Genomic DNA, 66,701 nt, shown 5'->3' with positions numbered 1-66,701 from the left:
TGGACTTTACTATGAGTTTGTGTGTTTTTCTGTGATTTCAGGTATTTTGTGGCTGAATTGAGACCTGAGCAAAAAATCTGATCCAGAGACTCAAAAGGACTGCAGATGCTGTTGGATTCTGACCTCCCTGCACTCGAAGTGGATTTTCTGGAGCTACAGAAGCCCAATTGCGCGCTCTCAACGGCATGGAAAGTAGACATCCTGGGCTTTCCAGCAATATATAATAGTCTATACTTTGCCCAAGATTTGATGGCCCAAACCGGCGCTCAAAGTCACCTACAGAAATTCCAGCGTTAAACGCCGGAACTGGCATAAAATTTGGAGTTAAACGCCCAACTGGCATGAAAGCTGGCGTTTAACTCCAGAAAAGGTCTCTACACGAAATTCCTTCATTGCTCAGCCAAGCACACACCAAGTGGGCCCGGAAGTGGATTTTTCTGTCATTTACTCATTTCTGTAAACCTTAGGACACTAGTTTACTACTTATAGGATCTTTTAACATTGTATCCGTACCTTATGACCCCATAACATTTTGTACACGTTTCTTTCCACAGTATGAGTCTCTAAACCCCATGGTTGGGGGTGAGGAGCTCTGCTGTGTCTTGATGGATTAATGCAATTACTACTGTTTCTCATTCAATCATGCTTGCTTCCATTCTAAGATAATACTTGTTCTTATTCCGGATGAATGTGATGATCAGTGACAATCATCATCATTCTCAACTATGAACATGTGCCTGACAACCACCTCTGTTCTACCTTAGATTAAGTAGTTATCTCTTGGATTCTTTTATCGGAATCTTCGTGGTATAAGCTAGACTGATGGCGGCATTCAAGAGAATCCGGAAGGTCTAAACCTTGTCTGTGGTATTCTGAGTAGGATTCAATGACTGAATGACTGTGACGTGCTTCAATCTCCTGAAGGCGGGGCGTTAGTGACAGACGCCAAAAGAATCACTGAATTCTACTCCGGTCTGATTGAGAACCGACATATGGAATGCCGTGCCGTGACAGGGCATTAGGAATCGTTCCAATGAGAGGATGGGAGGTAGCCACTGACAACGGTGAAACCCTACACACAGCTTGCCATGGAAGGAGACTTGCGTGTTTGATGAAGAAGACAGTAGGAAAGCAGAGATTCAGAAGATGGAGCATCTCCAAACCTCAACCTATTCTCCATTACTGCAAAACAAGTAACCATTTCATGTTCTTTTACTTTTTACAATCAATCCTGATAATTTCTGATATCCTGACTAAGATTTACAAGATAACCATAGCTTGATTCAAGCCGACAATCTCCGTGGGATCGACCCTTGCTCACGCAAGGTATTACTTGGACGACCCAGTGCACTTGCTGGTTAGTTGTGCGGGATTGCAAAAGTGTTATTGCAATTTCGTGCACCAAGTTTTTGGCGCCGTTGCCGGGGATTGTTCGAGTTTGGACAACTGACGGCTTGTCTTGTTGCTTAGATTAGGACTGTTTTATTTTTGTTGGTTTAGAGTCTTTTAGTTGAGTCTAGTTTCATATTCTAAGTTTGGTGTCCTCTTTGTGTTTTTCCTTTAAAATTTTCGAAAAATTAGTGTTTGATTTTCTAAAATTTTAAGTTTGGTGTCTTTTTGTGTTTTTCTCTTTCCTCTTTTTAAGAATAAAATCTTTTTCATAAAAAATTTTTTCAATCATATCTTCTTAATTGCTGTTTTTAAAATCTTTTTTTTCACTAATTGATTCAGTTCTCAATTTGCTTTGATTTTATTTTCTTTCTAATTTTCGAAATCTTATTTTATTTTCCTTTTGACTTTCAAATTTTTATTTTAAATTTCCTTTTTGTTTTTATTTTTATTTTTCGATTATTTCACAAAAAAAAAAAAAAACAAACAAAATTTATCTCTTTGCAATTGTTATCATTTCCCTTTTGTCCATTATGGACTTAAGTGGAATTAACCAGTCCAGAAGGACTCTGGGGTCCTATGCCAACCCCAATACAGCTGCATATGGGAGTAGCATCTGTGTACCTCCCATCAAAGCAAGCAGCTTTGAGCTAAACCCTCAACTCATTATCATAGTGCAGCAAAATTGCCAGTATTCCGGTCTTCCAGAGGAAGAACCTACTGAGTTTCTGGCACAGTTCTTACAAATTGCTGACACAATACATGATAAAGAAGTAGATCAGGACGTCTACAGACTGTTACTGTTTCCATTTGCTGTAAAAGATCAAGCAAAAAGGTGGTTGAATAACCAACCTACAGCAAGCATAAAGACATGGAAACAGTTATCAGAAAAATTCCTGAATCATTTTTACCCTCCAAAAAGGATGACACAGCTAAGGCTGGACATCCAAGGCTTTAAACAAGAGGATAATGAATCCCTTTATGATGTCTGGGAGAGGTATAGAGGTATGCTCAGAAAATGCCCCTCTGAAATGTTTTCAGAGTGGGTACAGTTAGACATCTTCTACTATGGGCTTACAGAAAAAGCTCAGATGTCTTTAGACCACTCAGCTGGTGGATCTATACACATGAGAAAGACAATTGAAGAAGCTCAAGAGCTTATAGACATTGTTGCTAGAAACCAATACTTATATCTAGCAAGGAATTCGTTCCACAAGAAGAGGTCATGGCAGTAGTCAATGATCCTGATCCTCAAGAACAGATGTGAGCTTAATCAACAATTGCTCCTGATGACAGAACAGTTAGCAGAATTAAAGAAATGCTCCGTGAGACTAAGGTTGCTAACAAGAGCATAGAACTGCAGTTGAATCAAGCAAAACAGCAAATATCTAAACAATAATAGAAGAATGTCAAGCATTCAACTGAGGAGTGGGAAAACACTGAATGCCACTGCTCAAAAGAGCAAGAAGTCAATTAAGGAACAGTTGACAGAGGATGACCAAGCCACTGTTCAAAATCCCTCTGAGGACAGTAAGAGCCCAGAGAGGAATATTATTGGCGTTCAAACGCCAGAAAGGGAAGGAAAGTTGGCGTTAAACGCCCATTCCTTGCCCAATACTGGCGTTCAAACGCCAGAGCAGGGGGGAAAGCTGGCGTTAAACGCCCATTCCCTGCCCAGTTCTGGCGTTCAAACGCCAGAAAAGGGGGAGAAGTTGGCGTTTAACGCCCAAACTTCATCCACTCCTGGCGTTCAAACGCCCAAGGAGAATCAGGCACCTGAGAGTTCTGATGATTATCCCCCTAACAAGGCCTCTTCAACCATTTCTGTAAGGAATAAACCTGCAGCATCTAAGATTGAAGAATATCAAGCCAAGATGCCTTATCCTCAGAAACTCCGCAAAGCGGAACAGGATAAGCAATTTGCCCGCTTTGCAGACTATCTAAGGACTCTTGAAATAAAGATTCCGTTTGCAGAGGCACTTGAGCAAATACCCTCTTATGCTAAGTTCATGAAAGAGATCTTGGTAGCTATCTTTGTTTTATGCTATCTTAGACCTTTGGGAGGCTGGCCATTCGGCCATGCCTAGACCTTGTTCTTATGTATTTTCAACGGTGGAGTTTCTACACACCATAGATTAAGGTGTGGAGCTCTGCTGTACCTCGAGTATTAATGCAATTACTATTGTTCTTCCATTCAATTCCGCTTGTTCTTTGTCCAAGATATCACTTGTTCTTCAACATGATGAAGGTGATGATTGACGCCCATCACCATTCTCACTCATGAACAAGGTGACTGACAACCATTCTTGTTCTACAAGCATCTGAGGCTTAGTGAATATCTCTTGGATTCCTGATTGCGCGATGCATGGTTGATCGCCTGACAACCGAGTGCTCGCCTGACAAACGAGCCAACCATTCCGTGAGATCAGAGTCTTCGTGGTATACAAATTGCCTTTTCTGTTAAGGAAGGTTTTATGTTTGAATCATATCTTTTCTTGTTAGGCAAGTCACTAATTTTCCAAATCAAATCTTTTAAAATAAATTTCAAAACATATCTTTTAAAATGGTTTTCAAATCATATCTTCTCAATCACATCTTTTTAAGACAATAACCTTTCAATCATATTTTTTTATCATATCTTTTTCAAATTAGTTTTCAATCAAATCTTTTTAGTTTCTAATTTCAAAATCTTTTTCAAAAATCACTTGATTTCTCTTCCACTTTCAATTTTCGAAAATTATCAATCAAATTTTCAAAATGTTTTCAAAATCTTTTAATTGAATTTTCGAAAATCCTCCTCCCTCCTTCTCACATCCTTCTATTTATGGAGTACCACTCCTTCTAAATGCACAATTCGAACCTTATCTAATTAAAGTTCAAATTCTTCTTCACCTTCTTCTTTCTATTTCTCTTTTCCTCTGACATTTCAAGGAATCTCTATACTGTGACATAGAGGATTCCACATTTTCTTTTTCTCTTCTCTTTCATATGAGCAGGAGCAGAGACAAAGGCATTCTTGTTGAAGCTGATCCTGAACCCGAAAGGACCTTGAAGAGAAAGCTAAGAGAAGCCAAAGCACAACTCTCTTTAGAGGACCTGACCGAATTCTTCAAAGAAGAAGAACCCATGGCAGCCGAAAACAACAACAATGCCAACAATGCAAGGAAGGTGCTGGGTGACTTTACTGCACCTACTCCCGACTTCTATGGGAGAAGCATCTCTATCCCTGCCATTGGAGCAAACAACTTTGAGCTTAAGCCTCAATTAGTTTCTCTAATGCAACAGAATTGCAAGTTCCATGGACTTCCAATGGAAGATCCTCATCAGTTTTTAGCTGAATTCTTGCAAATCTGTGACACAGTCAAAACTAATGGGGTTAACCCTGAGGTCTACAGACTGATGCTATTCCCCTTTGCTGTAAGAGACAGAGCTAGAATATGGTTGGATTCTCAACCTAAAGAAAGCCTGGACTCTTGGGAAAAGCTAGTCAATGCCTTCTTGGCAAAGTTCTTTCCACCACAAAGATGGAGTAAGCTTAGAGTGGAAGTCCAAACCTTCAGACAGAAGGATGGAGAATCCCTCTATGAAGCTTGGGAAAGATACAAACAATTAATCAGAAGATGTCCTTCAGACATGCTTTCTGAATGGAGCATCATAGGTATTTTCTATGATGGTCTCTCTGAACTATCTAAGATGTCCTTGGATAGCTCTGCTGGAGGATCTCTTCATCTGAAGAAGACGCCTGCAGAAGCTCAAGAATTGATTGAAATGGTTGCAAATAACCAATTCATGTACACTTCTGAAAGGAATCCTGTGAACAATGGGACTAGTCAGAAGAGAGGAGTTCTTGAGATTGACACTCTGAATGCCATATTGGCTCAGAATAAAATATTGACTCAACAAGTCAATTTGATTTCTCAAAGTCTGTCTGGAATGCAAAATGCACCAAACAGTACTAAGGATGCTTCATCCGAGGAAGAAGCTTATGATCCTGAGAACCCTTCCATGGAAGAGGTGAATTACCTAGGAGAACCCTATGGAAATACCTACAATTCTTCATGGAGAATCACCCAAATCTCTCATGGAAGAATCAAGAGAGACCTCAACAAGGTTTCAATAACAATAATGGTGGAAGAAACAGGTTTAGCAATGGCAAGCCTTTTCCATCATCTTCTCAGCAACAGACAGAGAGTTCTAAGCAGAATACTTCTGACTTAGCAACAATGGTCTCTGATCTAATAAAGACCACTCAAAGTTTCATGAATGAAACAAGGTCCTCCATCAGAAATTTGGAAGGACAAGTGGGTCAGCTGAGCAAGAAAGTTACTGAACTCCCTCCTAGTACTCTCCCAAGTAATACAGAAGAAGATCCAAAAGGAGAGTGCAAGGCCATCAACATGGCCGAATATGGAGAGGAAAGAGAGGAAGAAGACGCCACTGAGAAAGACCCCAGTGGGCGTGCACCACTCTCCTCTGAGTTCCTCAATGAGGAACCTTGGGAATCTGAGGCTCAAAATGAGACCATAGAGATTCCATTGGACTTACTTCTGCCATTCATGAGCTCTGATGAGTACTCTTCCTCTGAAGAGGATGAGTATGTTACTGAAGAGCAAGTTGCTAAATACCTTGGAGCAATCATGAAACTAAATGACAAGTTATTTGGAAATGAGACTTGGGAGGATGAACCTCCCTTGTTCACCAAAGAACTGGATGACTTGTCTAGGCAGAAACTGCCTCAAAAGAGGCAGGATCCTGGGAAGTTTTCTATACCTTGTACCATAGGCACCATGACCTTCAGAAGGCCTTGTGTGACTTAGGGTCAAGTGTGAACCTCATGCCCCTCTCTGTAATGGAGAATTAGGGATCTTAGAGGTGCAAGCTGCAAGAATCTCATTAGAGATGGCAGACAACTCAAGAAAACAAGCCCATGGACTTGTAGAGGATGTTCTGGTTAAAGTTGAAGACCAGTACATTCCTACTGATTTCATAGTCCTAGAGACTGGGAAGTGCATGGATGAATCCATCATCCTTGGCAGACCCTTCCTAGCCACAGCAAAGGCTGTGATTGATGTTGACAGAGGAGAGTTAATCATTCAAGTGAATGAAAAATCCTTGGTGTTTAAGGCCCAAGGATATCCCTCTGTCATCATGGAGAGGAAGCATGAAGAGCTCCTCTCAAAGCAGAGCCAAACAGAGCCCCCACAGTCAAACTCTAAGTTTGGTGTTGGGAGGCTACAACCAAACTCTAAGTTTGGTGTTGAAACCCCACATTCAAACTCTAAGTTTGGTGTTGGGAGGTTTCAACACGGTTCTGAGCATTTCTGAGGCTCCATGAGAGCCCTCTGTCAAGCTAATGACATTAAAGAAGCGCTTGTTGGGAGGCAACCCAATGTTTTATAATTAATTATTTTCTTTTGTTATTTTATCTTTTTTGTAGGTTGATGATCATAAGAAGTCACAAAAACAATGAAAAAGCAAAAACAGAATGAAAAACAGGAAGAAAAACAGCACACCCTGGAGGAGAAGAAACTGGCGTTCAAACGCCAGTAATGCTAGCTGTTGGGCGTTTAACGCCCAGTCTGGCACCATTCTGGGCGTTTAACGCCAGAAAGGGGCACCAGACTGGCGTTAAACGCCAGTAAAGGGCAAGAACCTGGCGTTAAACGCCAGGAATGGGCACCAGCCCGGCGTTTAACGCCAGAAATGGCTCAAAACGTGATTTTGAGCAACATTTGGTGCAGGGATGACTTTTCCTTGACACTACAGGATCTGTGGACCCCACAGGACCCTACCATCACTCTCTCTCTTCTTCCCCCATTCACCAATCACCTCAACACCTCTTCCCCAAAAACCCCTCACCTATCAAATCCCATCTTTCTCTTCACCACTCACATCCATCCCTCATAAACCCCACCAACCTCACCCTTCAAATTCAAACCACTCTCCCTCCCAAACCCACCCATAATGGCCGAACCTTTACCCCCCTCTCTCCTATAAATACCCTTCTTCAACTCTTCATTTTCACACAACCTAAACACCCTTTCTTCCCCCTTCTTGGCCGAATACACCACCATCTCCCTCTTCTTCATTTCTTCCTCTTCTACTCTCTTCTTTCTTCTTTTGCTCGAGGACGAGCAAACATTTTAAGTTTGGTGTGGTAAAAGCGTTGCTTTTTCGTTTTTCCATAACCATTTATGGCATCCAAGGCCGGAGAAACCTCTAAAAAGAGGAAAGGGAAGGCAAAAGCTTCCACCTCCGAGTCATGGGAGATGGATAGATTCCTCTCAAGGGTGCATCAAGACCACTTCTATGAAGTTGTGGCCTTGAAGAAGGTGATCTCCGAGGTCCCCTTTTCACTCAAAAAGGGTGAATATCCGGAGATCCGCCATGAGATCCGAAGAAGAGGTTGGGAAGTTCTTACCAACCCCATTCAACAAGTCGGAATCTTGATGGTTCAAGAGTTCTATGCCAATGCATGGATCACAAAGAACCATGACCAAAGTGTGAACCCGAATCCAAAGAACTATCTCACTATGGTTCGGGGGAAATACTTGGATTTTAGTCCGGAGAGTGTGAGGGTGGCGTTCAACTTGCCTATGATGCAAGGAGATGAGCATCCTTACACTAGAAGGGTCAACTTTGATCAAAGGTTGGACCAAGTCCTCACAGTCATATGTGAAGAGGGCGCACAATGGAAGCAAGATTCAAGAGGAAAGCCGGTCCAATTGAGAAGGCATGACCTCAAGCCCGTGGCTAGAGGATGGTTAGAGTTCATACAACGCTCAATCATCCCCACTAGCAACCGGTCCGAAGTTACCATAGACCGGGCCATCATGATCCATAGTATCATGATTGGAGAAGAAATAGAGGTTCATGAGGTTATAGCCCAAGAACTCTATAAGGTGGCGGACAAGACCTCCACCTTGGCAAGGTTAGCCTTTCCTCATCTCATTTGTCACCTCTGTTATTCAGTTGGAGTTGACATAGAGGGAGACATCCCCATTGATGAGGACAAGCCCATCACCAAGAAAAGGATGGAGTACACAAGAGACCCCTCTCACCATGAGATCCCTGAGATTCCTCAAGGGATGCACTTTCCTCCACAAAATTATTGGGAGCAACTAAACACCTCCCTAGGAGAACTAAGTTCCAACATGGGACAACTGAGGGTGGAGCATCAAGAACACTCCATCATCCTTCATGAAATTAGAGAAGATCAAAGAATCATGAGGGAGGAGCAACAAAGACAAGGAAGAGACATTGAGGAGCTCAAGCACTCCATAGGATCTTCAAGAGCAAGAAAGAGCCGCCATCACTAAGGTGGACCCGTTCTTTGATTTCCTTGTTATTGTTCTTCTGTTTTTCGAATTTTAATGCTTATGTTTATCCATGTTTGTGTCTTATGATCATTAGTGTCTTAGTGTCTATGCCTTAAAGTTATGAATGTCCTATGAATCCATCACCTTTCTTCAATAAAACGTGCCTAATTGATAAAAGAAAGAATTGCATGAATTTTGAATTTTATAATAGTTTAATTATTTTGATGTGGTGGCAATATTTTTGTTCTCTGAATGTATGCTTAAACAGTGCATATGTCTTTTGAATTTGTGGTTCATGAATGTTGGCTCTTGAAAGAATGATGAAAAAGGAGACATGTTACTGAGGATCTGAAAAATCAATAAAATGATTCTTGAAGCAAGAAAAAGCATTTCAAAAAAAAAAAAACCGAAAAAGAAAAAAGAAAAAAAAGAGAGAAAGAGAAAAAGAAAAAAAAGAAAGAATAAAGTTGTGATCCAAGGCAAATAAGAGTGTGCTTAAGAACCCTGGACACCTCTAATTGGGGACTTTAGCAAAGCTGAGTCACATCTGAAAAGGTTCACCCAATTATGTGTCTGTGGCATGTATGTATCCGGTGGTAATACTGGAAGACAGAGTGCTTTGGGCCACGGCCAAGACTCAAGAAATAGCTATGTTCAAGAATCATCATACTTAACTAGGAGAATCATTAACACTATCTGGATTCTAAGTTCCTAAAGAAGCCAATCATTCTGAATTACAAGGGATAGAGTGAGATGCCAAAACTATTCAGAGGCAAAAAGTAAAAGCCCCGCTCATCTAATTAATACTGATCTTCATAGATGTTTTCGGAGTTCATTGCATATTCTCTTCTTTTTATCTTATTTGATTTTCAGTTGCTTGGGGACAAGCAACAATTTAAGTTTGGTGTTGTGATGAGCGGATAATTTGTATACTTTTTGGCATTGTTTTTAGTATGTTTTTGATATGATATAGTTAGTTTTTAGTATATTTTTATTAGTTTTTAATTAAAATTCACTTTTCTGGACTTTACTATGAGTTTGTGTGTTTTTCTGTAATTTCAGGTATTTTCTGGCTGAAATTGAGGGACCTGAGCAAAAATCTGATCCAGAGACTCAAAAGGACTGCAGATGCTGTTGGATTCTGACCTCCCTGCATTCGAAGCGGATTTTCTGGAGCTACAGAAGCCCAATTGGCGCGCTCTCAACGTCGTTGGAAAGTAGACATCCTGGGCTTTCCAGCAATATATAATAGTCCATACTTTGCCCAAGATTTGATGGCCCAAACCGGCGTTCAAAGTCACCTCAAGAAATCCCAGCGTTAAACGCTGGAACTGGCACCCAAATGGGAGTTAAACGCCCAAACTGGCACCAAAGCTGGCGTTTAACTCCAAGAAGAGTCTCTACACGAAATTGCTTCATTGCTCAGCCCAAGCACACACCAAGTGGGCCCGGAAGAGGATTTTTATGTCATTTACTCATTTCTGTACACCCTAGGCTACTAGTTTCTTATAAGTAGGACCTTTTACTATTGTATAGAAATCTTTGGATCACTTTTAGATCTCTAGATCATCTTTGGACATTTTAGTTCTTAGATCATTGGGAGGCTGGCCATTCGGCCATGCCTGGACCTTATGCTTATGTATTTTCAACGGTGGAGTTTCTACACACCATAGATTAAGGTGTGGAGCTCTGCTGTACCTCGAGTATTAATGCAATTACTATTGTTCTTTCATTCAAATTCCGCTTGTTCTTTATCCAAGATATCACTTGTTCTTCAACATGATGAAGGTGATGATTGACGCCCATCACCATTCTCACCCATGAACAAGGTGACTGACAACCATTCTTGTTCTACAAGCATCTGAGGCTTAGTGAATATCTCTTGGATTCCTGATTGCACGATGCATGGTTGATCGCCTGACAACCGAGTGCTCGCCTGACAAACGAGCCAGCCATTCCGTGAGATCAGAGTCTTCGTGGTATAGGCAAGAACTGATGGCAGCATTCAAGAGAATCCGGAAGGTCTAACCTTGTCTGTGGTGTTCTGAGTAGGATTCAATGACTGAATGACTGTGACGTGCTTCAACCCTGTAACCTACTGGGCGTTAGTGACAGACGCAAAAGAGTTATTCTATTCCGGTAGGGGAGGGAACCACACCGGTGATTGGCAGCACTGTGACAGAGTGTGTGCATTAGCTTTCACTGCGAGGATGGGAGGTAGATGCTGACAACAGTGAGACCCTATACGAGCTTGCCATGGAAAGGAGTAAGAAGGGTTGGATGAAGACAGTAGGAAAGCAGAGAGACGGAAGGGAAGGCATCTTCATGCGCTTATCTGAAGTTCCTACCAATGAATTACATAAGTATCACTATCTTTATCTTCTATGTTATTTTCGTTCATCACCATATATATCTGAGTTTGCCTGATTAAGATTTACAAGATGACCATAGCTTGCTTCAATACTAACAATCTCCGTGGGATCGACCCTTACTCGCGTAAGGTTTATTACTTGGACGACCCAGTGCACTTGCTGGTTAGTTGTGCGAAGTTGTGTAATGCCATGGTATTGAGCGCACCAAGTTTTTGGAGCCATTACCAGGGATTATGAGAGTTGTGAAAAAGTATAGTTCACAATTTCGCGCACCAGAGGCATAGCGACCTTCTGTCGATCGCAGGTCAGCTTTGTTTTCCCTGCGAAACAAGAAACAATTATTAGCAAAGAAAACACACCAAAATCTGAAATAGACAGCCCAGCAAGATATACCCCTCTGCAGCAGATTTATCAACGTTTTTCCTTAGCAATTCATCTATCTCTTCACTTGATATTTCATATCTCTCACTACATTCATAAAAGAAGATGTTAACAAAAATAATTACGATGATAGACGGTAATATAGCTTACGAGGTACTGTACCCATCAAAGTATTGATCTTCTTCAGAAGATGAATCCTCTACAACAACTTTTTTCTTTTTTGATTGTGTTCTCAGTGGAAAAAAAGTATGAATCAGAAATAAAAAATTAATTTTATCACAGAATATTTATCCAAAGAAGTGCCTACTTTTTTGGTGTTGTTTTTGTTTTTTTTTTTCTTTTTCTTTTTCTTCTCCACCGGTATTGATTCTTCGCTTCTATAAGTTAATAAGAGACACTTCGGTTAATACACGAAATCTTTATAATCAAGCCAAAAGAAAGGAGTAATAATTTCAGAACATTACTCACCACTTGATTCAGATTCAGATTCTGAATCAGAATCTGACTCCTCTTGACTCTTCTTTCTTTTTCTGGAGTCCAATCTAGAAGGCAAACAATCATTATTTAGAACATACTAAAGATATAAAATACACCCAAATGAATGCACAAGATACACCCAACTGAATGGACAATATACACCCAACGCAGCAAAAGAAACACACCCAACTTAATAAACTACATAGACCCAACTTGATCAACAAAATACACCCAAATGATTCCACCAAATACACCCAACTCCAAAAAGAAATTACACCCAAGTATGGTACTTACTTTTTCCCCTTTTTGCTGGGGTGTTTCCTTGGTGAATCCTCTGAGTCTTCTTGAGTCTCAGACTCAGAGGTAGAACTGTCACTGTCAGTAGTTGTTTCTCTCTCCGAAGACGATGTTGAACTCGCCTTCCTTTTTTTGTTTTTTTTTATTTCTCGTTTTTTTCCTTTTTTTTCTATTTTTTTCATTTTTTCTCTTGTCTCCGCCATCTTTACAATCCCCTGAAACATTAGATATTTTAGTTAGCAGCATTCAGGTAAATAAAATACACCCAACATATTATGTTTACTTACTAAAATTTCCTCTGTTTCTGCACTCATTCTTTCCACCAACTGCTCCTTACTCCAGTTGGCAATCCAGGGTTTTGGTGGTCTTTCAGCCCTCTTCTTGCCTTTGTTTTTTGAAAGATGAAAGTAAATTATCATCAGGGGAAAGAGGCAGCCATCAATTACCTTCTTTTTTTTCTTGTAGTCTGTGATGCCCTTGATGATGAAGGTTAAAACATGCCCCGCCCAGTTTCGCTCCGTGATGCCGTCCATCTCAAAAATTGGGGCTAGGTGCACAAGCAAGATTTTGTTTATCGTCGTTGGAAAAAGGAACGCCATCTGTATATAGAGGATGAAAATCCTCTTGAACATTAGGCGTTCCTCTTCGTTACCAACGCCGATATCCATCATCTCATCGGTTAGACTTTTGAGGGTCTTACCCTGGAATCTTCTAAATATTATTTTGTCATCCTCAGAAAGTTTCTTATACTCGACTTTCTGAGAAAATAGATCTCCTACAAAAAGGAAAACAACAAAGTATCAAAGTCGGTTCAAATACACCCAAGCATCAACTTAAATACACCCAAGCATCAACTTAATATACACCTATAATTTTTAGCTAGTTACCTGTTGCATTGATGCCAAGCGCATGACCTATCTTTCTTGGTGTTATTTTGAAAGAACCATATCCTGTTTCCAGTCTGTTCTCCCCAAGTTTGAAGTTGTTTGCCAGCTCCCTTAACAGTTGGTGATGCACCCTTAGTGGTGGGATGTGCATCAACCCACCGAATCCGAGATCCCTCACTATCACCTTCTTCTCCTCAGTCATGTTTCTGAATTTATCACTTAGGAGATGTGTGGCACACTTAAGGTCTTTTGTTTGGTTTCTTGCTACCATTTTCTCTGAAATGAAAAATACACCCAAAGATATCAGTAAGATACACCCATTAATAACAGTAAGATACACCCATATATATGAGTCAGATACACCCAAAGATATCAGTAAGATACACCCATAGATATGATTCAGATACATCCATATATATCAGTCAGGTATCACTCAAACATGCTTCAATATACAAGGTCAAGCAACATTACAAGGTCAAGCAATATACACCCCCAATCTACGGAATATACCCCCAAAAATCAGTTACCAGAAGATCTAGAACAACAAGAATAAGAGTAAAACCTAGAATAACAACGTAGAAGAACAGTGTAACAAAGAAGCAAGAATAACAGTAAACCCTAGAACAACAACGTAGAAGTAAAATCTAGTTCGTAATCTGTAAAATATATAGGAATCGTAATGTAACGTACCTTGAGTATTGTTGCTTTGTTTTCTCTGGAGATTCTTGATGGAGAGTTTGATGGTGTGTTGATGGAGGTTTCGAAGGTTAGCGACGAGTTGTATATTTTGATTTTCGAATTTGCTCGAAAATGGAAGGGTTGCGTTTTTTTCGAATTGCTTTGAGAAGTGGAAGAAGTGGAAGAGTCTACCATTACTCGAAGCGTACGTAACCGTTTGAATGGGAGCGCGTGAATGTTACGCTCCATTCAATCCCTCTTCATGCGCGTGTATTGTTTATGGGCTGGGCTAACTTGTAAAACTTGAAACTCGTTTTTGCTTGTATGTGTAGCAGGTCCGATTTAAAAAATAGTTTTTTAGTTAAAAATTAAACAAATAATAAATTTACAAATCTATTGTTTACTAGATATTGCTGGATTTTATTTTATTTTTCTAATTTAAACCAAAAAATTTAGTCATATAATTTAAAAATTAAAAAAATAAAAAATTTAGTTTTTTAAAATTTTAAATTTTTATAAAAATATTTTATTTTTTTTTTATTCACCGGATAATGCAACACCCAGCCAGTTGACATTTTTTTGCTGCACTTGTTCGAAAATTAAGAGTAAATTAATATAAAAAAATTTAAAGTTTTAAATTTTTTTATTTTTCATGATATTATTAGAATTTTTTATTTTTATTTTATAACAAAAAAATATTTTTTTAGTTTACAAATTAAAAAAATAATAAATTTACAGATCTGTTGTTTACTAGATATTACTGGACTTTATTTTATTTTTCTAATATAAATAAAAAAATTTAATCTTATAATTTAAAAATAAAAAATTAGATTTTTAAATTTTAAATTTTTCTAAATTTTTTTATTTTTTTATTCACCAGGTAATGTAACACCCAAACAGTTGACATTTTTTTGGTGCACTTGTTCAAAAATTAAGAGTAAATTAATATAAAAAATTTAAATTTTTTATTTTTTATTTTTTTAGATATTGTTAGAATTTTTTATTTTTATATTATAATAAAAAAATAGTTTTTTGGTTTGCAAATTAAAAAAATAATAAATTTACAGATCTGTTGTTTACTAGATATTGCTGGACTTTATTTTATTTTTCTAATTTAAATAAAAAAATTTAATCTTATAATTTAAAAATTTAAAAATAAAAAATTTAGTTTTTTAAATTTTAAATTTTTCTAAAAATATTTTTTTATTTTTTTATTCACCGGATAATGGTACACCCAAACAGTTGACTTTTTTATTGTGGCACTTTTTCACAAATTAAGAATAAATTAGTTTAAAAATTAAAAAAAATTATTTTTATTTTTTAGATATTGTTGGAATTTTTTATTTTTCTATTATAATAAAAATAGTTTTTTAGTTTAAAAATTAAAAAAATAATAAATTTACAGATCTGTTGTTTACTAGATATTGCTGGACTTTATTTTATTTTTCTAATTTAAATAAAAAAATTTAATCTTATAATTTAAAAATAAAAAATTTACTTTTTTAAAATTTTAAATTTTTCTAAAAATATTTTTTTATTTTTTTATTCACCGGATAATGGTACACCCAGATAGTTGACTTTTTTTGCTACACCTGTTCACAAATTAAGAATAAATTAATTTAAAAAATTTAAAAATTTTCAATTTTTTATTTTTTTGATATTGTTGGAATTTTTTATTTTTCTATTATAATAAAAATATTTTTTTAGTTTAAAAATTAAACAAATAATAATTTTACAAATCTGTTGTTTACTAGATATTGCTGGATTTTATTTTATTTTTCTAATTTAAACCAAAAAATTTAGTCATATAATTTAAAAATTAAAAAAATAAAAAATTTAGTTTTTTAAAATTTTAAATTTTTATAAAAATATTTTATTTATTTTTTTATTCTCCGGATAATGCAACACCCAAACAGTTAACATTTTTTTGCTGCACTTGTTCGAAAATTAAGAGTAAATTAATATAAAAAATTTAAAATTTTTATTTTTATATTATAATAAAAAAATAGTTTTTTGGTTTAAAAATTAAAAAAATAATAAATTTACAGATCTGTTGTTTACTAGATATTGCTGGATTTTATTTTATTTTTCTAATATAAATAAAAAAATTTGAAAATAAAAAATTTAGTCTTTTAAATTATAAATTTTTCTAAAAATATTTTTTTATTTTTTTTATTCACCGGATAATGTTACACCCAAACAGTTGACCTTTTTATTGTGGCACTTGTTCACAAATTAAGAATAAATTATTTTAAAAAATTAAAAAGTTTTCATTTTTTTTATTTTTTTGATATTGTTGGAATTTTTTGTTTTTCTATTATAATAAAAATAGTTTTTTAGTTTAAAAATTAAACAAATAATAAATTTACAGATCTGTTGTTTACTAGATATTACTAGACTTTATTTTATTTTTGTAATTTAAATAAAAGAATTTAATCTTATAATTTAAAATTGTTAAATTTTTCTAAAAATATTTTTTTATTATTTTATTCACCAGATAATGTTACATCCGGACAGTTGACTTTTTCTGCTGCACTTGTTCACAAATTAAATATAAATTAGTTTAAAAAGTTTAAAAATTTTCAATCTTTTTATTTTTTTGATATTGTTGAAATTTTTTATTTTGCTACTAATAGAAAAAAGTTTTATAGTTTAAAAATTAAAAAAAATAAATTTATAGATCTGTTGTTTACTAGATATTGCTGGATTTTATTTTATTTTTCTAAATTAAACCAAAAAATTTAGTCATATAATTTAAAAATTAAAAAATAAAAAATTTAGTTTTTTAAAATTTTAAATTTTTCTAAAAATATTTTTTTATTTTTTTATTCACCGGATAATGCAACACCCACACAGTTGACATTTTTTTGCTGCACTTGTTCGAAAATTAAGAGTAGATTAATATAAAAAATTTAAAATTTAAAATTTTTTTATTTTTTGTGATATTGTTAGAATTTTTTATTTTTATTTTAGAATAAAAAAATATTTTTTTAGTTTTAAAATTGAAAAAACAATAAATTTACAGATCTGTTGTTTACTAGATATTGCTGGACTTTATTTTATTTTTCTAATATAAATAAAAAAATTTAATCTTATGATTTAAAAATAAAAAATTAGTTTTTTAAATTTTAAATTTTTCTAAATTTTTTATATTTTTTTATTCACCGGATAATGCAACATCCAGGCAGGTGACATTTTTTTTGGTGCACTTGTTCGAAAATTAAGAGTAAATTAATATAAAAAATTTAAATTTTTTATTTTTTTATTTTTTTGGATATTGTTAGAATTTTTTATTTTTATATTATAATAAAAAAATAGTTTTTTATTTTAAAAATTAAAAAAATAATAAATTTATGAATCTGTTGTTTACTAGATATTGCTGGATTTTATTTTATTTATTAAATAAAAAAATTTAATCTTATAATTTAAAAATTTAAAAATAAAAAATTTAGTTTTTTAAATTATAAATTTTTCCAAAAATATTTTTTTATTTTTTTATTCACCGGATAATGTTACACCCAAACAGTTGACTTTTTTATTGTGGCAATTGTTCACAAATTAAGAATAAATTAATTTAAAAAATTAAAAAATTTTCAATTTTTATTTTTTGATATTGTTGGAATTTTTTATTTTTCTATTATAATAAAAAATAGTTTTTTAGTTTAAAAATTAAACAAATAATAAATTTACAGATCTGTTGTTTACTAGATATTGCTGGACTTTATTTTATTTTTGTACTTTAAATAAAAAAATTTAATCTTATAATTTAAAAACAAAAAATTTTATTTTTTAAAATTTTAAATTTTTCTAAAAATATTTTTTTATTTTTTTATTCACCGGATAATGTTACACCATAACAGTTGACTTTTTTTGTTGCACTTGTTCAAAATTAAGAATAAATTAATTTAAAAAGTTTAAAAATTTTCAATTTTTTATTTTTTTGTTATTGTTGGGATTTTTTATTTTTCTACAAATTGAAAAAAAGTTTTATAGTTTAAAAATTAAAAAAATAATAAATTTACAGATCTGTTGTTTACTAGATATTGTTGGATTTTATTTTATTTTTCTAATTTAAACCAAAAAAATTAGCCATATAATTTAAAAATTAAAAATTAAAAAATTTAGTTTTTTTAAATTTTAAATTTTTCTCAAAATATTTTTGTATTTTTTTATTCACCGGATAATGCAACACCTAGACAATTGACATTTTTTGCTGCACTTGTTCGAAAATTAAGAGTAAATTAATATAAAAAATTTAAAATTTTTTAATTTTTTTGGATATTTTTAGAATTTTTTATTTTTCTACTATAATAAAAAAATAATTTTTTACTTTAAAAATTAAAAAAATAATAAATTTACAGATCTGTTGTTTACTAGATATTGCTGGACTTTATTTTATTTTTCTAATTTAAATAAAAAAATTTAATCTTATAATTTAAAAATTTAAAAATAAAAATTTAGTTTTTTATATATTAAATTTTTCTAAAAATATTTTTTTATTTTTTTATTCACCGGATAATGTTACACCCAAACAGTTGACTTTTTTTTGTTACACTTGTTCACAAATTAAGAATAAATTAATATAAAAAATTTAAAAATTTTCAATCTTTGATTTTTTGATATTTTTGGAATTTTTTATTTTTCTATTATAATAAAAAATAGTTTTTTAGTTTAAAAATTAAACAAATAATAAATTTACAAATCTGTTGTTTACTAGATATTGCTAGACTTTATTTTATTTTTCTAATTTAAATAAAAAGATTTAATCTTATTGTAGCAACCTCAATTTTAAAAATATAAATATAAATAAGTTATAATTTATTTTATAAAATTAGAGTTTCTTATTTTTAGAAAATTATTTTTATTATCAGTAATTGAATTAATTTTATAATAATTTAAATTTAATCAAATTCAAATTCTTATTATTATTTTTATTATTATCATTATTATTATTATTATTATTATTATTATTATTATTATTATTATTATTAATCATAAAGCACAAAAATAAAAGGCGGTGTTGATTAGGCATTACGATTGTATATATATGTATATTATTCTAATTATTATTACTATTATGCATGGACGCATATATATATGTAAGGCGGCAGCCATTTACTCAATGGAAAGCCATTGCATATGGATACACATATATATAATATTTAGGTATGAGTATTATTATAGTCTTATTATATCATTAGCTATATATAATAGTATCAACTGAAGAAATTAAGTAATATTTACTTCATTATTATTATTATACTTGCGCCGCCATATATATATGTATGTATATACAAGAATGAGAGGCGAGAGAGAAGAGTAACCAAGAGGAGAGGAGCGAAAGAACGTAAACCCCGTTAAACTTTCGGTTTCGATTTCTTACAATCCGTAACTCCAATCAAAAATCTAATCTGGTAAGAGTATTCGTAACCTCTTCTTCTACACGTTGGCACCATTTTTGATTAGTGAAAGTTGACAGTGACATAGTTCATCTTTTCTTTGGGTTTGGCCAACGGGAATTTTAGGAGGCATAGACGATTTTGGACGTTTTTTTCTTCGATAGCTCGGTCAGAAAGCTTCTCCAGAGCTTTGAATATTTTGATTCCGTACGAAGGTATGGTTTTGGTTTCTTGTAGTTAATGTTTAATGTCACGTGAAAACATAGGCTAGAAGACCTTAAGATAGGAGTGAAATGAATGAATAATTGATGGATTGTGTATATGGTATAAAATGTGAGGTCTAGCTGTTGTCAATAATTTGTTGTTGAAGTTGGTCGGTTTGGAAAAAGATTTAATATTAGTATTTGTTTGATTATGAAATAATTTGTTACTGGACATGATTTGAGTGACTGAGAGGTGTTTGGTTGATAGTTGGGACCCTTGAAGGGTGGCAGAAATTTGAGTCTTAGAGGAGATATTGCCAAAATTTCTTTAAGAATTAGAGTTTGATTTGAGGTAATATTTTAAAAGGGAAAGAGATTATTATGTGGCTTGTATATTTGAGACTATTTGTTGACCCTCTGTCGCAAGATGTGACCGGGCACTTTAACTCCCCGGATTCCCCCATGGGCATGCATATAATATGAATATTGAATATTATTGAGCTTGGAGTTTAACTCCATGGAATATTATACTATTGAGCTTGGAGTGTGACTCCATGGAATATTATATTTGAGCTTGGAGTTTGACTCCATGGAATATTATTGAGCTTGGGGATGCGCGCACAGAGGGACTGTCCAATGGTTAACTACCAGGACTTGTCGGGTTGGCTGTATAACCGACAGATGAGACTCATCAGCCATAGGACAGGCATACATCATATGCATTTGTTTGCTTTGTTTGGGTGTACATTGCTTTAGTTTGTGTAACTGTTAAATTCTGCTTATCCGCTACTTGCTCTACTTGCTGTAAATGCTTCTCTACCTGTGCTTTTCTTGCTTGAACTATATGTGTATGTTTTCTAAGAAATCCTCCTTGGCGAAGGTGTGAGGAGAGAGGATTGTCCCACCAATGATTCGGAGGATTAGAGGAGACAGAACGTGAATTATTAGGTTAAAGTTAGATTCAGAATTAGAATACCTTAGATAGCTTACCTAACTTTTGATTTAGTTTATTTTCCTTAAGAATGATTCTGAGTGTCGAAGTTTTAGGAATGCCTCCGGCTTTCCCGAGACCTTTTATATTAACTATGCGGGCACCTTTACCATACTGAGAACCTCCGGTTCTCATCCCATACTATGTTGTTGTTTTTCAGATGCAGGTGGAGAGACACCTCGATGAGCATTTGGGTATCCTCCTTACGAGCGAAGAACTGTCTTTTGGACTGTCATATTTGGTTTTAGGCTATGTATATATGTTTATAGAATCTCCGCATGTATGTTTTGTGTTTTGTCCCTCCTAGAGGTCGACTTGGAGATACAGGGGTTTATTTTGTGGTTTGAGTTTTATTTTGGGTTGTATATATACATAATTATATACTCTGGTCGGCCTTAGCTTCGCAGGTCGAGTCTGGAGCTTGCTATCTGAGTTTTGGAACTCTGATATGTATATATATGTGTTCAGTTATCTTTCGATTTTACCTGTCCGTTTTACGAATATCCATGCGAGTGTGTCACGATTTTCTGTTTATCGATTTGTTTAGCTTGTTCTTCAAGGCTCCTAGATATGATTTCACCCAACTATATCTATGTAGATATCATTTTCTTTTAAAGGTCGTAATACCTTGCCACCTCTGCTTTACGACTTAAGCGTAAGGCCCTGTGTGGTAGGGTGTTACATTATGGTATCAGAGCAGTTCGTTCCTGTAGAGCCTGAGGGATGAACTGATTATGCTTCTGGGCATACTCTGGGTGTGTGTATGTGCTATTAGGATATCTGATTAATATATGTGGCATAAATATTCATGAGCATGCATTTGGAACTTGAAGCATTAAACTTGCGATATTGAGACTGATCAACTTAATATCACTTGTTTGGTGTGAACAGGGACCAGATGTCGTCTCGTGGATCCGAACGAGGTATACGGAGAGAAAATCCCGAGGTTGAACCAGTGCAAGGACGTCGAGGTGGAAACCCTAGTGCTAGTACGAGTAACATAAGTCGATACTATAAGTCAATGACCCTTACTGATTTCCTCAAGAATGGTCCACCTCGGTTTAACGGAAACGCCAATGCCCTGGAGGCTGATCAGTGGTTTCGAGAAGTAGAGAGGTTTTTGTACACTCAGCACATTCCTGAAGTACAGTCAGTGGAGATAGTGACTCATATGTTGGAGGGAGATGCTCAGAATTGGTGGCAAGAGTTGTGTCATACCTTGCAGGTGGAGTTAACGGATGTCCCTTGGCATAGATTCAAGACAGAGTTTTACGGGAGATATTTCTTGCATGCGTTTCGCATTGCAAAAGAATTGGAGTTAATGCAGCTGAAGCAGAAGGATATGTCTGTCGCTGACTATACCCGTGAATTCGACAATCTGTGCCGTTTCTCAAAAACTTGTCAAGGAAATCCAGCCGATTATGAGGAATGGAAGTGTGCTCAGTATGAGAAAGGACTAAGGAGAGATATCTTTAATTACGTGTATCCACAAAAGCTAACAAATTTCACTGAGTTGGTTAAGAAGAGCCAGCTCGCTGAGGATTGCTCCATGAAGTGGACACTGCTACAGGAAGGCTTTGGTTAGACCACTCCAGAAGAGTCGCGCAGGTACGGACTGGGAATGTGTTTTCGATGTGGAGCACCGGGACATATGTCTAGGGATTGTTCACGTGGGAGAGCCGCAGATGCGGGTTGGCCACGACAGGATCGAGGTAAGTATGATACAGAATGCATAAGACAGATTTGTTCCATGTAGAGCTAGGACTCCGCTTTCGTTTAGGTTACGTAATCAGATATGGAAGTTTAGGACTGGAAAGACTGGACGTAGTTTTGGACTTGGATACGGACTAGGAGGTTAGGCCGATAGAAATATCTGTTTGATAACCGGTTAGGTGTCGAGAGAAAAAGTAAGTTGTGATAGATTTAGTGTTAGAGACTGAACCAGTTTCGATTGTATTACGAAAGGTGGAACCATTAGAATCGGCAGAACTTAAGAGCTAGACGAAGTGAGTATTAGAAGTGATAAACCCGTCGATCTAATACCAACTTGCCTTATAACCTTTCTGTATCGAGTCTATCTTGCATCTTCCGTTTTGCGTAGACTTTTAAATCATAAGAATATCCTGAATTTGCAAACTAAACATGTCAGATCTTTCTGTTTTCTTTGACATGTTTAAGAAGGGAAGTTACATTAGTATGAATCTCTTCCATTTTATATCAATTTTCGAGGACGAAAATTTTTATAAGGTGGGTAGGATGTAGCAACCTCAATTTTAAAAATATAAATATAAATAAGTTATAATTTATTTTATAAAATTAGAGTTTCTTATTTTTAGAAAATTATTTTTATTATCAGTAATTGAATTAATTTTATAATAATTTAAATTTAATCAAATTCAAATTCTTATTATTATTTTTATTATTATCATTATTATTATTATTATTATTATTATTATTATTATTATTATTATTATTAATCATAAAGCACAAAAATAAAAGGCGGTGTTGATTATGCATTACGATTGTATATATATGTATATTATTCTAATTATTATTACTATTATGCATGGACGCATATATATATGTAAGGCGGCAGCCATTTACTCAATGGAAAGCCATTGCATATGGATACACATATATATAATATCTAGGTATGAGTATTATTATAGTCTTATTATATCATTAGCTATATATAATAGTATCAACTGAAGAAATTAAGTAATATTTACTTCATTATTATTATTATACTTGCGCCGCCATATATATATGTATGTATATACAAGAATGAGAGGCGAGAGAGAAGAGTAACCAAGAGGAGAGGAGCGAAAGAACGTAAACCCCGTTAAACTTTCGGTTTCGATTTCTTACAATCCGTAACTCCAATCAAAAATCTAATCCGGTAAGAGTATTCGTAACCTCTTCTTCTACACGTTGGCACCATTTTTTATTAGTGAAAGTTGACAGTGACATAGTTCATCTTTTCTTTGGGTTTGGCCAACGGGAATTTTAGGAGGCATAAACGATTTTGGACGTTTTCTTCTTCGATAGCTCGGTCAGAAAGCTTCTCCAGAGCTTTGAATATTTTGATTCCGTACGAAGGTATGGTTTTGGTTTCTTGTAGTTAATGTTTAATGTCACGTGAAAACATAGGCTAGAAGACCTTAAGATAGGAGTGAAATGAATGAATAATTGATGGATTGTGTATATGGTATAAAATGTGAGGTCTAGCTGTTGTCAATAATTTGTTGTTGAAGTTGGTCGGTTTGGAAAAAGATTTAATATTAGTATTTGTTTGATTATGAAATAATTTGTTACTGGACATGATTTGAGTGACTGAGAGGTGTTTGGTTGATAGTTGGGACCCTTGAAGGGTGGCAGAAATTTGAGTCTTAGAGGAGATATTGCCAAAATTTCTTTAAGAATTGGAGTTTGATTTGAGGTAATATTTTAAAAGGGAAAGAGATTATTATGTGGCTTGTATATTTGAGACTATTTGTTGACCCTCTGTCGCAAGATGTGACCGGGCACTTTAACTCCCCGGATTCCCCCATGGGCATGCATATAAATATGAATATTGAATATTATTGAGCTTGGAGTTTAACTCCATGGAATATTATACTATTGAGCTTGGAGTGTGACTCCATGGAATATTATATTTGAGCTTGGAGTTTGACTCCATGGAATATTATTGAGCTTGGGGATGCGCGCACAGAGGGACTGTCCAATGGTTAACTACCAGGACTTGTCGGGTTGGCTGTATAACCGACAGATGAGACTCATCAGCCATAGAACAGGCATACATCATATGCATTTGTTTGCTTTGTTTGGGTGTACATTGCTTTAGTTTGTGTAACTGTTAAATTCTGCTTATCCGCTACTTGCTCTACTTGCTGTAAATGCTTCTCTACCTGTGCTTTTCTTGCTTGAACTATATGTGTATGTTTTCTAAGAAATCCTCCTTGGCGAAAGTGTGAGGAGAGAGGATTGTCCCACCAATGATTCGGAGGATTAGAGGAGACAGAACGTGAATTATTAGGTTAAAGTTAGATTCAGAATTAGAATACCTTAGATAGCTTACCTAACTTTTGGTTTAGTTTATTTTCCTTAAGAATGATTCTGAGTGTCGAAGTTTTAGGAATGCCTCCGGCTTTCCCGAGACCTTTTATATTAACTATGCGGGCACCTTTACCATACTGAGAACCTCCGGTTCTCATCCCATACTATGTTGTTGTTTTTCAGATGCAGGTGGAGAGACACCTCGATGAGCATTTGGGTATCCTCCTTACGAGCGAAGAACTGTCTTTTGGACTGTCATATTTGGTTTTAGGCTATGTATATATGTTTATAGAATCTCCGCATGTATGTTTTGTGTTTTGTCCCTCCTAGAGGTCGACTTGGAGATACAGGGGTTTATTTTGTGGTTTGAGTTTTATTTTGGGTTGTATATATACATAATTATATACTCTGGTCGGCCTTAGCTTCGCAGGTCGAGTCTGGAGCTTGCTATCTGAGTTTTGGAACTCTGATATGTATATATATGTGTTCAGTTATCTTTCGATTTTACCTGTCCGTTTTACGAATATCCATGCGAGTGTGTCACGATTTTCTGTTTATCGATTTGTTTAGCTTGTTCTTCAAGGCTCCTAGATATGATTTCACCCAACTATATCTATGTAGATATCATTTTCTTTTAAAGGTCGTAATACCTTGCCACCTCTGCTTTACGACTTAAGCGTAAGGCCCTGTGTGGTAGGGTGTTACACTTATAATTTAAAAACAAAAAATTTAATTTTTTAAAATTTTAAATTTTTTTCAAAATATTTTTTTTATTCACCGGATAATGTTACACCCGGACAGTTGACTTTTTTTGTTGCACTTGTTCACAAATTAAGAATAAATTAATTTAAAACATTTAAAATTTTCAATTTTTTATTTTTTTTTATATTGTTGGAATTTTTTATTTTTCTATTATAAGAAAAAATAGTTTTTTAGTTTAAAAATTAAACAAATAATAAATTTACAAATCTGTTGTTTACTAGAGATTGCTAGACTTTATTTTATTTTTCTAATTTAAAGAAAAAGATTTAATCTTATAATTTAAAAATAAAAAATTTAATTTTTTAAAATTTTAAATTTTTCTAAAAATATTTTTTTTATTTTTTTTCACCGGATAATGTTACACCCGGACAGTTGCCTTTTTTGTTGCACTTGTTCACAAATTAATAATAAATTAATTTAAAAAATTTAAAATTTTTCAATTTTTATTTTTTCATATTGTTGAGATTTTTTATTTTTCTACTAATAGAAAAAAAATTTTATAGTTTAAAAATTAAAAAAATAATAAATTTACAAATCTGTTGTTTACTAGATATTGCTGGATTTTATTTTATTTTTCTAATTTAAACAAAAAAATTTAATCATATAATTTAAAAATTTAAAAATAAAAAGTTTACTTTTTTAAAATTTTAAATTTTTTAAAAATATTTTTTTATTTTTTTATTCACCGAATAATGCAACACCCATACACTTGACATTTTTTTGTTGCACTTGTTCGAAAATTAAGTGTAATCTAATATAAAAAAATTAAAATTTTTTAATTTTTTTTGGATATTGTTAGAATTTTTTATTTTTATATTATAATAAAAAAATAGTTTTTAGTTTAAAAATTAAAAAAATAATAAATTTACAGATCTATTGTTTACTAGATATTGCTGGACTTTATTTTATTTTTTAATATAAACAAAAAAATTTAATCTTATAATTTAAAAATTTTAAAATAAAAAATTTAGTTTTTTAAATTTTTTTAAAAATATTTTTTATATTTTTTATTCACTGGATAATGTTATATAACATTCCGAGTTTTCGAAAAATTAAATAATGATGTATTATTTTATTTAAAGAATATTATTTTTTTAAAAGTAATTAAATTAAATTTTATGATAATTTGAGTTTAAAATTTATTAAAATTTTTAAATTATTTTTATTATTATAATAAGATATTTCAAAATATATTATTATTATTATTATTATTATTATTATTATTATTATTATTATTATTGTTGTTGTTGTTGTTGTTTAAAAGAAAAAGAAGAAGTGGCCGAAGCCATTTAGAGCAAAAGAGAGGAAATGAAGCATAGCTTATATGTATATATACATATATATATAACCAATGCCACCAAATCACCATTTATTATATTCATTACCTTAGTTCCATATATATATATATAACCGTGAGTCTTTAAGGGAATCAAAGAAAAGAGATTGAAACGTGGCTCATATGCATACATTTACACATATATAACAATGACACCTCACCATCCTCACTAATCAAAATCTTTACCTATCTCTTTTCATTAATTCATTATTGCCACGGACAGGGAGAAGAAAGAAAGGCCGAGAGAGAGACCGTCGGTGAGAGAGGAAACCATGACTCCTTTTGATCTTTTGGCTTCGATTTCTTAAGATTCGTAAATCCAATAAAAAATTTAATTCGATAAAAGTGTTTGTATCCTTCTCCTTTTTGTATTGGTGTCAATTTTGATCGGTGAAAGTCGACGGTAACGTAGCTCTCCTGTCCCTTGAGTTTGGCCAACTGGAATTCTAGGAGACACAGATGATTTCTGACGCTTTTCTCTTCAGCAGTTCGGTCAAAAAGTTTCTCCAGAGCTTTCGTTGATTTTGATTTCATACGGAAGTAGGGGGTTTCATTTTTAAAATTACAAGTTTTTTTTAATTTAAGAATGCCAAAAAACTTATTGAGTAATTGCAAATAATTTACACGTGTTTTATGTGTCTAATTGATGAGAATTGGTTGTAATTGTGAGTGTTGGTCAATTTGGTGTTGCTTGTTAAATTGCAATGTGATTTGAGTTTATGAATTGGGTTTGAATTGAGAATGTGTTTGATGCTGGAATTTATGGTTATAGAAGTGGATGGTAACTGATTTTGGTATTAGTATGATGGTGATAGGTGTTGATGAAGGACTGGTAAAAATACACAAGAAGGTGATTTTGGTTAGTATTAAATATTAAACGAGTATGGTCGGAGGAATTTGTAAAGTCTGAATGAAGAAATGAATTTTCTTTAATTTCAAAAGCAAAAGATTTGAAACGGGCTAATTTTATTGAAATAGAAAGAGGCTTAACTTTAAATAAAATGATTTGATTCTATTTGATATTTGAAAAACGGTATGAATATTGAGAACGATTTATTACTTGGAAATGTTTTGAAAAGTGTTTGAAAGATAATTAATGGAATCTCTGCCACAGGAGAGCAGAGAATAAAGATTAGAGAATATATTAACTAAAAGGATATCTGCCACATGAGAGTAGAAAACAAAGATTAAAGGAATATATTAATTAATGAAATGACTGCCACAGGAGAGCAGATGGGACATTGTTTGGGCCTTAGTGCCAAATGTAAAGTGGGAACGCCCACACACTGAGAACTGTTTTCCAGATGTACGCTTATTGATTTGGAAAGTCGCACTGTATGCGGCCTAGCCGTACGACTTATAAGCACACTGTATGCATCTGGAAAGCCATATCTGGGACTCGTGCCCGGGTAATGTCGGGAGCGGATAGGCAACCGACACATGAGCTCATGGCCTGCATTAGGAACAGACATGCATCATGTTGTTTGCACATTTGTATTTGGTTGTGTTTGCTTGTATTACTTCTCTGTGATTGTGCTGTTTGACTTGTTTGTATGCTGGTTTGAATCCCTTACTTGTACTGTTAGTTCACGAATATATTGAGGTGAGATGTTGTTAGTTCACGAATATATTGAGGTGAGATGTTGTGGTTGAAAAATGATTATGTGGCTGAGAGATGGTTAGTATGACTATTTTCGTGATTAAAATCTGTGTTGAGTTTAGATATTTAGAGAAAAGTACTTATTTATCTAAATTAAAAATAAAAGTATTTTCAAAGGTTTAACAAAATAGTTTTACTAAGTAAGTTAATTATTTGCATTAAATTCATTACTTGTACGACATTCACATTCTCTACTGAGAACGTGTGGTTTGTTCTCACCCCAAAATCTTCCACCCTTTTAGTGACAGGTTCGAAGATTCAGTATGAAGCTGCGGACGATCAGTAAATTTACTTGTGATACCTGTTATTTTTATAGAGTTCCCTCATCCTTGTTGCTTTAGCTTTTATTTTGTCCAAAGGAATAGTTATTATCTTCAAGTAATAATAATCACATAATTACTAGTAATGATAATTATTATACAAAAGATTTCAAATAAGTCTCAGTTACAACTCCTATCCCTCTGTATAAAATAAAATTTAAAATAAAATAAAATTTAAAGCAATAAGGGCAAGGGAACTCTATAAAAATAACAGGAATCACAAGCAAATCTACTAATCGTCTGTAGCTTCTTACTGAATCTTCGAACCTGTGACACTGAAAGGGTGGAAGATTTTGGGGTGAAAATAAACCACATGTTCTCAGTAGGGAAGGAGAATGCCGTAAGAGTAATGAAATAAAATGCAAATAATTAACTTTACTCAATAAAACTATATTTTTATCAAACCTTTTGAAAATACTTTTTACTATTACTTTATATAATTAATTACCTTCTTTAAATTTTTGAACTTAAGACAAATTCCAATCAAAACCTCAGTTCTCAGCCACCTCAATACACAAGCTAATAACACAGAAAACAGATCAACACATAAACAAGTAGCAAAAAGACAAACAGCACAATCATAGAGAGACAAGATAAGCAAACTCAATCAAATGCAAATACGCAAACAATGATGATGCATGTCTATCCCTAACGCAGGCCATGAGCTCATGTGTCGGTTGCCTACCCGCCCCCGACATTACCCGGGCACAAGTCCCAGATATGGCTTTCCAGATGCATACAATGTGTTTATAAGTCGTACGACTAGGCCGCATACAGTGTGACTTTCCAAATCAATAAGCGTATATCTGGAAAACAGTTCTCAGTGTGTAGGCGTCCCCACTTTACATTTGGCACTAAGGCCCAAACAATGTCATATCTGCTCTCCTGTGACAGTCATTTCATTAATTAATATATTCCTTTAATCTTTATTCTCTGCTCTCCTGTGATAGAGATTCTTTTAATTATCTTTCTTTCCTTTACTTTTCGTTCTTCTTCTTCTTTTCTTTTTTATCAAACCGAACTCAAAACATAACTTAAAGCAAAATCCCTTCTCAAAAGATTGAGTTTAAAACATCATACTTATCTTAATAAATCAGTTTGAAAACAAAACTCTTTTCGTAATAAATCGAAATCAAGTAATATTCTTAAATTAGATTTGCTTTTAAATAACACTTTAAATAAAGTCTTAAAGTTTTATAACAATTTGGCAGCGTTTCCTTTAAATTTTGGGCTTTGCCATCCTTTAAAGGTCCCAACCTAACCACCACCTTTCAAACACTTTTCAAAATATTTTCAAGTAACAACTCATTTTCAATATCCACACCGTTCAAAATATCAAATAGAATCAAATCATTTTCTTTAAAGCTAAGCCTCTTTCTATTTCAATAAAATTAGCCCGTTTCAAATATTTTGCTTTTGAAATTAAAGGAAATTCATTTCTTCATTCAGACTTTACAAATCCCTCCGATCATACTCGTTTAACATTTAATACTAACCAAAATCACATTCTTGCGTATTTTTACCAGCCCTTCATCAGCACCTATTCACCATCATACTAATACCAAAATCAGTTACCATCCACTTCCATAACCATAAATTCCAGCATCAAATACAGTCTCGATTCAAATCCAATTCATAAACTCAAATCACATTTCAATTTAACAAGCAACACCAAATTGACCAACACTCACAATTACAACCAACTCTCACTACAACATTTTCAGGTTGAGACAACATTTAAAAAATATTGCTTAAAGGCTGATACAATGTTACTTTTGATCTATGGCAACACTTTTAGACCTAAGGCAACGTTTTTAGGCGGCGTTGCATATGCAGTCGTTGCCTTAGATCAAGGCAACACTTTTTTGTTTCAAAAGCAACGCTTTTGAGAGCAACACTTGGTAAGTGTTACCTTTGGTTGAAAAACAACAACACTTTAAAGGTGTGTTTGAGACAACACTTTTTCAGTGTTGTCTTTTCTCTTATATTTTGGTCACTACTAAAAAGTGTTGCCTATTTGTAATAAAATGCAACCCTTTTATGTGTTGCTTATAAGTTTGAATTCGCAATACTTTGAAGTATTGCCTATTAGTTATGAATATGCAACATTTTAAAGCATTGCCTTTTCTTTTAGATATGCAACCTATACAAGTGTTGCCTTTTCTTTTGAATATGCAACCTATACAAGTGTTGTCTAATATTCAAAATATACATCTAATAGAAGGGTTGCCTTTTTGACAAAAGTAAAAGTTGTTTTTGTAGTAAAATTACAAAAAAATAATAATAAAATTCACAATAGAATTTTTTGTCATACATGTATAATCATTTTAATTAATAAGTAAATTTGTGTACAGTAGAAAAATTTAGAAAAAAGACAATAACTAATAATAAAGTTCTAATTAAAATAGATATTAAAAGGTTCAATTAATATTTCAAATACATATTTGTTAATAATTCTCAATAAAATAATAAAATTTTTGTTTGACAATAATTGTTATAAAAAAATAGTAATTAATATTTGTCAAAAAGACATCAATCTACTTACATATTTTTATATTCATGCTTGACTTGTTTCGTATGCTAAATTTGCAAATAATACACAACAAAAAATGAACAACTTATCATAAAAAAATGAATGAATGGCAGAAGATAACGGAAACAAAAGTGAAGAAGCTGAAATTGAAATAATAGTGCAAGGAGTTCTTGTCAAAACTAAAACTGAAAATAATGATAGGGTTCAGTGAATGAAATGAAAGATAAGATAAAAATGATAATTAGTGGTGATTAGAGAAAAGCCGTGTGTCTTGGTTCATTAATGAAAGGCTATGTGTCACATTTTTCTTTCTCCAAAGTAATTCAGTCATGCATGAAGATTAAAATGAAATTGATAAATGTTAATGCATGATCAAGGGTCATTGGTCATTCAATGAGAAAAGGCATGTGTCATAGTTTTATATATAAACTTATGCATAAAAAGCCACGTTTTAAAATTTTCTTTCTTTCTTTGTTTCTTACCAAAACTAAATGATTAATAATAATAATAATAATAATAATAATAATAATAATAATAATAATAAAAATAAATTTAATATTTGTCTAATTAAAATATATATATTTTTATAAATAATTTAAATTTAATAAAATAAATAATATTTAATTATTTTTGTTGAAAATAATTTTTTAAAAAAATTATATCTCAATATAATATAATAACTTATAAATAGTTAATTATTTAATTTTCAAAAGTTCGGAGTCTTACATCCTATCCCACTTATAAAAATTTTCGTCCTCAAAAATTGATACAAAATAAAAGAATGAAGTTCAAACTAGCTTTACTTTTGAACACATTAGGAAAAAAACAAAATATTTTGACATATATAAGACGTAATATATAAGGAGGAAGATTTAAGGTCTCACTATATATATATATATATATATATATATTACTTATACGGTTTTTAAATCCAGGATATTCTTATGGCTTAAAATTATAGGGAAGAAGTCTGGCGCAAAGCAAAAGATACAAGGTAGGCTCGATGCAAAAAGGTTACAAGGTAGGCTGGTATTAGAACGACAGGTATATCGTTTGCACACTAAACTCATACTAACTTTAGAGCTTCAGCTGCCTAAACTTCAACATGACGTAACTTCACCATTCCCAACCATACCATATTAAACAGATTCTCCATGGATTCTCAACCTCATCAAACATTCCGCAACCCACTAACAGGCACAAATCTAACTTCAACAAAACTCCTTTGCAAGAATCAAGCTCCTTAACATCCTGTGACATTGCACACTTACAAACTCCACCTTCCGCGTCCGCACAACGTATCCTAAAGAACTAACATATCGCTTGCCATATATAACGATCGCACGTGTCACCAAAACAAGTCTCAAGTCACTCAAAAGGATACAAGACCTTAGAGAAAGGACAAGCAATAAGGAAAATGTTCACCAAGATTTCTACGTTTCTCTTTGATGCATTAATAAGTCCAAAGTTACATCAGAGAATACATGAGCCCAAAAAAAAAATAGTTTAAACAGCACAAGGAAGAATCACACGTTACTCTAAAACAAGCTTGAGTTACCTAAAAAGATATCAAACTTAGGAAGAGAAGAACAAAATTTATGGACGGGGTTCATAGGAATTCAAGAGAATGTTGAAGAACACTATCAGGCAGGGAATAATTCAGAATGCAAGGTTCGAAACAAGAACTCCAAAAGAACCAAATTCAATCGGAATGAGATATACATAAGATGCAAGACATGAAGCAAAAGAACCAAACCGCATCTTAAGAAAAACAGATATCTCAGGAAATTTAAGAAGACATATGTAGTCAGAATCAAATGAAAAAGCATATGAACAAGGAAATAGGATTGGAGAATAAATTATTATTATTATTATTATTATTATTATTATTATTATTATTTATGTTGGGAATAAGACACCATTTTCCCTTGAGAAAACACCTTTGACAGAGAAATAAAATAGACACAATCACAACACAAGAATTTAACGTGAAAACTCCAATTACCGGAGAAAAAACCACGGCCGTTGTCAAATGACAACCAGAGAATATCACTATGTGAAAATTGTTACAACACATAGACTTCTTTCTCTCTAACACTGGCACCCCAGTACACCCACACTCTCTCAAAGCAAATATCTAACTACACCTTACAACACTCTCTAATCAAAGAGTACAGAGGAAAAGAAAAATCAGATACAAGCTTAAAGTGTTTCTGACTGGTGCAAAATCAAATGGAGAACTTAGCCCCATATTTATAGCCTAGGCTACCCACTCCATTTGCTATCCTAAGCAATGTGGGACTAATTCAACCAAATCCTAACAATCTCCACCTTGATTGAAATAGTCACACATCTTCAGCTTCCATTGTCAACACCGACAATTCTTTGCTGCCATTGTCTATACCGACAATCATAGTTCAGAGAACTATCATACTCCACCATGAAAGTATACTTACTTAGAATTAGACTACTCCAAGCATTTCGCCTTGGTACAGATCAAAACCTTGCTGAAAATTCATGGTGCAACTTCCAAATTGGCTTTTCCTGGAAGTTCTTCAGCCATCGACCTAACTCCGCCATACACCTTGCATCTCAACGCCAACCAATGCCCGTGTGCAATTGTGGACCCGATTGCCACAACTTATCCTTATCCATAGCAGTTCGGTAATACCATGAGGATACTTCTTGTCTTCTAGAGAACATCATCTTCTCTCATAGAGAGAGCAACCAGAGATCTTCTCCTTCAACACCTTGTGCAAACCTGTTTGTATCAACACATCCTTGACTTGTATTTGCCACAAGCCAAAATTGATTCTTCCATCAAATTTTTCTATTTCAAGCTTCACAGCACTTGAATATCCTGACATTGTTGCAACCGTATACTGGAATAGTATAACTCAACTGTAGACCGTGTACTAGGAAGGGTCCCCAGGAAAGAGAGGTGGGTCACAATGGACACACTTAAATACCAGGTCTTTCCTTAGCCAGAACCTTTCCAAACTGCACTCTCACAGTGTCACACTGCCTTCCAGCAACAACAACAGCAACCAAAGATCAACCTCAAGCCACAGGACAAAATTCTTTTCTGATGTGGAAGGTCAGACTAGGCTGCAACCACAGAGCATACTAAGAATAAATCCCACCGAACCGAAGCTCTGATACCACTTGTTGGGAATAAGACACCATTCCCCTTGAGAAAACACCTTTGATAGAGAAATAAAATAGACACAATCACAACACAAGAATTTAACGTGAAAACTCCAATTACCGGAAAAAAACCACGGCCGTTGTCAAATGACAACCAGAGAATATCACTATGTGAAAATTGTTACAACACATAGACTTCTTTCTCTCTAACACCGGCACTCCAGTACACCCACACTCTCTCAAAGCAAATATCTAACTACACCTCACAACACTCTCTAATCAAAGAGTACAGAAGAAAAGAAAAATCAGATACAAGCTTAAAATGTTTTTGACTGGTGCAAAAACAAATGGAGAACTTAGCCTCATATTTATAGCCTAGGCCACCCACTCCATTTGCTATCCTAAGTAATGTGGGACTAATTCAACCAAATCCTAACCATTTAAAAGAAAAAGAAGAAGTGGCCGAAGCCATTTCGAGCAAAAGAGAGGAAATGAAGCATAGCTTATATGTATATATACATATATATAACCAATGCCACCAAATCACCATTTATTATATTCATTACCTTTGTTCCATATATATATAACCGTGAGCCTTTAAGGGAATCAAAGAAAAGAGATTGAAACGTGGCTCATATGCATACAATTACACATATATAACAATGACACCTCACCATCCTCACTAATCAAAATCTCTACCTATCTCCTTTCATTAATTCATTATTGCCACGGACAGGGAGAAGAAAGAAAGGCAGAGAGAGAGACCATGGGTGAGGGAGGAAACTATGACTCCCTTTGATCTTTCGGCTTCAATTTTTTGAGATTCGTAAATCCAATAAAAAATCTAATCCGATAAAAGTGTTCATATCCTTTTTCTTTATGTATTGACGTCACTTTTGATCAGTGGAAATCGACGGTGATGTAGCTCTCCTGCCCCTTGAGTTCGGCCAACTGGAGTTCTAGGAGACACAGATGATTTCTGACGCTTTCCTCTTCAGCAACTCGGTCAAAAAGTTTCTCTGGAGCTTTCGTTGATTTTGATTTCATACGGAGGTAGGGGATTTCGTTTTTAAAATTACAAGTTTTTTTTTTAATTTAAGAATGCCAAAAAACTTATTGAGTAATTGTAAATAATTTACACGTGTTTTGTGTGTCTAATTGATGAGAATTGGTTGTAATTGTGAGTGTTGGTCAATTTGGTGTTGCTTGTTAAATTGCAATGTGATTTGAGTTTATGAATTGGGTTTGAATTGAGACTGTGTTTGATGCTGGAATTTATGGTTATAGAAGTGGATGGTAACTGATTTTGGTATTAGTATGATGGTGAATAGGTGCTGATGAAGGGCGGGTAAAAATACACAAAAAGGTGATTTTTGTTAGTATTAAATGTTAAACGAGTATGGTCGGAGGAATTTGTAAAGTCTGAATGAAGAAATGAATTTTCTTTAATTTCAAAAGCAAAAGATTGGAAACGGGCTAATTTTATTGAAATAGAAAGAGGCTTAGCTTTAAAGAAAATGATTTGATTCTATTTGATATTTTGAACGCTGTGAATGTTGAAAATGATTTTTTACTTGAAAATCTTTTGAAAAGGGTTTGAAAGGTGGTTAGGTTGGAACCCTTGAAGGGTGGCAAAACCCGAATTTTAAAGAAATTGCTGTCAAATTTTTATAAAACTCTAAAACTTTATTTAAAGTGTTATTTAAAAGCAAATTTAATTTAAGAATATTACTTGATTTCGATTTATTACGAAAAGAGTTTTGTTTTCAAACCGATTTATTAAGAAAAGTATGATATTTTAAACTCAATCTTTTGAGAAGGGATTTCGCTTTGAGTTATGTTTTGAGTTCGGTTTGATAAAAAAGAAAAGAAGAGGAAGAACGAAAAGTAAAGGAAAGAAAGATAATTAAAGGAATCTCTGCCACAGGAGAGCAGAGAACAATGATTAAAGGAATATATGAATTAATGAAATGACTGCCACAGGAGAGTAGATGTGACATTGTTTGGGCCTTAGTGCCAAATGTAAAGTGGGGACGCCCACACACTGAGAACTATTTTCCAGAGGTACGCTTATTGATTTGGAAAGTCACGTTGTATGCGGCCTAGCCGTACGACTTATAAGCACACTGTATGCATCTGGAAAGCAATATCTGGGACTTGTGTCCGGGTAATGTCGGGAGCGGGTAGGCAACCGACACATGAGCTCATGGCCTGCATTAGGAATAGACATGCATCATGTTGTTTGTACATTTGTATTTGGTTGAGTTTGCTTGTATTACTTCTTTGTGATTGTGCTGTTTGACTTGTTTGTATGTTGGTTTGAATCCCTTACTTGTGCTGTTAGTTCACGGATGTATTGAGGTAAGATATTGTGGTTGAAATATGATTATGTGGCTGAGAGATTGTTAGTATGACTAATTTTGTGATTGAAATCTATTTTGAGTGTAGAAATTTAAAGAAAAGTAATTATTTATCTGAAGTAGAAATAAAAGTATTTCCATTGGTTTAACAAAATAGTTTTACTAAGTTAATTATTTGCATTAAATTCATTACTTTTATGGCATTCTCATTCCCTATTGAGAACGTGTAGTTTGTTCTCACCCCAAAATCTTCCACTCTTTCAGTGACAGGTTTGAAGATTCAGTATGAAGCTGCGGACGATTAGTAGATTTACTTGTGATGCCTGTTGTTTTTATAGAGTTCCCTCGTCCCTGTTGCTTTAGCTTTTATTTTATCCAAAAGGATAGGTATTGTCTTCAAATTTTATATTGAATTCATTTGTATATTTATTATTATTATAATTGATTTTAATTACTAAAAATTTTCTGGTATTTTCTTATAAACAATGCATTAAATAATAAAGGAAATTAGGTTCGCCCTTTTTTACGATCATGAGATGCTAAAAGTTAGGGTGTTACATGTTACAGCCAAACAGTTTACTTTTTTATTGTGCCACTTGTTCACAAATTAAGAATAAATTAATTTAAAAAATTTAAAAATTTTCAATTTTTTATTTTTTTGATATTTTTAGAATTATTTATTTTTCTACTAATAGAAAAAAATATTTTTATAGTTTAAAATTTAAAAAAATAATAAATTTACAGATCCGTTGTTTACTAGATATTGCTGGATTTTCTTTTATTTTTCTAATTTAAAACAAAAAATTCAATCATATAATTTAAAAATTCAAAAATAAATATTTTGTTTTTTAAAATTTTAAATTTTTCTAAAAATATTTTTTTAATTTTTTTATTCACCGGATAATGCAACACCCAGACAGGTGACATTTGTTTGTTACACTTGTTCGAAAATTAAGAGTAAATTAATATAAATTTTTTTTGGATATTGTTAGAATTTTTTATTTTTATATTATAATAAAAAATAGATTTTTGGTTTAAAAATTAAAAAAATAATAAATTAACAGATCTGTTGTTTACTAGATATTGCTAGACTTTATTTTATTTTTCTAATATAAATAAAAAAACTTAATCTTATAATTTAAAAATTTAAAAATAAAAAATTTAGTTTTTTAAATTATAAATTTTTCTAAAAATATTTTTTTATTTTTTTATTCACCGGATAATGTTACACCCAAACAGTTGACTTTTTATTATGGCACTTGTTCACAAATTAAGAATAAATTAATTTAAAAATTTTTAATTTTTTATTTTTTTGATATTGTTGGAATTTTTTATCTTTCTATTATAATAAAAACTAGTTTTTTAGTTTAAAAATTAAACAAATAATAAATTTACAGATCTATTGTTTACTAGATATTGCTGGACTTTATTTTATTTTTCTAATTTAAATAAAAAATTTAATCTTATAATTTTAAAAAAATTAATTTTATAAAATTTTAAATTTTTCTAAAAATATTTTTTTCTTTTTTTATTCACCAAATAATGTTACACTAGGACAGTTGACATTTTTTTGTTGCACTTGTTCACAAATTAAGAATAAATTAATTTAAAAAATTTTTTATTTTTTATTTTTTATTTTTTTGATATTGTTGGAACTTTTTATTTTTCTACTAATAGAACAAAAAGTTTTATAGTTTAAAAATTTTAAAATAATAAATTTACAGATCTGTTGTTTACTAGATATTGCTAGATTTTATTTTATTTTTCTAATTTAAACCAAAAAATTTAATCATATAATTTGAAAATTCAAAAATAAAAAATTTAGTTTTTTAAAATTTTAAATTTTTCTAAAAATATTTTTTTATTTTTTTATTCACCGGATAATGCAACACCTAGACAGTTGACATTTTTTTGCTGCACTTGTTCGAAAATTAAGAGTAAATTAATATAAAAAATTTAAAATGTTTAATTTTTTATTTTTATATTATAATAAAAAAAATTAGTTTTTAGTTTAAAAACTAAAAAAATAATAAATTTACAAATCTGTTGTTTACAAGATATTGCTGAACTTTATTTTATTTTTTTAATATAAATAAAAAAATTTAATCTTATAAAAATTTAAAAATAAAAATTTAGTTTTTTAAATTTTAAATTTTTCTGAAAATATTTTTTTATTTTTTTATTTACCGGATAATATTACATCCAAACAGTTGACTTTTTTTATTGTGGCACTTGTTCACAAATTAAGAATAAATTAATTTAAAAAATTTAAAAATGTTCAATTTTTTCTTTTTTTGATATTGTTATAATTTTTTATTTTTTTACTAATAGAAAAAAATATTTTTATAGTTTAAAAATTAAAAAAATAATAAATTTGTAGATCCATTGTTTACTAAAAATTGCTGGATTTTCTTTTATTTTTCTAATTTAAACCAAAAAATTTAATCATATAATTTAAAAATTCAAAAATAAAAAATTTAGTTTTTTAAAATTTTAAATTTTTCTAAAGATATTTTTTTTTATTCATCGGATAATGCAATACCCAGACAATTGACATTTTTTTGCTGCACTTGTTCGAAAATTAAGAGTAAATTCATATAAAAAATTTAAAATTTTTTTATTTTTTTCGGATATTGTTAGAATTTTTTATTTTTCTACTATAGTAAAAAGATAGTTTTTTAGTTTAAAAATTAAAAAAATAATAAATTTACAAATCTGTTGTTTACTAGATATTGCTGGACTTTATTTTATTTTTCTATTATAAATAAAAAAATTAATCTTATAATTTAAAAATTTAAAAATAAAAAATTAGTTTTTTAAATTTTAAATTTTTCTAAAAATATTTTTTTTATTTTTTTATTCACCGGATAATGTTACACCCAAATAGTTGACTTTTTTATTGTTGCACTTGTTCACAAATTAAGAATAAATTAATTTATAAATTTATAAATTTTAAATTTTTTATTTTTTTGATATTTTTGGAATTTTTTATTTTTCTATTATAATAAAAAATAGTTTTTTAGTTTAAAAATTATAAAAAATGATAAATTTACAGATCTGTTGTTTACTAAATATTGCTAGACTTTATTTTATTTTTCTAATTTAAATAAAAAATTTTAATCTTATAATTTAAAATTTTAAAAATAAATAATTTAGTTTTTTAAAATTTTAAATTTTTCTAAAAATATTTTTTTATTTTTTATTCACCGGATAATGTTACACCCGGACAGTTGACTTTTTTGTTGCACTTGTTCACAAATTAAGAATAAATTTATTTAAAAAAATTAAAAATTTTCAATTTTTTATTTTTTTTATATTGTTTGAATTTTTTATTTTTCTACTAATTGAAAAAAAAAATATTTTTATAGTTTAAAAATTAAAAAATAATAAATTTACAGATCCATTGTTTACTAGATGTTGCTGGATTTTATTTTATTTTTCTAATTTAAATAAAAAAATTTAGTCATATAATTGTAAAAATTCAAAAATAAAAAAATTTAGTATTTTAAAATTTTAAATTTTTCTAAAAATATTTTTTATTTTTTTATTCACCGGATAATGCAACACCCAAACAGTTGACATTTTTTTGCTGCACTTGTTCAAAAATTAAGAGTAAATTAATATAAAAAATTTAAATTTTTTTAATTTTTTTGTATATTATTAGAATTTTTTATTTTTCTACTATAATAAAAAAATAGTTTTTTAGTTTAAAAATTTAAAAAATAATCTTTATCTTTATAGTAATATAAATGGGGAGCTCATTTGTTGACGTGGCCTGAAAGTTCGTTTGCTAATGTGTCGTCACTAGAAATTTTAAGTTTTATATTTATAAATTATAAATTATTATTTGTTTAAGTTGTTATTTTCAAATTTTAAGTTTAGGTTATTTTACTTAGGTTGTTATTTTTTAAATTTTAAATTATTTTATTTAAGTTATTATTTTTTAAATTTTAATTTGTTGTACTTAGGTTGTTATTTTTTACATTTTAAATTATTTTACTTAGATTGTTCTTTTTTATATTTTAACACTATTTTTTAAAAATCTGTTAATTCTTTTTAGCATTATTTTTTAAAATTTTGTTGATTTTTTTAAATTGCAGCTACATAAATTCTTTTAAAGAAATTTAGAATTTTAAAAAAATTTACGTTAATTATACTTCAGTTGTTACATACTAATATTACTATAAAGATTTACGTTAGTTTAGAGTTTTTAAATTATTATTTGTTTAGGTTGTTATTTTCAAATTTTAAGTTCAGGTTGTTTTATTTAATTTGTTATTTTTTAAATTTTAAATTAAAGTCAACCAAATTTAAAAAAATTTAGTTATGATGCAACTATAAAAGTATAAGTTATGAGAGATATAAAGCACCACAATTTAAAGTACATCAATACTTTTCTTTACATATATCCAAAATTCCAATGGTTGGTATTCACAAGATTGCTTAGATCAATCCTACAATCGACAATTTGTGTGTACGTATACGAGTGATACGGTTATAGACATTACCAAGTTACGGAAATTCTCCATTGCCATACTCAATTTAGATGGTTTGGCTCGACGAAGACGTGAGTTTTCTACTGATATTTTTCTATTTTATTTTAAATTTATATTATTTATATTTTAAATTTATTTGTTTATTTCCATCTAATCGTTTTTTGATTTTTGTTCATTAATTCTAGAGAGGAAAAATACACGCCTCAGTTAAGAGGGTTTTTGTGCCTCGATTCGTGAATTTGCTAGAGGAAGGAATATCTTAGCAAATAAGATATTTTGGTGTTAGACTCAATAAGGGTTACTTCAAGACTACACATAATGAGTATGTGGTTAATTTAAACCAACGTACTGATGTGTACAGACTTCCAGAATCGTCGAGTATCCCACGATATGGATTTAAGTTTGTGAGTTTTGACACTCTCAATGCTCCTAGGTATGATTGCACCTATTTAGTTGGTAAGTTTATTATTTTAGAAAAAGTATAATTTATGTATAAATTTATTTATTTTATTGATAATTTATTATGTGTTTTTTTTAACAAATTTATTGACAACAATTTTTTTTATTTTAAATCATTTCAGATGTTGTCGGATATCTTGATGGAATTGAGAATGAGAGGACTCTTGAAAAGAATAACAAATCTACCAAGTATACTATTATCGAATCAGAGATTGATGATAGGTAATTATCTATTTATTTTTATAAATATAAAAATTTTGATAATCTCATCTTTTTAAATTATTATTTTAACTTATTTTATTATAAATATTTTTATTAATATTATTAATAAGTAACAAATATATCTTAACTAACATTAAGCTTAGTTAAGATTTTTTAGATTCAAAGGCACCGTTTTTAAACGTCTAAGTATTTAAATTTTTTGAAAGAATCACTTCGGATTGATTTAAAAAAAATTTAAATTTTACAAAAAAAAAATAATAAAAGGCATTCTTTCCGTGGTTTGTTTCTTACGAATTTAAAATAATTAATTAATTATTTATTAATTTTTTTAAATTGTATTTGATATTTTAATTTTATTATTAATTTTTAAATTTTAAAAATATAAAATATATATAATTTGATATTATTTTATAGATAGTTACGTTTTTAGTTATAATTTTTTTGTTTATTTTGTTATAAAAAAATATATTTAACATTAAACATTTTATTTGATATAGAAAAATAATGGAGTGTGTACTTTTTGGCAACTATGCACATGAATTAAATGCTTTTTTGGGATCCGGCAATAAGGATGGAGCTGTTGTCATCTTACAGTTTGTTAGAGTGAAGTTATATAACGGTAATATTTATCTATAATTTTTTAACAATATATTTTTATATGTGAGTTTTTACTTATTGTTTATGTGAATTTTTACTCATTTTGTATTAAATTAAATTTTCCAGAAAGGATTGTTTTACAAAATTCTATGTATGACACAAAGGTGCTAAGGTATTTGTTCAAAAAATAAATTTTTTGTTTGTTTGTTCTCTCAAAATTAGATCTTAATTTTATTCAAAAAATATTAGTGAGATAAAATCAAAGGTTAGAAAGAAGTCTTTAATTTAACGTGGTATTTTGTACAGAATTTGTTGCTTGAATTCTCCAATGAAGTTGCGGCCAATGATGAATTCGAATTGTTGAAAAATGCTATTACACCAACTAAGCGATTATCCTCGAAGTCGGAAGAATCGAAGGTGGAAGGAGATACCTCAACTTGCAAGAAGATTAAGATTGAGAAAGAAACTTGAGAATTTGGATGCATATGTTTTGGAATCCCTTTTTTATTTTTAATTTGATTTTCACCGTTGATATTATGATAATATCTAATTTAATATTTAATGTTATAAAGTTATAAATTTCTTCTTTGAATTATTGTTGATACAATTAAGTTAGTTATTAATTTTTTATGTGTACTTATTTTAAAAAAAAATTAATTATATTTTTTAATTAAAGTATTATGTTTATAATTTTAAATTTAAATTCAAATATACTTTTTTTTTTGAATTTTTAAGTAAGTAATTGGGTTTGAGAATACTTTTTAAAAATTTATAATTTATAAGCTACTATGCTAATTACAAAGGATTATAATAAAGTAAATAGAATTACCAGTCTTATTAAAATGTGAGGTTATTTATACTGTTTTAAAAAAAATCTTTATCTTTATAGCAATATAAATAGAAAGTTCTTATGCTGACGTGGTACTCATACATTGAGTTTAGAAATTTATTTGCTTAAGTGTCGTCACTGAAAATTTTTAAAATTTTATTTATAAATTATAACTTATTATTTGCTTACGTTGTTACCTTTTAAATTTTTAAATACGCTTTCTTAGGTTGTTAGGTATTTAGTTTTTAATATTGTTGAACTAATAATTTGCTTAGGTATCATCACTAAAAAATTTTAAAATATTGTTTATAAATTATAATTTATTATTTGCTTAAGTTATTACTTTTTAAATTTGAAACAATCTGGAATACAAATGGGGAGAATTTTTGCTTGAGTTTCGAAATTATTTACTTAAATGTCTTTATTAGAAATTTTTGTAATTTTATTTATAAATTAATAGATTATTTGGTTAGATTGTTAGATAATAATAAGGATTTAGCACTCGTCTTTATCTTGATCTTTACAGGCCTCTTGAATATTCTATTTACTTCATTTTTTCTTTGATTTTTTTGTAGAATGCGACTTTTTTAGTGCCGTCTTCTTTATTATTAGTATTGATAAGAATTCTCTTGTTAAGACCCTATGAACAATTAAACAAAACCTCAGATTCATACCAGAACCACAATGATTCAAAAAAACCTTTAATGTCCAAAAATTCCCTGAGTAAGAACTGCTGGATTATCACTTATTCAAGAAATAGATAGGATAGAATGAAAAAAGAAATCAAAAGACATTTTTTTATTATTAGTTTTCAAGTTTATTAGCAAGGTAGTTAAATATTTAAATCTTAATAATATTATTGAACTAATTTAAACAAAGTTATTTATAAATTATTTATAAATTATTTTAAAATTAGGACGATTGTTTAATAATAAAATTAACTATTTAAAAGTAATAACAAAACAATAAGAAGCAAGTAGTAGTAAGAAACAAGTTCGAAAACAAAATAATAAAAGCTTAAATTTGAAAACGGAAACAAAACGTTCTTTTAAAACAAAATAATAAAAAATTGAATTTAAAAGAGATTGTTACTTTTTAAATTTAAGTTATTTACTTAAGTTGTTTTGCTTAGGTTGTTATTTTTTTAATTTTAAGTTATTTTGCTTAGGTGGTTATTTTTTAAATTTTAAGTTATTTGTTTAGTTTATTATTTTTTAAATTTTAAGTTATTTACCGATTACTATTTTAAATTATAAATTATTATTATTTGTTTAAGTTGTTACTTTTTAATTTTAAATTATTTGCACATAAATTAAAATTTGAAAAAAAATTAAAAAATACATGCTTCAGTTAAGAGGACTCTTGTGTCTCGATTCATAAATTTGCTAAAAGAAGTCGATGACGGATAATCAATTATTATTTTTTAAATATCAACACTTACGCATAATAGATGAGTAAAACGAAATCTAGGAATTTTAATATTAACTTCAATGTAAGTTTATTTATTCGAATTTGTTTCAAGATTTCATTCTATATATTCGAATTTATTTGTTTTAGTATTTTGTATTTAAATTATTATTTTAACTTTATTTTGTTACAAAAATTTTTATAATATTTTTTTTGTACTTGAAAGATTTTAATTTGTTAAAAAAAATTGTTTTTGTTGAAAATAAATATTTTTTTCTATATTTTTATTTAAAATATTATTATTGATATGTTAATATTAAAAATATAAAAAATAAACATACTTTAAAAAAAATACTTTACGTTGTTTGATCTTTATAAAATTAAAATAATTAATTAATTATTAATTTTTAAATTGTAACTATTTTTTCAATAAAAAATAATTTATATATTTTTTAAATTTTATGAATTTGTTAATTTTTAAATTTTAAAATATAAAATATATATGTATATAGTTTGGTATAATTTTTGTTGTTGTTATTTTTAAATATAAACACTTACACATATTAGATGAGTAAAACGAAATTTAGGAATTTTAATATTGACTTTGATATAAATTTATTTATTTAGATTTATTTTAAGATTTTATTCTATAAATTTAAATTTATTTATTTTAATATTTTTTATTTAGATTATTATTTTAACTTTATTTTGTTATAATTATTTTTGTAATATTAAACTTTTTTGTACTTGAAGGATTTTAATTTGTTGAGAAAAAAATTATTTTTGGTGAATAAATATTTGTCTCTCTTTTTATTTAAAATGTTATTATTGGTATGTTAGTATTAAAAATATAAAAGATAAAACATACTTAAAAAAATGTATTATGAGATCAAATAATTTTATAATTGTGACACAGGAGGCTGTATAGAGAACTTTAGCTTATGATATTCATCGAAGATGGCCTTCAGTGGTGAGATTAACTTTTTATTTACCTGGAAAGTAAAATATCATCTTTAAAGATGATGATAATCTTGAGAAAATCATGAATCAAAAGAACGGAAAAAGTACGATGTTCTTAGTATGGATGGAGACCAACAAAGAATTTGAAATTGGTCAAACTTTAATGTATGCTGAGTTTCTAAATCAATTTGTTTATGATAGCGAAGAAAGGGAATGATATCCACGCAAGAGAGAGTATTCTATCAGAAGGTTAAACTATGTTCCACTGGGTACATGTGATGATATCTACTATATGAGAATTTTGTTAATTATTTAAAAATGTTGCACAACATATGAGTCTATTAGGACAATTAATGGGATTACATATCCTAGCTTTTAAGATGCTTTCTATTTTATGGGACTATTGTGTGACGATAGAAAATTCATTGCAGTTATTAATGAGGTATGTTCATCAATTGAGAAAATTGTTTGTAATGCTATTGATATCTAATAGTGTTAACAAATCAAATCGTATTTAAAATGCAACTTAGACGTTATTGGCTGACATGATATTATATATGAAGAGGAAAATATTGAAAAATTAAGGTATTTCACTATGTGGTAAATTATTATTACATGTAGAACTTTACTTGCAAAAATCACTGTTCACTAATGGCCAATTTACATTGCTTTGTCAAGAGTTAAGAATCGCAATGGTCTGAACATTTTAATTCTAGATTAAGACAACAATCCAAACTCATCAACAACAAATGCCGTGTTGAACGAAGTTTTTAAAAATATATATTTATATAAGAAAATAGTATTTTATTTTGGTAACATGTTATGATTTATACTTTTGTACAAATATTAGTCGTAGATATAACTAATTTATTAACTATACTTTCAGATTTAAAATAAAATGTATATCATGGAACACAACATTATATGCCAATTATTTTTCTAATGAGGTTAGTAAAATACTAGGTTGCCTATAAATTTTTATTAGCCTTATAATATAAAATTTAGTGTAAAATTAACATGCTAATATTACAGTTATATATGTTCTTATTTTTTTAGGTCTCTTTTTTTATGGCTTAAGAATATTATAGACTTCAAACTGTTTCATTTATATTTTACTTTGAATAAAGATAAAACAACATTTTAAGTACGTTTATTATATAATGATGATGATAATGTTATACTAAACTTGAAAAATTTATGATTATTAAATATTATTTTCGATTTACCATGTCAAATTAAAATATAAACACAGTGCATCGCACGGGTTCAATACTAGTAAATTTACAGATCTGTTGTTTACTAGATATTGCTGGACTTTATTTTATTTTTCTAATATAAATAAAAAAAATTAATCTTATAATTTAACAATTTAAAAATAAAAAATTTAGTTTTTTAAATTTTAAATTTTTCTAAAAATATATTTTTAATTTTTTTATTCACCGAATAATGTTATACCCGGACAGTTGACTTTTTTGTTGCACTTGTTCACAAATTAAGAATAAATTAATTTAAAAAATTTAAAAATTTTCAATTTATTATTTTTTGGATATTGTTGGAATTTTTTATTTTTCTACTACTAGAAAAAATTATTTTTAGTTTAAAAATTAAAAAATAATAAATTTACAGATCCGTTGTTTACTAGATATTATTGGATTTTGTTTAATTTTTTAATTTAAACCAAAAAATTTAGTCATATAATGATATAATTTAAAAATTCAAAAATAAAAAATTTAATTTTTTAAAATTTTAAATTTTTCTAAAAATATTTTTTTATTTTTTTATTCACCGAATAATGCAATACTCAAACAATTGACATTTTTTTGCTGCACTTGTTTGAAAATTAAGAGTAAATTAATATAAAAAATTTAAAATTTTTTAATTTTTTTTGGATATTATTAGAATTTTTTATTTTTCTACTATAATAAAAAAATAATTTTTTAGTTTAAAAATTAAGTGTTTAAATAAAAATAGAAACGTTTGAAAGTAATTTCATGAATTTTGCATAAAAACCAAATGACTACATAACTTTCATGTAACTGTTACAAACTATTTTTTTTATCCCTCAATTGATAATAATAGTCTAATTGATACTCATAAAGGAAATTTTTTTTAAATAAATAAAATAAATATTTTAATTATGAATCTACGTTAATTTAAGCAAAAATAATTTTTTATATTAAGATTTTTTAGGTGTTATACAAGTGAATAAAATTAATAAAGGTTGAATGTGAGAGCGGTGACGAATGCATCTTGCAGGTGGCGAGAAGTTGACACTGGACAACATGTCAGTTCCATATCCTAGGTGGCAAGAAACAGGGGCGCAACATGGACACTGCAGGTTCTGATCAGGATGCATGATACATTTCCATGAATAGTAAAAAAAACAGTAGAAAACACTCGTCAAGTATGCATGGAAGTAGTTGTTCCCATTTCTTCCGCTTCTATAAATTCGAGTCTTTCTTTTCGTTGTATCCAAAGAAAAAAAACTTAAGTTACACTATTTTTAAGTGAAACCTCACAAAAAAAGTGTGAGGAGAGGTGGAAAAATAAAATTTGTGTGTCTGTCTCTATAATAATAAAAGTATGGTTATTAATGAAAATAGCGTGATTTAAGTTAAAATAATACAAAATTTAATTTTACAAGAAAAACATATTGTTTCACATCTAAATCATCTTTGATATGTAAGTTATATTTTTTTACAATTATTTATATCAATATATACATGTTATATTATTAGTGTTGTTTATCTTTTAATATATTAATATTATTGTTATTTTAAATATTCAGAGAAATTAATTACATATGTTAATATTATGTTTAAGTTTATTAAAATGAGTATGTGAAGGTTTAGTATTAGAAGACAAAATATTTAATAAAAGAAAGTATTTTTTTGTATTTATAATTGTTATATATTAACATTATTATGTCTAATAATATAAAAATTACTTATTATTAATTTTAAAATGTTAATAATGTGTAATACTCTGAAAATAATATATTATTATTGATTTTAAACTAAAATTATATATTAGTAGTCATATTTCAAATTATAGTATATTATTAACGTTAATGTATTTTTAATCTTTAAGTTAGTAAAATATATTTACGTTAATATATTATTTTAAATATATTGTAAATAAATTATGCAACATACATAAATATACTAGTAATAAATATAGTAATCGTTAAGTATTTTTTTATATTCATGTTGGTAAAATATATTTATGTTATATTTATTTTAAATATATTGTAAATAAATAAATTATGTAAAAATAGTTATTAAATTATTACGCTTTTTGCAGTCTTTAAATTAGTAAAAATGTCACCTCTTACAAAATTTATTGGGTTAAAATATTATTTTTTTCAAATACTTTTCATAAATACATTTTTTTAAGTAAATAAACCAATCTCGTGCCTTGCGCGATGGATTCAAAAAAAAATAAAAAATGCTTCTTGCAGTTGACGAGAAACGTTTGCTTTCACTTTATCCCATGGTCATCTCGTCAACAGTGAGAAAGTGGACACCACCACCATTGAGTTTAACACTTCACATGCCCATGTTAAAGAATAACTCCAAAAAATTGTCCATATTTAAATTTTTTAGCTTAATTTGAGAGTATTTATAGATTTTCATTAAATGAGTTATCTCGTTTATACTGTAAATAAGGTTGCGAAAACCGGACCAATTAATAAACCGGTGAAGTAATTGGTTTATTAGTTTAATAATTCGACCGGAGTTCAACCGAAATCTAACCGGTTTAATTAAATATTAAATAAAATTATTAAAATTTTAATATATAATTTTAAATATTTAAATTTCAATAAAATTTAACCTAATAAAATTTAAAATTTAAAATTTCAATCTATAACCTAATAATAAAAAATAACAAACAATTGAAACACAGTAATAACCACTAACCATTAAATTTACAAACATAATCATAATTTAAATTTTGAACATACATAATCATAATTTGAACAAACAAACAGAATTATAAAAATATTATTAAATCAAACAATCAGATTATGAAATCAAATTGTAGTAACAAATTAAAAACAGAACAAAAACAGAATAAAAAAACTTGATTAATTCATTTAATTAACAAAATTAAAAGCTAAAAAGCAAAAGACAGTAGCAATCAACAGAAATTAAATGCAGAAGACAGCAATGAAGAACAACAATTAACCCAGACAAACAAGCAACAATCAACATGATCTAATTCAAAAAAATAGCAATTAACTCCCAAAACTGAAAACTGAAGCAGGGCAGGAATCTGCTTACAAACTCAGAAATTTATAAACTCAAGCTAAGAAGAAATTAGTAAACTTAGAATTAGAAATCAGAACCCAAATAAAAGTACAAAAACAAGCAAAATTAAATTGAAGACCGGCAGCGAAGGAGGAATCCAAGTGATGGCGATGGAAGAGGGGAAGTGAGCTCAGGCACAGAGGGGATTGAAGACAAGCTTGACGTGCGAGAGAGGGGGATCGATGGAGACACGATTTCAGTGTGGCCAACGACGACGAAGACAGAGAGAGGGCTCGACAGCGACAGAGAGAGACGACGGCGAGGGGAAGAGAAATGATGACAGCGACGAGTATACCTTCACCTTCCACAGGCGACGATTCTTGATGCCACCACGGTCAGTTCCACCCGGCGGCGACAACACCCTTTATCCGTTCCACGATGAGACCTAGCGACGCGAGGAGATGCATGGGATCCAGGAGAAGAGGATCGGCGACGACAAGGCTGGACGCTGGCTGAGGATACGAGTTCGTCGGCGACGATGGCGTTGGGCATTGGGCGGTGGCTTCTGCTGCTGTTGGGTGGGAGGGAGAAAGAAAAGGGGGCTAGGGTTCCGTGTAGTGGAGAGAGAGAGGAGGGGGTGGGTCTTGTGCGTGAGTGAGAGAGAGAAAACGGGGGAGGGTAAAGGATTTATATATTTTTTTATTTTTTTCTTTTTTTTAATTGAAAAGCGGAAAAAAACCATTCGGTTTAAACGGTTCACTGGTTAACCGTCGGTTCAACCGATTTTTTACCAGTTTTTTGGTAGACGGTTTTGCACCTCAACCGAAACGGTTAGATGACCGGTTCCCAGTTAATCCGGTTGAACCAATCGGTCCGGTTCGATTTTCAAAACAATGACTATAAATGAGATAAGGCTCGTGTCATATTACGTTTGTAAACGTGATACGTTGTCACGTGTTTGTGCCTTATCTCCTTTACAGTGTAAACGAGATATGATCAAACTTATCTTGTTTACACTGTAAACGAGATAAGTTCAGAGAGCAACTATAAATGGAAGTCGTTCACAATGCTCCTGACCCGACATTTCTCCCACATTTCTCTCTTTCATGCACCGTTTTCTTGATATTTATCAGTTTATCAGAAGTTATGGCACACAAGGACGCACACACGGATGCAGGGTTTCCTGACATCAACCGCCTTAATGCTAGTTGGCACATTGTAAAAACTATCGACTTTAAGGTTAGTGTTATCTTTATTGTTTAAATTAATAAGCGTATGCGATTTTATTTCGAGAAATTTTATATAGTTAATATTTTAACACATGAGTAGAATGGATGATATTGAAGTAATATAGTTTAGGTTAGTGGCAAATTAGTAATATGAGTTAGGTGTATAATTTATTCATAGTGAAAGTTAGATAGGTAATTACTTTGATTTGATTAGTTAATTAAATGTTTTTGTTAGTTAATATTTCTTTAAATTTGGAGAGAATTTTTAAGTATTGGTTTTGTATCCTGTTTATTATGTTGTAATTTTTATTTGAGTTGCATTAGATTTGTAAGAATAGATTTAATCCTGTTAAAGAACATAGTTTGGAATCGAATCTTTATAAAAGCTTTTCTTTTAAACAGAGGCCTCGCCTGCTATTACCTAAACGGGTTAGTCACACACTTGCACCGCCGGACGACATCATCTCTTAGGGAGGTTGGGATCGGCGACACGGTGCAGTTCGGAGACTTTGTGTTTGACAACTCCCTGAACACTGTAAACGAGATAAGTTTGGCCATATATATTTCATCTACAGTATAAACAAGATATAACTAAACAGCTATTTTCCACATATCACGTTTGTAAACTGTAAACGAAATATGGCCAAACTTATCTCATTTATACTGCAAACGAGATAAGTCACTTAATAAAAATTCATAAATACCCTCAAATTAACGTATATTCGTAATTAAAATATTCATTTAAAAAAATCCCTCTATGTATATATGGTCCGTAAAAAAAGATCCCTAAAGATTTATCACATTTTATTTTCTTCCATATCTGAGCATATCGGCCATTTCCGGAGAACAACAAATGGTTATATCTTTTTATGGTGGATCGGCAAATTGTTGGGCCGAGCTGGATTTGAACCAGCGTAGACATATTGCCAACGAATTTACAGTCCGTACCCATTAACCACTCGGGCATCGACCCAGGAAGAATCAATTTGATTCTTTTTAGATGATCCATGATCAACTTTCTTTCGTAGTATGGAATAGTTTATTTATATATTTGTTGATATATTAACCACTTATTAAAACTGGAATTATATAAATACATGTATATTAAAAGAATTATAACTATATATAAAAAATATATTAATTCAAAATAATAAAAAGTTAATTAATCAGTTGTTCTTCTCTCTATATTTTCAACATAGTTAAATATAAATTTTAGATTTAATTATTTTATTAATTTTTATAATTTTTTATCAAATTTTAAATTTGATCCTTATATTTTAAAAGTTTATAATTAAATCTTTACATTAGATTAAAATTTCATTTAGGTCCTTTCTAACTATTTTTTGTTAAGAAATACAAATTTTTTTTAAAGTAGTATGAATTATAGAATATTCTAAAAGTAAATATTTTAAAATTATTACATTTAAGAAAAATAACAACTAATAAGTATCTAATTATAAAATTTTATCTAATACAAGATTCAATTATAAATTTTTAAACTATAAAAATTTAATTAAAAATTAATAAAATAATAAAGACTAATAAAATAATTAATTTTTTTTAAAAAAAAATATTTTTGCTAACAAGTATTATAAATGCATATAAAATTTCATCTATTTATTGTTTTCATAAAATTGCTTTTTATTAAACACCTTAACAAGTGTCCTAGTTAGCAAGATTTTCTTTTCTTCTATAAAATTACTTTTCTTAAAAGTTTAAATGCATAAAAAAATACATAAATGATTATATTTCTAATATATCTTCTCAAATAAAATTGTAAAAACATTTTTTGGTTATATTTTTATTTTGTCTTATGCTTAAATTCTTTCAAGGATCAAATTTGTAGACTTTTCGATTATAGAAACTCTAATACCATATCATAAATCACTTATCTTAAAAGTTTAAACTGATAAAAAGTACATAAATAGTTATATCTCTAACACGTCTCCTCAAACAAGAATCTATTTTGGATTTATTTAAATTTTTACATAGGCTTTCTTTATTTTTTAATTTGTCTTATGCTAAATTCTTTTTCTTTTGGTATCTAATTAACCTTTTGCTCATAAAAACTTTGATATCATATCATCATAAAACTATTTTTTTTCAAATATTTATGCCGATAAAAAAACATACCTAAATAATTATATCTCTAATATTTCTAGTATATATTCTCGTACAATCATTTAACTATTTATTATCTTATACTTTATTGCAGAGTCTATTTGTTACAATATTATGAGTTAAAAACATTTTTAATATTGTTCATACCCTGACCCAATAATAAAGGCCCAGGTCCAAACGAAAGGCCTAGTCCAGAGGACTAAGCCTTGCTGAGCACCGACCTTCGTACTAAGAAGTCGGTCTTGACCACGATTTGCTCTAAAGAAGTCGGGACGGAGAATAGCTGGCAGATAAACACTCATTCAAATGAGTAACTGCCCCTAAAATCTCTCTAACCACTTTATCGAGCCATATCTTAACCTCCCTAAGATAATGGGACGGTTAACACCCTAAAAATATGGCGCTACTCCAACGGTGGTTATTGGCTCACGCTATAAATACACTGACACCCCTCAGGTATCTCTAAGCCCCAATACATTAAAAACTTGCTCACACCCTTGCTAACTTAGGCATCGGAGTGTCTTTGCAGGTACCACCCCCTCTCCTCGCACAAACAAGTCGGACGGAGCCTCCCGAGTTGTGGATCCCTTCATAAACCTCCTCCTTCACACGTTTGGGCCAACCAACGCCATCCCTTCTATTAATCTCCGGTTACCCACCGTAACATTGGCGCCGTTGCCGGGGACCCGAGAGATCATCCACCGATGGCGGACAGATCCCACGAAGAAGGTCATGTGGAGACAGATTCTGAGCAAGAGAATCTGGACACAGGCAATAACGATGTGGATTTCACCCTCCACCAGGAAATTGATAATCAGCACAGAGAAGGCACCTCCGGAGTGAAAAACCCGAAGGTAAACTCTTCGGAAGGGCGCGAATCAGAAAAAGAAGGACCATCCCATGTAACTGAACTCATGGGATTAGTCCACAGCCGCCTGGAACAGTTAGAACGAGAACGGGAGCGGCAAAAGGAAACTGAAAAGAACCTAAAAGAGGAGATGGAACGACGAAAAGAGTTAGAAAGAAAACTCTTAAAGTTAGAATCCTCCCTCAAAGGTCGCAACTCCCGTGACGAACAAGAAGAGCCGCCCTTAGGTGGGGAGGATCCTTTCAGCGAGGACATAATGAGGGCAAAAGTTCCGAGGAACTTCAAAAGCCCTGATATGGACCTCTATGATGGAACCACGGATCCGAAGCATCACCTGAGCAACTTCAAAAGTCGGATGTACTTAGCTGATGCTTCCGACGCTACGCGATGCAAGGCCTTCCCGACCACTTTATCGAAAGCAGCGATGAAGTGGTTCGATAGCCTCCCCCCGAGGTCGGTTACTAGTTTTGAAGACCTCTCAAGGAAGTTTTTGATGAGGTTTTCAATCCAGAAAGACAAAGTAAAACATGCACCGAGCCTCCTGGGAATAAAACAGGAGGTCGGAGAATCTTTACGAGCCTATATGGAAAGGTTCAACAAAGCATGTTTGGAGATTCAAGACCTGCCCACAGAGGCAGTCATAATGGGGTTAGTCAATGGACTCAGAGAAGGTCCCTTCTCACAATCCATATCTAAAAGACACCCCGTTTCTCTAAGCGATGTACATGAAAGAGCTGAAAAGTACATCAATATGGAGGAAAACGCTAAGTTGAGAGACCTAAGTTGGCGACCTGGACCCCCTCCCTCAACAAAAGAGAGGGAAAGGGAAACCAAGAAAAAGGAAGAACTCGGTCTCAAGAGACCAAGGAAGTACCACTCTTATACTCCTATAAAAGTTTCAATAGTGGATGTATACAGAGAAATTTGCAACACTGAAAGGCTGCCACCCCCCAGACCCATCAAAAATAAAAAGGGGGGAAGCCGCAGCGATTACTACGAGTACCATAAAATATATGGTCACTCCACGAACGATTGTTACGACCTTAAAAATGTGATAGAAAAGTTGGCCAGAGAAGGTCGGCTTGACAGATATCTCATAGAAAGGTCGGACAATCATGGGAAAAGGAAGCGAGATGACATCGACAGAAGAGACCCACTACCGTCGACTCCTGAGAGACATATCCATATGATCTCAGGGGGGTTCGCGGGAGGGAGACTCACAAAATCCTCTCGCAAAAGGCACCTCAAGAGGATCTACCAGGTCGGAGAAGAGTCATCCGACCTCCCTACCATTTCATTCACTAAAGAAGATGGGCAAGGAATAATCCCTGGACACGATGATCCAGTAGTAATAACTATGATCATGGCAAATGCCCATCTCCACAGAACCCTAGTAGACCAAGGAAGCTCGGCGGACATTCTTTTTAAGCCCGCTTTTGACAAGCTAGGGTTAGATGAGAAAGAATTAAGAGCCTACCCTGACACCCTATACGGATTAGGGGACACGCCAATAAAGCCACTAGGATTTTTGCCCCTTCACACCACTTTTGGAAAGGGGAAAAAATCAAAGACTCTGAGTATAGACTTCATAGTCATTGATGTGGGGTCAGCATATAATGCTCTAATCGGCAGAGCTACCCTTAATCGACTCGGAGCCGTGGTATCCACTCCCCACCTTTACATGAAATTCCCGACCTCAGCAGGAATAGCAACGGTAAGAGGGGATCAAAAGTTGGCAAGGAAATGCTACAATGAAAGCCTAAATATGAGAGAAAAAGGCAGAGAAGTTCACACAATAGAGCTCGGCGGTGCAAGAGCCAGAGAAGAGCTGCGACCACAACCGGGAGGAAAAACCGAAGAGATACAGGTCGGCAAAGAGGAAGGGAAAAATACTCATATAGGAGCCAACCTAGGGGAGACACTAAAACAAGAGTTGACTAAGCTCCTAAGAGATAATTCCGACCTCTTCGCTTGGAAGGCCTCTGACATGCCTGGGATAAACCCCGAGCTCATGTCCCACAAGCTCTCGGTTTATCTGGAATCTCGACCTGTACAACAAAGAAGACGCAAACTCGGCCCAGAACGAGCCCTAATAGTAGAAGAGCAAGTACAGGCGCTCCTAGAAGCTGGCTTCATCAGAGAAGTCAAGTACCCAACATGGCTAGCCAATGTAGTGCTAGTCAAAAAACAAAATGGTAAATGGAGAATGTGTGTCGACTATACCGACTTAAATAAGGCATGTCCCAAGGACCCTTACTCACTGCCAAGTATTGATACCCTAGTAGACTCCAGCTCGGGGTATCAATACTTATCATTTATGGACGCCTACTCGGGATATAATCAAATCCCAATGCACGAGCCCGACCAGGAGAAAACATCATTCATCACACCCAGAGCTAATTTCTGCTACGTGGTCATGCCATTCGGGTTGAAGAATGCAGGAGCCACATATCAAAGGTTGATGAATAAAGTGTTTTCCCCTCACCTGGGGAGTCTAATGGAAGTATACGTCGATGACATGCTGGTAAAGACCAAGAAAGAAGTCGACCTCTTGTCCGACCTCTCACAAGTCTTTGACACCATAAGGCTGCACGGGATGAGACTAAATCCCGCAAAGTGCGCCTTCGCGGTAGAGGCAGGGAAATTTCTAGGATTTATGCTAACGCAAAGAGGGATCGAAGCCAATCCCAACAAGTGTAGAGCCATCCTAGAGATGAAAATCCCGACCTGTTTAAGAGAAGTCCAGCAGCTGAATGGCCGACTTGTAGCCATCTCCAGATTTTTGGCAAGATCGGCACTAAAATTCCTTCCACTATTCTCCTTATTAAGAAAGGGATGCCAATTCGAATGGACTCCTGAAGGCGAGGAGGCGTTCCAGGAGTTCAAAAAGTTTTTAAGCCAACCTCCTATTCTGACCCGACCAGTATCTGGAAAAGACCTCGTCCTGTACTTATTCGTAGCGGACAAAGCTGTCTCATCAGCACTGATAAGAGAAGATGAGGTCGGACAACATCCAGTTTATTTCATCAGTAAAGTTCTACAAGGCCCTGAGCTAAGATATCACAAACTAGAGAAGTTTGCCTACTCTTTAGTAATAGCCTCACGAAGGCTACGACCTTACTTTCAGGCTCACACAATAAGAGTCCACACGAACCAACCCATGAAGCAAATCCTCCAAAAGACGGATGTTGCAGGGAGAATGGTTCAATGGGCAATAGAGCTCTCTGAATTCGACTTAAGATACGAAACTCGGACGGCGATCAAAGCCCAATGCCTCGCCGACTTCGTTGCAGAATACGCAGGGGATCAGGAGGAAAAACCAACTACATGGGAACTCTATGTAGACGGCTCCTCCAACAAAATAGGAAGCGGCGCAGACATAATATTGGTAAATGAAAGAGGAACCCAGATAGAGGTTTCCCTAAAATTTGAATTTCCAGCTTCAAATAATCAGGCAGAATATGAAGCCTTGATTGCTGGATTGAAGTTGGCAGAAGAAATCGGTGCTACAAAGGTGATGATATATAGCGACTCACAAGTGGTGACCTCCCAGATAAGTGGAGAGTATCAGGCAAAGGACCCAAATATGAAGAGGTACTTGGAGAAAACTCTGGAACACCTTGGGCGCTTTGCAGAAACCGAGGTCAAACACATAACTCGGGATCTAAACAGCAGAGCGGACGCCCTATCCAAGTTAGCAAGTACCAAACCAGGAGGGAACAACAGAAGCCTGATCCAAGAAACCCTCCAGGAACCCTCAGTAGTAAAAACAGAAGACAGACAAGAAGTACTTGAGGTAGTCGGTTCAAACCTCGGATGGATGAACCCCCTGGTCGAACACATGAAATTCGACATCCTCCCTAAAGAAGAAAAAGAGGCTAAAAAGATCCGAAGGGAAGCACAACACTACACCTTGGTGAGAAATATTCTCTATAGAAGGGGGATATCAACACCATTATTAAAATGTGTACCGACCTCAAGAACTGCCGAGGTATTGGAGGAAGTACATAGTGGGATCTGCGGAAACCATCTCGGAACAAGGTCACTAGCCAGAAAAGTAATCTGAGCTGGATTCTACTGGCCGACCTTGCAGAAAGATGCCACAGAATTTGTGAAAAAGTGTCAACCATGTCAGATGCATGCAAATTTCCACGTGGCTCCACCAGAAGAGCTCATCAGTATCACTTCTCCATGGCCCTTTGCAAAATGGGGAATGGATTTGTTAGGTCCTTTTCCCCAAGCGCCAGGATAAATCAAATACCTGATCGTGGGAATAGATTACTTCACAAAGTGGATAGAAGCAGAACCATTGCCCACCATCACCGCTCAAAGAAGTCGGAAGTTCCTCTACAAAAATATCATCACAAGATATGGGATACCTTATTCCATTACTACAGATAATGGAACCCAATTCACCGATTCTACCTTCAGAAGCTTAGTAGCCAGTATGAGAATCAAATACCAGTTCACCTCGGTGGAGCACCCACAAGCCAATGGGCAAGCCGAGGCAGCCAACAAGGTCATACTGGCAGAGCTAAAGAAAAGATTGCAAGAAGCAAAAGGAGCATGGGCTGAAGGGCTCCCCCAAGTGCTATGGGCTTACAGGACAACACCCCAATCCGCCACTGGAGAAACGCTCTTCCGACTAGTCTATGGCGTAGAAGCAATGATACTAATAGAAATCAATGAGCAAAGCCCAAGGATAATCCTCCATGATGAAATCGGAAACATACAGGGGCACAAAGAGGAGCTCGACCTGCTCCCCGAAGTCCGAGAAGATGCCCAGATAAGAGAAGCAGCATTGAAGCAAAGGATGACTACAAGGTACAACAAAAAAGTCATTCGAAGAACATTTGCCCCGGACGACTTGGTCCTAATCAGAAATGACATTGGAGTCAACAAATCAAGAGAAGGAAAACTTGCCGCTAATTGGAAGGGACCATACAAAGTCAATGAAGTTTTAGGAAAAGGTTATTATAAAGTAACCGACCTGAACGGCACTGAGTTCCCAAGGTCGTGGCATGCTTGTAATATGAAAAGGTACTACAGTTAAAAGCGAACTCTACTCCCTGATGTACTCTTTTCCCAACTTCATGATTTTTTCCCAAAATTAAAGGGTTTTTTCTGGAGAAGGGTTTTTAACGAGGCATCATAGTAGAGGCTAAGGGAAAATAGGCTATTAAAACCCTTAGTAGCAAGAAGGTACCTCCCCAATTAATAAAGATCTTTTTCGTCTACAAAATCTCTTATAAAACTCCTTTCTATTTTCTAAGTCTTTTCCACGAAACGCGCCGACTTAAACTCGACAAAACGTGAAAATCCCATGAACCGATCTAGATGATCGTCAGGATAAAACGATGAGGTACAAGTCGGTGTAAAGAGGTTATATGAGTTGATCGTAAAAAACTCGGGAACAATCCGACTCATAAGTCGAATTGAAAATCCGAGTAGAAAAACTCGGAAATACTTCGACCCATGAATCGGAGTGAAGAAACCGAGTAAAAGAAAAACGCATCGCAAAAATAACCTAAGTCATAAGAACTCATTAAAGCAAAGTTGAGTATAAGGAATAATAAAAAAGAGATTGAAAAACCTAGGAAAAAGTTTAAAGGATATCCTAAAGTCCTTAAACAAAAGGCTCAGAAAAATAGACTAGCCAAAGGGAAAGGTTTTCAGAAAAAGATCAAGGGGACTTCGAAAAATCAAAATCAGGAAAGCATACACGCATAAGGTAACCTAAACCCTTATCCAAAAAAGGGTATTTGTTTTGTTAACTTAAAAACCCTTATTAAAAAGGGTATTTGTTAATATTTTGTTTACGGCCTTGAAAGGCCAGAAGAAATTGTTCAAACAAACACCACCAACCGAAAATAAATAAAAGAGTTTAAAAATGGGGGACCCACAGGCCGGGCCCCCAAATAGCCCACAAATCATTTTTTAGGAAGAAGAGTAGACGGATCACCACCACCGGAGTCAGGAGGAGCGCCACCAGGACCACGAAGAGAGGCATCTATGGGAGAGGAAGAGGAAATAGGAGGAACTGCTGAAGAACCCGAAGCATCCTTCCCGTGAGGAGGAGACTCAATGATCCTCTGCCCTCGAGTCTTCAACTCGGATTCAGAAACAATCACAGGGACAGGGGGATCAACTATGGCCCCATCAATAACAACTTTGTCAGGATGTAAAGGAGAAAGATCCAAGTCGGGAGCAATAACTCTGACTTGCTCCAGGAAGATCCTCCAAGACTCCTCGGCGCCATCAGCAATAGAGTCCTCCAACTCATCGTATGCCTTCCGAGAATTCAGCAGATCATTCTTCACAGACACAAGATCATTGAATAAACTTTGATAGCTGGCCTGCGCCGTTTTCCTCAAATCCATCTCCATGTTGCATTGGGCTTGCAAAACCTTCCCCTTCTCCCGGAGGGCATCTCTCTCCTCATTCAGCTTGGCAACTTCCTTCTTCAACTCCCTCTCATGCTCTTGGTATGAGCGAAGCCTTCCTTCCAGCTCTTCGACCCTCGAGGTCATCCCTAAAGAGCTGAGAGGAGCATTCTCAAAAATATCCAAGAGTTTGCCGCAAACTCCCGCCGCCTTGAGACTCTCCTCAATCATAGTGGTAGGGTGGCTCCGAACGGATATATCATCCATGCTTATACGAGCATGGGGGTAGATATTCTTTCAGACGAATGCAAGAGCATCCGCCTTAACCTCACCAGAGGAGCCAGACTCTAAGGTCTTGCGCTTTTTTGGCTCAGGGGAGGGTCGGACGATAGGGGGCAGTTGAGAGGAAGCTGAAGAAGAAATCACAATGGGCTTGGAAAGAGTCCCCACGTTCCGAGGAGGAGGAGGAGGAGAGATAACCATGGCACCACCAGTCCTGGCGCGAGACTTTGCTTTGGCCTCCTGGACCCTCTGATAAGATTCCTGAGCATTCGTCTTCGCCATTTCTGAAAAATAAAACAATAGCTAAGGAATTAAACAAGTCGAAAAGTTCAGTTGACGAATCAGGAATCTAACAAACAAATGAAAGCTACCTAGCTGCGCTTGGATAAAAGTCGGAGACCCTTGGAGAAACTTTTTAGTGTCCAAATATGGGGCCCTCCCCCACACTTCTCGGAGGAACCCCACAATGGCAGCCTCTACTTCATCCAGGTCATCCAGACCATATTTCTCACAAGGAGAGACCTCCAGCCAGTATAAAGGAAAGCGAGGAGAAGAATTATCATCCAGGAAAAAGGGGTGGTGACCCTCTACAGCTTGCACTTTGAAAAAATAATTTTTAAAGTCGTGGAAGGATTCGTCAAAAAGGGTGAAGATTCTCCGACCTTGTATGGCTCGGAAGGAAACCCATTGTTGTTTATTGTTTAGCCCACTGAAGGGCTTGGTCATATGGAAAAGATGGAAAAAGATCTTCAGAGAGGTCGGGAACTCCAAAGCATGGCTAATAAACTGATAAATTTTCAAAAAACCCCAAGAGTTGGGGTGAAGCTGGGTAGGGGCAACCCGACAGTGTTGCAAAACAGACTTCTCAAAATCTGAAAAAGGTAGAAAAACGCCCAGACGGGTGATCATGCATTCATACATAAAGAAGAAATGAGGGACCGTCCCGTTAGCCCTCCCATGGCAAACTCGGTCCTCCGAACTTGGGATAAGCAATTCATACTTAGGCTCGTCCTCATCCGAGGTGCAGAGCCGGTGGTGAGTACGAAGATGGGTAATAAACTCAGCATCAACCAACGGCTCCTCCCCTAGGACAGTAACATCAACCCAATCTACGGAAGCCATTTTCTTTTCCTAAAGAAGATGAAGAAACCTACAAAAGGAAAAAATCAAAAACAAAGGTCTCTAGAGGGGAGAAAAAGGAACCAATCAAAAGTCTACAAACCTACTTATCTACAAAACAAAGGCATACGAAAAATATGAAAGAGAAAAAGAAACTAACCTCTCTTTGAAAATGAAGGTTGGAAGAAGCAGAAGTCTCCGAAACACAAGAATGCAGCACAAACGAATGAAGAACGAACGAGGAAAAAATTAAGAAAAATCGCAGAAAGAAGATAATGAAAGAGAGGGAAAAGTATTTATAAATACTCTAGGGGCATAATGGTAAAAACGGGGCAGTCATTAATAAGAGTGCACCGTTACCAAAGCCATCAATCCCTAGATGCATCCCTAACGGACACGACGCTTGAATAGACGTAACTGTCAGAAACAAAGGGTCGCGAAAATCACGTCGGTTTAAAAACCTGCGTCTCATCCACGAAAGTCGGCTACGAACCCGAGTAAAATACTCGAACCCAAGTCTTAAAGAGATCTTGGGCTCAAGTAGGGGCACTGTTCATACCCTGGCCCAATAATAAAGGCCCAGGTCCAAACGAAAGGCCTAGTCCAGAGGACTAAGCCTTGCTGAGCACCGACCTTCGTACTAAGAAGTCGGTCTTGACCACGATTTGCTCTAAAGAAGTCGGGACGGAGAATAGCTGGCAGATAAACACTCATTCAAATGAGTAACTGCCCCTAAAATCTCTCTAACCACTTCATCGAGCCATATCTTAACCTCCCTAAGATAATGGGACGGTTAACACCCTAAAAATATGGCACTACTCCAACGGTGGTTATTGGCTCACGCTATAAATACACTGACACCCCTTAGGTATCTCTAAGCCCCAATACATTAAAAACTTGCTCACACCCTTGCTAACTTAGGCATCGGAGTGTCTTTGCAGGTACCACCCCCCTCTCCTCGCACAAACAAGTCGGACGGAGCCTCCCGAGTTGTGGATCCCTTCATAAACCTCCTCCTTCACACGTTTGGGCCAACCAACGCCATCCCTTCTATTAATCTCCGGTTACCCACCGTAACAAATATATATATATATATATATATATATATATATATATATATATATATATATATATATATATATTGTTTTAAATTATTTTATAATTTATTGTGAACCATACGGGCATTATGAGATAACACACTAATACTAGAACTTTGAAGAAAATACTATTTGTATGTTAACCATTGATTATATTCATCATTATTGTGATGATCCCTGTTTATAATGGTAATAACGATTGTCTATGAGATCGATATTCAACCTATGGCCACTCTTAAATGATAGGTCTTGTCTAGTGTCACAATCATGTTGACAAAAACAAGATTAAATGTTGATGATACATATATATACACACGCATACTTATAGCTTAGCTTGTTCTTTCAATTATTGTCTAGAGCAATCATTTTTGTTTATTAATTATACCATGCTATACTATAGTATAGTATATACTGTACCTAACTCCAATATTTTCATAATAAGAATTGGATTGCACAAGCTAAGGAAGGGCCTAAATGAAACCTAAATAAAGGCCGGCGGTGTCCTTTCTTAATGCGCCTTCATTTTATTTTGTGATTAAATTAAAGTTGAGTGAAATATTTTATTTTATGAATGAATTTGTGTAATTTTAATAACTACATAACTAACTTTTTTATATAAAAAAATTATAAAATTAATGTATTCGAAATTCCAAACTCGGATTACATTACCTCTCTTACAGTCTCTGTAAATATAATACCCACATTTAATTAGTCCTAGAATTACTCACTCATATAAATGACACTATCATATTTTTCATTTCTCAAACTCACTAACAAACTCACCAACACTCATATTAACAAAGAAAGAATTTTATAAAAACAAATACTAAACATTCCTTTTCATATATGGAGAGATATATAATACAAAAGATGCACCACCTATTTATAGTTATATTTGGCGGTTTAAACAAAATAATTTGTAACTAAGCTTAATGGTTAAGCTTGGATATAAGGCAGTAACTTATTGAAAGTTGTAGAAGAAACTCAACTTGTCACAAGTGTTTGATGTCTAAAATTATCCAGCTGTAAATCTTTGAACATTTGACTATGATCCTTTGTAACCTTTTCTAGTTGTTTTTCATAGTCATTTCAAATTTTACTTCAATTTTTTTGACCAAGTCTTTGACCAAGCTTTTGTGCATAATGGCGGTGAATGATTTGCCAGTTGATTTGATTATCAACATTGCCTCCCTTAAATCAAACTTGTAAAATTAATTATTTCAAGCATCTTCTTCAACTTATAAAATAGCTCGGTCTTCAATGGCTTTGTAAATATATCTGTAACTTGTTTTTCAGTTGGACAATACTCTATTACAACTTCTTTCTCATTTACCAACTCTCTGATTTTATGAACCCGAATATCAATATGCTTTGATCTTCCATTAAATACTGGATTTTTGCAAAGTGCAATAGCTGATTTGTTATCGCAAAATATTGTTGTTGGTGTACTTTGTTTCTCATTCAATTCCTCAAGAATTCTTCTTAGCCACATTGCTTGAGTTGCACAACTTGCTGCTGCTATATATTTTGCTTCTGCTGTAGATAGTGCTACTACTGGTTGTTTCTTTGACGACCATGAAATTGCACCAGAACCAAGATGAAATACGAAACCTGAAGTACTTTTTCTTGTTTCTATATCTCCAGCCCAATCACTATCAGTGTAACCAACAAGATTCACTTCAGTAGTATTTTCATAATAAATTCCATCATTTAAAGTACCTTTGATATATCGAAGAATTCTCTCTGCCTCTTGCAAATGGTTGGTACAAGGATCTTCCATAAATCTGCTAAGCAAACCAACTCCAAACACAATATCTGGTCTACTCGCAGTTAAGTACCTCAGACTTCCAATCAAGCTTTTGTAGTATGTGGGATTTACTGCTCTTCCTTTATCTTCTCTTAGCAACTTGAACTTCTCTTCGACTGGAGTAGGAACTGGCTTTGAATGCTCCATCTGAAATTTCTTCAAGATATCATTTGCATATTTCTTCTGAGAAATAAAAATTCCATCATCTTTTTGAACCACTTCAATGCCAAGAAAGTAAGACATCAACCCCATATCTGTCATTTCAAAGTGTTTTATCATAGCCTCCCTGAATTCTGCAATTATCTTCAAATTGTTGCCAGTAAAGATCAGATCGTCAACATAAAGACACACGATCAAGATATCTCCATTTTCAACGAACTTGATATAAAGAGTATGCTCAAACGGACATCTTCTGAAACCATTCTCAATGAAATAAGAATCAATCTTCTTGTACCATGCTCTTGGTGCTTTCTTTAACCCGTACAAAGTTTTCTTCAATTTATAAACTTTATCTTCTTTTCCAAGAACTTCATATCCTACAGGTTTCTCAACATACACTTCTTCTTCTAAAGTGCCATTTAGAAATGCAGAATTAACATCCATTTGATGTATCTTCCACTTATTTTGAGCCGAGAGTGAAATAATCATACGAATAGTGTCTAATCTAGCAACAGGAGCAAATACTTCAAAATAATCGATACCTGGCTTTTGTTTGTATCCCTTAGCAACTAATCTTGCTTTGAAACAATCAACTTCACCATTGGGTTTGCACTTAGTTTTGTAAACCCACTTTACTCCAATCGGCTTCTTATCTGCTGGTAAATCTGTCAGCTCCCATGTGTCATTCTTCTCAATGGCATGAATCTCCTCATCGATTGCTCTCTTCCAATTGTTGTCTTTAGAGGCTTCTTCAAAGTTCAACGGCTCTGATGTGTGAAAAACGGTCCGACACAAAACTCACCGGCAAGTGCACCGGGTCGCATCAAGTAATAAAATTCACGGGAGTGAGGTCGATCCCACAGGGATTGAAGGATTGAGCAATTTCAGCTTAGTGGTTGATTTAGTCAAGCAAATAGAAGTTGATTTGAGTGATTTGTATCCAACAGAAATTAAATTGCATGAAATATAAATGGGAATGGGTGAATTGCAAGAAATTAAAGAGAACAAAAGGAGAAGAGAGCTGAATCTTAAAGTACAAGAAATATAAATTACAGAAACTTAGATTGCAAGAAATATAAATGACTGAAACTTAAAGTGCAAGAAATGTAAATTGCTTGAATTGTAAATGGGTCAAGGATGTGGGATTGCAGGAATTAAACAAAGAAAAGTAAATCTCAACAAACAAAAGAGTAGACGATGAATTCAAATGAACCGGATCTCAAATGGAAATGTAAAAGAACTTGGAAAAGCATTCAACAGAGAAATTAAAATGAAAACTCCAGATCTCAGGACTCAAGAGACTAGATAACCAATTCTAGATCTCAATGCCTTCCTAGATCCAAATTTTAGAAAACAATTAAAGAGGAATTAAAGATGAAGGCAATAGAGAAATGTAGATCTAGAAGCACAATTTCTTGAAAATGTTGCAGAAAAGTAAACAGAGAGTTCTCAAGGTGAGATTGAAACAGAATTCCTTCAATTCTCCAAACCAAGACTCAAACAAGTGTGTAGAAAATGAAAACAAGAAAACCCAGAGGAAGAGAATTCAATTCTTCTTCCCGAAAACTCTAAAACTCTATAGCAATGAAAAATAAAATCCCAAAACTAACTCTCTGCCAAAGTCAAATTAAAAATTCAAAAAGGAAAAGCTCCCGTAAAACTTAAAATCTAAGCTATTTATACACTCTCTTCAAATGATCACTAAGCCTTGAATTGGGCCTTTGGTCTTGATGGAATTGGATTGATAATAGCCTCCTTTGATTGCTCTTGGTGTTAGGAAGAAATCCACTTGTGAACCGGACCATGAACCATTCACGTTTGAGACAACGTTTGAGGCAAACGTTGACTC

General features: G+C 32.5%; 2 protein-coding genes and 2 non-coding genes across 4 annotated transcripts; 2 read left to right on the top strand and 2 right to left on the bottom strand.

The window, feature by feature from the left end:
* Positions 1 to 4,920: 4,920 nt before the first annotated feature.
* Positions 4,921 to 5,028, bottom strand: LOC130942451 (small nucleolar RNA R71). The gene has a single exon (XR_009071021.1). It is a non-coding gene; the product is annotated as a small nucleolar RNA R71 (small nucleolar RNA).
* Positions 5,029 to 21,291: 16,263 nt separating this feature from the next.
* Positions 21,292 to 21,978, top strand: LOC130939509 (uncharacterized). The gene has a single exon (XM_057867610.1). It carries the CDS (start codon positions 21,292 to 21,294, stop codon positions 21,976 to 21,978), a length of 687 nt encoding a protein of 228 aa, XP_057723593.1.
* A 36-nt stretch (positions 21,979 to 22,014) lies between these two features.
* LOC130939508 (uncharacterized) lies at positions 22,015 to 42,812 on the top strand. The gene is made up of 5 exons (XM_057867609.1): positions 22,015 to 22,105; positions 41,645 to 41,744; positions 42,242 to 42,363; positions 42,468 to 42,505; positions 42,648 to 42,812. Exons 1-5 carry the CDS (start codon positions 22,015 to 22,017, stop codon positions 42,810 to 42,812), a joined length of 516 nt encoding a protein of 171 aa, XP_057723592.1.
* A 9,093-nt stretch (positions 42,813 to 51,905) lies between these two features.
* TRNAY-GUA (transfer RNA tyrosine (anticodon GUA)) lies at positions 51,906 to 51,989 on the bottom strand. The gene has a single exon. It is a non-coding gene; the product is annotated as a tRNA-Tyr (tRNA).
* Positions 51,990 to 66,701: the final 14,712 nt, after the last annotated feature.

This window comes from Arachis stenosperma, chromosome 7 (genome assembly GCF_014773155.1).
Source record: "Arachis stenosperma cultivar V10309 chromosome 7, arast.V10309.gnm1.PFL2, whole genome shotgun sequence".
Taxonomy (NCBI): domain Eukaryota; kingdom Viridiplantae; phylum Streptophyta; class Magnoliopsida; order Fabales; family Fabaceae; genus Arachis; species Arachis stenosperma.
The sequence above is the reverse complement of the archived record's forward strand: the minus strand, read 5'-3'. Positions and strand labels throughout refer to the sequence as shown.

What these genes read in the sequence shown, in the direction of transcription:
- LOC130939509 (XM_057867610.1), top strand. Translation starts at nt 21,292, where the DNA reads ATGTCGTCTCGTGGATCCGAACGAGGTATACGGAGAGAAAATCCCGAG.
- LOC130939508 (XM_057867609.1), top strand. Translation starts at nt 22,015, where the DNA reads ATGTGTTTTCGATGTGGAGCACCGGGACATATGTCTAGGGATTGTTCA. An exon ending in GAATCAGAGATTGATGATAG is followed by an intron (nt 41,745 to 42,241) that starts GTAATTATCTAT and finishes TATTTGATATAG; the next exon opens with AAAAATAATGGAGTGTGTAC. An exon ending in TAGAGTGAAGTTATATAACG is followed by an intron (nt 42,364 to 42,467) that starts GTAATATTTATC and finishes TAAATTTTCCAG; the next exon opens with AAAGGATTGTTTTACAAAAT.